The sequence below is a fragment of the Oncorhynchus masou genome, unplaced genomic scaffold (assembly GCF_036934945.1).
Source record: "Oncorhynchus masou masou isolate Uvic2021 unplaced genomic scaffold, UVic_Omas_1.1 unplaced_scaffold_844, whole genome shotgun sequence".
NCBI lineage: Eukaryota > Metazoa > Chordata > Actinopteri > Salmoniformes > Salmonidae > Oncorhynchus > Oncorhynchus masou.
Window position 1 is genome coordinate 216,073 of NW_027014907.1, and position 69,987 is coordinate 286,059.

At 44.6% G+C, this 69,987-nt stretch overlaps 4 protein-coding genes across 6 annotated transcripts in view; 1 reads left to right on the plus strand and 3 right to left on the minus strand.

The window, feature by feature from the left end:
* The window catches only part of LOC135537806 (dihydropyrimidinase-related protein 2-like), a 51,883-nt gene extending 48,562 nt beyond the window's left edge, over positions 1-3,321 (plus strand). Inside the window, exons 13-14 of one of the 2 annotated variants that reach the window (XM_064963815.1) lie at positions 1-121; positions 691-3,321. The exon at positions 1-121 is cut by the window's left edge and continues 57 nt beyond it. In XM_064963815.1, coding sequence (XP_064819887.1) covers positions 1-121; positions 691-782 — 213 coding nt within the window. In that variant the 3' untranslated portion in view covers positions 783-3,321. The remainder of the gene's footprint in view (positions 122-690) is intronic. The other variant, XM_064963816.1, reaches the window with a different exon arrangement.
* A 5,109-nt stretch (positions 3,322-8,430) lies between these two features.
* Positions 8,431-18,320, minus strand: LOC135537800 (E3 ubiquitin-protein ligase TRIM39-like). The gene is made up of 7 exons (XM_064963807.1): positions 17,789-18,320; positions 16,489-16,584; positions 12,248-12,481; positions 12,124-12,146; positions 11,358-11,476; positions 10,789-11,049; positions 8,431-10,312 (listed from the first exon to the last, which is right to left on the minus strand). Exons 1-7 carry the CDS (start codon positions 18,200-18,202, stop codon positions 10,038-10,040), a joined length of 1,422 nt encoding a protein of 473 aa, XP_064819879.1. The 5' UTR covers positions 18,203-18,320; the 3' UTR covers positions 8,431-10,037.
* A 2,092-nt stretch (positions 18,321-20,412) lies between these two features.
* Positions 20,413-49,302, minus strand: LOC135537802 (cytochrome P450 4F3-like). 2 transcript variants are annotated; one of them, XM_064963811.1, is made up of 13 exons: positions 49,250-49,302; positions 47,566-47,803; positions 42,941-43,085; positions 39,548-39,601; positions 38,643-38,770; positions 37,516-37,637; positions 33,557-33,703; positions 33,185-33,393; positions 32,362-32,491; positions 30,276-30,409; positions 26,120-26,184; positions 25,922-26,004; positions 20,413-25,741 (listed from the first exon to the last, which is right to left on the minus strand). In XM_064963811.1, the coding sequence occupies exons 2-13, from the start codon at positions 47,800-47,802 to the stop codon at positions 25,564-25,566; spliced, it is 1,632 nt and encodes a 543-aa protein (XP_064819883.1). In that variant the 5' UTR covers position 47,803; positions 49,250-49,302; the 3' UTR covers positions 20,413-25,563. The 2 variants fall into 2 exon arrangements, with proteins under 2 accessions (XP_064819883.1, XP_064819882.1); XM_064963810.1 differs by lacking the exon at positions 49,250-49,302 and adding an exon at positions 48,441-48,549.
* Positions 49,303-55,040: 5,738 nt separating this feature from the next.
* LOC135537801 (myosin heavy chain, fast skeletal muscle-like) overlaps positions 55,041-69,987 on the minus strand; it is an 18,701-nt gene continuing 3,754 nt past the window's right edge. The window contains exons 10-39 of the mRNA XM_064963808.1: positions 69,848-69,986; positions 69,438-69,556; positions 69,120-69,269; positions 68,852-69,022; positions 68,334-68,637; positions 67,724-67,788; positions 67,554-67,641; positions 67,320-67,437; positions 67,073-67,196; positions 66,780-66,916; positions 65,151-65,406; positions 64,695-64,937; positions 64,089-64,265; positions 63,845-63,990; positions 63,563-63,653; positions 62,613-63,002; positions 62,393-62,519; positions 62,103-62,221; positions 61,765-61,961; positions 61,432-61,615; positions 61,157-61,322; positions 60,723-60,847; positions 60,238-60,546; positions 58,817-59,020; positions 58,552-58,677; positions 58,242-58,412; positions 56,140-56,244; positions 55,956-56,051; positions 55,501-55,632; positions 55,041-55,138 (exon numbers count right to left, since the gene is read on the minus strand). Coding sequence (XP_064819880.1) covers positions 55,121-55,138; positions 55,501-55,632; positions 55,956-56,051; positions 56,140-56,244; positions 58,242-58,412; positions 58,552-58,677; positions 58,817-59,020; positions 60,238-60,546; positions 60,723-60,847; positions 61,157-61,322; positions 61,432-61,615; positions 61,765-61,961; positions 62,103-62,221; positions 62,393-62,519; positions 62,613-63,002; positions 63,563-63,653; positions 63,845-63,990; positions 64,089-64,265; positions 64,695-64,937; positions 65,151-65,406; positions 66,780-66,916; positions 67,073-67,196; positions 67,320-67,437; positions 67,554-67,641; positions 67,724-67,788; positions 68,334-68,637; positions 68,852-69,022; positions 69,120-69,269; positions 69,438-69,556; positions 69,848-69,986 — 4,797 coding nt within the window. The 3' untranslated portion in view covers positions 55,041-55,120. The remainder of the gene's footprint in view (positions 55,139-55,500; positions 55,633-55,955; positions 56,052-56,139; positions 56,245-58,241; positions 58,413-58,551; positions 58,678-58,816; positions 59,021-60,237; positions 60,547-60,722; positions 60,848-61,156; positions 61,323-61,431; positions 61,616-61,764; positions 61,962-62,102; positions 62,222-62,392; positions 62,520-62,612; positions 63,003-63,562; positions 63,654-63,844; positions 63,991-64,088; positions 64,266-64,694; positions 64,938-65,150; positions 65,407-66,779; positions 66,917-67,072; positions 67,197-67,319; positions 67,438-67,553; positions 67,642-67,723; positions 67,789-68,333; positions 68,638-68,851; positions 69,023-69,119; positions 69,270-69,437; positions 69,557-69,847; position 69,987) is intronic.

Sequence of the window (69,987 nt, forward strand, 5' to 3'; positions counted from 1 at the left end):
ATCAGCATGACTAAGTCAGTGCCGGCCACTCCCTCCAGCAGGGGGCCCCAGTGCCCAGGGAAGGGCCCCCTCGGCCCCACCAGGAACCTGCACCAGTCTGGTTTCACCCTATCCGGTATGGGTAAGCTTCATCTACTCTTTACTGGGTGTGGATGTTTCTCCTCATTTTTTTATTGAACCTTTCTTTCACTCTCTGGAAGTACCAGACAGGAAACTGCACATCTCCTTTTGTCTTGATGTCAGGGTTGTATTATTTAATTATTTATTTGTCCTTCCCTTTCTCTCGGTGTCTCTGTCTATAAGCATCCTAATCTCTCTCCCCCTTCTCACTCTCTCTCTCCCCCATCTCCCTCTCTTCCACGCTCTCCGTCTTCCTCCCTCCTTCTCTCTCACTCTGACCCTCTCACTCCCATTCCCTTGTTTCAGCCAATCATCTTTCTAATTGGGAGTCCTGTCTATCCTGTCAGCCTTATTACAGTCTAACTACTAGCTCTGTTTACTGTCTCTGTTGAACCACACAGGACCAATTATAGCTATAGTTACAGGACAGCTGTAGTTACATCTAAGGTCAGGGATTTGGGAAGATGTACAATGGTTATTTCAATCATAGTTATACTGTCTTACTCCTATCAGAACCCAAAATGTACTCAATTGTTTGTAACGGATCTTTGCTCTTGTTCTCTGATACAGGAACTCAGATTGACGACCACATCCCACGACGCTCAGCACAGAGGATCGTGGCGCCACCCGGTGGCCGCTCCAATATCACCTCCCTGTCGTGAACCTGGGAGCTCCTTGCTCCTCACGTCTGCTGTAGGGAGAAAAATAAATCAACTACTGTAGCAACAACCAACTACATCAATCAAAACAAATCTCACCCGGCTTCCAGAACTAAACTCAACAGTGAAACCTGAACATGCAATCCTCTTCTCAGATACAACTGTAAAACAGTATACAGATTAGAACTACAATTACCACTAGTAGTTACCAGTCATTCTGTTTCTATGGTAGACACACCAACTGGTAAAAACCCACCAACTTTAGTACTTTGATCTGTTATCCTTTATCAATATTGTGATCAATTCCTCAATCAATTTATCTCATCACCCATCAATAGTCAACTGTCCCTGTCAGATCTCCATAGCATGCACCTTAAACAGTCTCTGTCTCCTCAGGCAGACAACCGTCTCTCTCATCGTCTCCTCAGCTTCACTATAGCTTCACTAACATGGTGATAAATGAGTCCTAGATGAAAGTAGTTCTCTTTAGACCACAGAATGCCTCTCAGCTCTCTCTCTCTCTCTCTCTCTCGTCGTAGTGATGCCTGCTTCTGCTTTCGCTTCAGTGCTTCTAAGAAACTCTGTAGTTGAGTCCAACATGGAACTCTATTCCCTAGATAGTGCACTAGAGGACAAAAGTAGTGCACTATCTAGGGAATAGAGGGCCATTTCAGACTGACGCGAACTTGTTGTCTCTCTCTGTTGTTATTTAGTCATGGCTGTAGGCTCTTTAGGCTTCATCTTACCATCTCTTACCGTTATGCATGACTTTTCCTCTTCATCGTTACTCATTACAAATACAACAAGGAAATGATGTGCGTATTACTGTTACTGTGAACAGACTGTAGGGACAGTCCTCGAGTCACACTTGTCTTACTATTATTATGGTGTTTTATCCCAATGCAGGTGAGCTAACTTTGCTTCCATGGTATATTCAGTCAGTCAGAATTAGAACTTCACCAATCCTTCTATTAAGTCAGTCAGAATAGAACTTCACCAATCCTTCTATTCAGTCAGTCAGAATAATAACTTCACCAATCCTTCTATTCCGTCAGAATAAGAACTTCACCAATCCTTCTATTCAGTCAGTCAGAATAAGAACTTCACCAATCCTTCTATTCAGTCAATCAGAATAAGAACTTCACCAATCCTTCTATTCAGTCAGAATAAGAACTTCACCAATCCTTCTATTCAGTCAGTCAGAATTAGAACTTCACCAATCCTTCTATTCAGTCAGTCAGAATAGGAACTTCACCAATCCTTCTATTCAGTCAGTCAGAATAAGAACTTCACCAATCCTTCTATTCAGTCAGTCAGAATAGGAACTTCACCAATCCTTCTATTCAGTCAGAAAAGAACTTCACCAATCCTTCTATTCAGTCAGTCAGAATAAGAACTTCACCAATCCTTCTATTCAGTCAGTCAGAATAAGAACTTCACCAATCCTTCTATTCAGTCAGAAAAGAACTTCACCAATCCTTCTATTCAGTCAATCAGAATAAGAACTTCACCAATCCTTCTATTCAGTCAGAATAAGAACTTCACCAATCCTTCTATTCAGTCAATCAGAATAAGAACTTCACCAATCCTTCTATTCAGTCAGAATAAGAACTTCACCAATCCTTCTATTCAGTCAATCAGAATAAGAACTTCACCAATCCTTCTATTCAGTCAGAATAAGAACTTCACCAATCCTTCTATTCAGTCAGTCAATCAGAATTAGAACTTCACCAATCCTTCTATTCAGTCAGAATAAGAACTTCACCAATCCTTCTATTCAGTCAGTCAGAATTAGAACTTCACCAATCCTTCTATTCAGTCAGAATAAGAACTTCACCAATCCTTCTATTCAGTCAGTCAATCAGAATAAGAACTTCACCAATCCTTCATGTCTACATAGGAGGTACAGGGAAGCCCATATCATCTGTATACTGGATCTGTGTTTTTGTCTTTATAGCACAGCCATGTTCCACTGTCATCGTGTGACTTTTATATTTTTGTATATAAAGACCAAACATCCTGGTGCTTTGAAACTCTAGCCTGGTTCAGCCATACTGAATGCTCCACTGACTTGGTGAAACAGAGCATAGCAGTCAGGATTCCAGGCTATTGAACACCCACGTTGTAGCCAAGATACACAGGGATACGTGGAGCTGTGAACAATAAAACAGTGGTTTTAAAAGTCTTTCGTTTTTTTTAAACCCGACTCTTATTTGTAATGATTTTATTTTATTTTCTACCATTTCCTTTCTCTCTTTGTAGACTTCACGTTTGTACTTTTTCATGGTCCAGTTGAGAAAGTGAACTTTTTGTTGTTGTGGTTTGTTGCCTAAATAGACCAACAACATTAACGTTGTTCTTGTTCAACTCTCTTGTTCAACAGTGTTGTGACTCAGTCAGTCTTTGGAAAGGTTGTTTGCATTCGTTAAGTGGTCGATTTTTAGTCTTTTTCTACTGTTTCTGTGTCCAATGGAAATAGGATTTGTGTCCCGAAAGCTAATGTAAGCATGTCCTGAATAAAGTTTGAGGGGGAAAAGTGTAATTGGTTTATATTTGTTATTTATTTATATTTGTTATTGTTATTTGTTATAATTTCATAACATGTCTTATATACAGTTGACATCAGAGGTTTACATACACTTAGGTTGGAGTCATTTAAAAGTCGTTTTTCTATCACTCCACGCATTTCTTGTAAACAAACTATAGTTTTGGCAAGTCGGTTAGGACATCTACTTTGTGAATGACACAAGTAATTTTTTCCAACATTTGTTTACAGACAGATTATTTCACTTATAATTCACTGTGTCACAATTCCAGTGGGTCAGAAGTTTACATACACTAAGTTGACTGTGCCTTTAAATAGCTTGTAAAATTCCAGAAAATTATGTCTTGCCTTTAGAAGCTTCTGATAAGCTAATTGACATCATTTGCGTCAATTGGAGGTGTACCTGTGGATGTATTTCAAGGCCTACCTTCAAACTCAGTGCCTCTTTGCTTGACATCATGGGAAAATCAAAAGAAATCAGCCAAGACCTCAGAAAAAAATTTGTAGATCTCCACAAGTCTGGTTCATCCTTTGGAGAAATTTCCAAATGCCTGAAGGTACCACATTCATCTGTACAAACAACAGTACGCAATTATAAACACCATGGGACCACGCAGCCGTCATACCGCTCAGGAAGGAGACGCATTCTGTCTCCTAGAGATGAACGTACTTTGGTGCAAAAAATTCAAATCAATCCCAGAACAGCAGCAAAGGACCTTGTGAAGATGCTGAAGGAAACAGGTACAAACGCATCTATATCCACAGTAAAACAAGTCCTATATCGACATAACCTGAAAGGCTGCTCAGCAAGGAAGAAGCCACTGCTCCAAAACAGCCATAAAAAAGCCAGACTATGGTTTGCAACTGCACATGGGGACAATTTTACTTTTTGGAGAATGATGAAACAAAAATACAACTGTTTGGCCATAATGTCCATCATTATGTTTGGAAGAAGGGGGAGGCTTGCAAGCTGAAGAACACCATCCCAACCGTGAAGCATGGGGGTGGCATCATCATGTTTTGGGGGTGCTTTGATGCAGGAGGGACTGGTGTACTTCACAAAATAGATGGCTTCATGAGGAAGAACAATTATGTGGATATATTGAAGCAACATCATCAAGACATCAGTCAGGAAGTTAAAGCTTGGTCGCAAATGGGTCTTCCAAATGGACAATGTCCCCAAGCATACTTCCAAAGTTGTGGCAACATGGCCCAAGGACAACAAAGTCAAGGTATTGGAGTGGACATCACAAAGCCCTGACCTCAAGCCTATAGACAATTTGTGGGCAGAACTGAAAAAGTGTGTGCGAGTAAGGAGGCCTATAAACCTGACTCAGTTACACCAGCTCTGTCAGGGGGAATGGGCCGAAATTCCCCCAACTTATTGTGGGAAGCTACCCAAAACATTTGACCCAAGTTCACCAATCTAAAGGTAATGCTACCAAATACTAATTAAGTGTATGTAAACTTCTGACCCACTGGGAATGTGATGAAAGAAATAAAATCTGAAATAAATCATTCTCTCTACTATTATTCTGACATTTCACATTCTTAAAATAAAGTAGTTATCCTAACTGACCTTAGACAGGGAATCTTTACTAGGATCAAATGTCAGCAATTGTAAAAAAAAACTGAGTTTAAATGTATTTGGCTAAGGTGAAAATAAACTTCCGACTTCAACTGTAGATCCAATATGACTCAAATCGAGTCGGTCTCTTACATGTCTCTCTGTTGTTTGTGACATCTCCATTGGTACATAGTTAACTCATGTGTGTGTCTGTGTGAGTGTGACTATATGTGTTCCTGTGTGTGTGTTCCTGTGTGTGTGTGTGTGTGTGTGTGTGTGTGTGTGTGTGTGTGTGTGTGCATTACTTGTGTCTGTCTGTGTGCCTGTGAATGTATGTGTTCCTGTGTGTGTGTGTGTGTGTGTGTGTGTGTGTGTGTGTGTGTGTGTGTGTGTGTGTGTGTGTGTGTGTGTGTGCAGTACTTGTGTGTGTGTGTGTGTGTGTGTGTGTGTGTGTGTGTGTGTGTGTGTGTGTGTGTGTGTGTGTGTGTGTGTGTGTGTGTGTGTGTGTGTGTGTGTGTGTGTGTGTGTGTGTGTGTGTGTGTGTGTGAAAGGTTAAGAACATAGCTGCGTGCCAACGAGCCTCTACTCTGGAGGGCTGGAGGATCCAGTTCCCTCTGTATGGAGTCACGTGACGTAGGTGCTCTGGTCTGACACACACACACATGCACACGCACACATACACACACACACATACACCAGACAGACAGAAACAGGTGCCATGTCATCCCAGGATTATAATGTGTTGTGTAACAGCTGGGGTATGGTTCATGTGATCTGAAACTTTACGCTCCCTCACTCTGCTGTGAAAGTTTACGCTCCATAATTCTGCTGTGAAGGTTTACGCTCCCTCACTCTGCTCTGAAGGTTTACACTCCATCGCTCTGCTGTGAAGGTTTACGCTCCCTCACTCTGCTCTGAAGGTTTACACTCCATCGCTCTGCTGTGAAGGTTTACGCTCCCTCACTCTGCTCTGAAGGTTTACACTCCATCGCTCTGCTGTGAAGGTTTACGCTCCCTCTCTCTGCTCTGAAGGTTTACGCTCCATCGCTCTGCTGTGAAGGTTTACGCTCCCTCACTCTGCTCTGAAGGTTTACACTCCATCGCTCTGCTGTGAAGGTTTACGCTCCCTCTCTCTGCTCTGAATGTTTACACTCCATCGCTCTGCTGTGAAGGTTTACGCTCCCTCACTCTGCTCTGAAACTTTACGCTCCCACACTCTGCTCTGAAGGTTTACGCTCCCTCACTCTGCTCTGACGGTTTACGCTCCATCACTCTGCTCTGAAGGTTTACGCTCCATCGCTCTGCTCTGAAGGTTTACGCTCCATCGCTCTGCTCTGAAGGTTTACGCTCCATCGCTCTGCTCTGAAGGTTTACGCTCCATCGCTCTGCTCTGAAGGTTTACGCTCCATCGCTCTGCTCTGAAGGTTTACGCTCCATCACTCTGCTCTGAAGGTTTACGCTCCATCGCTCTGCTCTGAAGGTTTACGCTCCATCGCTCTGCTGTGAAGGTTTACGCTCCATCACTCTGCTGTGAAGGTTTACGCTCCATCACTCTGCTGTGAAAGGTTACGCTCCCTCACTCTGCTCTGAAGGTTTCGCTCCCTCACTCTGCTCTGAAGGTTTCGCTCCCTCACTCTGCTCTGAAGGTTTCGCTCCCTCACTCTGCTCTGAAGGTTTACGCTCCATCACTCTGCTCTGAAGGTTTCGCTCCCTCACTTTGCTCTGAAGGTTTACGCTCCCTCATTCTGCTCTGAAAGGTTACACACCCTCCCTCACTCTGCTCTGAAAGGTTACACACCCTTCATCACTCTGCTCTGAAAGGTTACACACCCTTCATCACTCTGCTCTGAAAGGTTACACACCCTCCCTCACTCTGCTCTGCTCTGAAAGGTTACACACCCTACATCACTCTGCTCTGCAAGGTTACACACCCTACATCACTCTGCTCTGCAAGGTTACACACCCTCCCTCACTCTGCTCTGAAAGGTTACACACCCTCCATCACTCTGCTCTGAAAGGTTACACACCCTTCATCACTCTGCTCTGCTCTGAAAGGTTACACACCCTCCATCACTCTGCTCTGAAAGGTTACACACCCTCCATCACTCTGCTCTGAAAGGTTACACACCCTTCATCACTCTGCTCTGCTCTGAAAGGTTACACACCCTCCCTCACTCTGCTCTGAAAGGTTACACACCCTCCCTCACTCTGCTCTGAAAGGTTACACACCCTTCATCACTCTGCTCTGCTCTGAAAGGTTACACACCCTTCATCACTCTGCTCTGAAAGGTTACACACCCTCCCTCACTCTGCTCTGCTCTGAAAGGTTACACACCCTCCCTCACTCTGCTCTGAAAGGTTACACACCCTCCCTCACTCTGCTCTGAAAGGTTACACACCCTCCATCACTCTGCTCTGAAAGGTTACACACCCTCCCTCACTCTGCTCTGCAAAGTTATACACCCTCCCTCACTCTGCTCTGAAAGGTTACACACCCTTCATCACTCTGCTCTGCTCTGAAAGGTTACAAACCCTCCCTCACTCTGCTCTGAAAGGTTACACACCCTTCATCACTCTGCTCTGCTCTGAAAGGTTACAAACCCTCCCTCACTCTGCTCTGAAAGGTTACACACCCTCCCTCACTCTGCTCTGCAAGGTTACACACCCTACATCACGCTGCTCTGCTCTGAAAGGTTACACACCCTCCCTACCTCACTCTGCTCTGAAAAGGTTACACACCCTCCCTCACTCTGCTCTGAAAGGTTACACACCCTACATCACTCTGCTCTGCAAGGTTACGCACCCTCCCTCACTCTGCTCTGCAAGGTTACACACCCTTCATCACTCTGCTCTGAAAGGTTAAACACCCTCCCTCACTCTGCTCTGAAAGGTTACACACCCTCCCTCACTCTGCTCTGAAAGGTTAGACACCCTCCATCACTCTGCTCTGAAAGGTTACACACCCTCCCTCACTCTGCTCTGCTCTGAAAGGTTACACACCCTTCATCACTCTGCTCTGAAAGGTTACACACCCTCCCTCACTCTGCTCTGAAAGGTTGCACACCCTCCCTCACTCTGCTCTGAAAGGTTACACACCCTTCATCACTCTGCTCTGCTCTGAAAGGTTACGCACCCTCCCTCACTCTGCTCTGAAAGGTTACACACCCTTCATCACTCTGCTCTGCTCTGAAAGGTTACGCACCCTCCCTCACTCTGCTCTGAAATGTTACACACCCTCCCTCACTCTGCTCTGCTCTGAAAGGTTACACACCCTCCCTCACTCTGCTCTGAAATGTTACACACCCTCCCTCACTCTGCTCTGCTCTGAAAGGTTACACACCCTCCCTCACTCTGCTCTGCTCTGAAAGGTTACACACCCTCCCTCACTCTACTCTGAAATGTTACACACCCTCCCTCACTCTGCTCTGCTCTGAAATGTTACACACCCTCCATCACTCTGCTCTGAAAGGTTACACACCCTTCCTCACTCTGCTCTGAAAACCACTGACACGAAACCACAACAGATCCAAGTGCTTTATATATCTTTATGTTCGTTCATATGGACAAGCTGTGGACAGGTGATAGGTTTTAAAACAGTTGTATGTTTCATGTTAACATTGTTACAGTACTTTAGGACTGCCTAACTACAATCATTTTTTGTGTGCAAAGATTCTCCTGAAAGCATGGGACAGGAAAACAAGCAAAACCTTTTAGGCAAACTATACAGTGTCTATCAAACGTTACAAACGCCTTGTATACTGTACCCTGTCACAGAAAACATATAATGCATCACATTGCTACTGTTAAAGGAAATTAGTGCAAATCGCATGGAGGTCATACAAGCCCTGTATTCACACAGATAGAGAGTCAGTAATTATCTAGTTAGATTAGAACACTGAGAGAGAGTCAGTCATTATCTAGTTAGATTAGAACACAGAGGGAGAGTCAGTCATTATCTAGTTAGATTAGAACACAGAGGGAGAGTCAGTCATTATCTCGTTAGATTAGAACACAGAGAGAGAGTCAGTCATTATCTAGTTAGATTAGAACACAGAGAGAGAGAGTCAGTAATTATCTATTTAGATTAGAACAGAGAGAGAGAGAGAGAGTCAGTAATTATCTATTTAGATTAGAACCCAGAGACAGTCAGTAATTATCTAGTTAGATTAGAACACAGAGAGAGAGTCAGTAATTATCTAGTTAGATTAGAACACACACAGAGAGAGAGAGAGAGAGAGAGTCAGTAATTATCTATTTAGATTAGAACCCAGAGGCAGTCAGTAATTATCTAGTTAGATTAGAACACAGAGAGAGAGTCAGTCATTATCTAGTTAGATTAGAACACAGAGAGAGAGAGTCAGTCATTATCTAGTTAGATTAGAACACAGAGAGAGTCAGTAATTATCTAGTTAGATTAGAACACACAGAGAGAGAGAGTCAGTAATTATCTATTTAGATTAGAACAGAGAGAGAGAGAGAGAGAGAGAGAGAGTCAGTAATTATCTATTTAGATTAGAACCCAGAGTGAGTCAGTAATTATCTATTTAGATTAGAACCCAGAGTGAGTCAGTAATTATCTATTTAGATTAGAACACAGAGTCAATAATTATCTATTTATATTAGAACACAGGGAGAGAGTCAGTAATTATCTAGTTAGATTAGAACACAGAGAGAGAGTCAGTAATTATCTAGTTAGATTAGAACACACACAGAGAGAGAGAGAGAGAGTCAGTAATTATCTATTTAGATTAGAACACAGAGAGAGTCAGTAATTATCTATTTAGATTAGAACACAGAGAGAGAGAGTCAGTAATTATCTATTTAAATTAGAACAGAGAGAGAGTCGGTAATTATCTGTTTAGATTGGAACCCAGAGAAAGAGTCAATAATGATCTATTTAGATTAGAACCCAGAGAGAGTCAGTAATGATCTATTTAGATTAGAACCCAGAGCGAGTCAATAATGATCTATTTAGATTAGAACCCAGAGAGACAGAAAGCAGTCTCGAAGCTGCATAAAAAATGCCTTTGCTGCAGTAAAGATGCATCCACTTTAAAGCTAATGTTTTTACCTGTTCTGCAGCAACAGCTTTTTAATGTCCCTTAACTATAGGTTTATCAAATCAGCTCTTAATGAATGAACCAAGCTACTCCGCTGTAACTGTCACCTTCCCGGCTGAGATCCTCAGAGGGTGCCTCTTGCAGGTGTTGGAGAAGTAAGGGAACACTCTCTGGGTGAACTTGTGTTGGAACTTGTAGATGAGCGTGTTATCTGAGGCGTCGGAGAAGATCACCCTGCCTCTGTCCCAGTCCAGCTGCACTCTGACTTCCTGGGGCCTTCTCTTCAGGACCAGGGGGGTGGCGGTGGCCGTGCGGGCGCGGTATTCACCTCCATAGTAGCAGATGGTCCACAGGCCCCTCTCTAGAATAGAATGCAATAGAATAGAATGGAATAGAATGCAATAGAATAGCATGCAATAGAATAGAATGGAATAGAATGCAATAGAATAGCATGCAATAGAATAGAATGGAATAGAATAGAATGCAATAGAATAGAATGCAATAGAATAGAATGGAGTAGAATAGAATAGAATGCGATAGAATAGAATGGAATAGAATGGAATAGAATGGAATAGAATGGAATAGAATAGAATAGATTATACATATATTGTATTTATTTAACCTTTATTTAACTAGGCACGTCAGTTAAGAACAAATTGTTATTTACAATGACTTTATTGTCCATTTGAGAAAAGGTTTCTTTTTGCAGAACTTAACCACCACACGTGCACACATTCACAACGATTGGCACAGGGTCAGCCACAGAGCAGCGCCTCTGGACAGAGAGTTGTTGAAGTTATGTGCCTTGCTCAATGGCACAATGGCAAGGGACGGTACCTGGGCTCGGGGGGAACCACTCCTTCCTCGAGACCGTCTCCCGTGCCACGCCCACGGCCCACTCGCTGTTCACGCCCACCTCCACGTCCCAGGTGTGTCGTCCGGAGTTGAAGCCCTCGGAACCCAGGACACACTCATAGTAACAGAACCTCTCTGGGTTGTCAGGGAGTCGCTCCTCCTCCTCTGTGTACCGCAGGCTGGTCAGATCATCAGACAGAGACAGGCAGACATCAGCCGTGTTGGGGTCCAGAGTCACAGGAGCTGGATGTGAGGGAGGGAGGGAGGGAGGGAGGGAGGGAGAGAGGGAGAGAGGGAGAGAGGGAGAGAGAGAGGGAGAGGGAGAGAGAGGGAGAGAGAGGGAGAGAGAGGGAGAGAGGGAGAGAGGGAGAGAGAGAGAGGGAGAGAGGGAGAGAGGGAGAGAGAGAGAGAGAGAGAGAGAGAGAGAGAGAGAGAGAGAGAGAGAGAGAGAGAGAGAGAGAGAGAGAGAGTACATTGAGTTATCATTCCTACAGTACTCAAAATACATTATCTGCACATGTATTGTGGTGTTATGGTCTCCCTCTACTCACTGTATGTAATGACGTCCTGCATCCTCTCCCAGACTCTGTAGTTGAGACAGCCCAGGTGTTTGGCCACATCCAGCAGAGCTCCTGTCACCTCCTCTGGCTCCTGTACTGTCACCTGAGTCCTGTCAGAAGAAGGTTCATGTGTCAGCAGGTTTACATAATGTATAATCCCTTGTGACAGACAGACAGAGGGAGCCCATGCGGAATTTGGTTATAGGTGAGATTTGGTTGTAGCTGAGATTAGGTTCAAAATTAGATTTGGTTTTCGGTGAGATTAGGTTGCAGGTGAGATTAGGTTGTAGGTGAGATTAGGTTGTAGGTGAGATTAGGTTGTAGGTGAGATTAGGTTATAGGTGAGATTAGGTTGTAGGTGAGATTAGGTTATAGGTGAGATTAGGTTGTAGGTGAGATTAGGTTATAGGTGAGATTAGGTTGTATGTGCTAAATTAGGTTATAGGTGAGATTAGGTTATAGGTGAGATTATGTTATAGGTGAGATTAGGTTATAGGTAAAATTAGGTTATAGGTGAGATTACGTTCGAGGTGAGATTAGATTAGATGTGAGATTAGGTTAGAGGTGAGATTAGGTTAGAGGTGAGATTAGGTTAGAGGTGAGATTAGGTTAGAGGTGAGATTAGGTTAGAGGTGAGATTAGGTTAGAGGTGAGATTAGGTTAGAGGTGAGATTAGGTTAGAGGTGAGATTAGGTTATAGGTGCTGAGATTACAAGATGCACAACTATGAAGGAAAAGAGTAGAGCAACACACCCACCTCTCAGAGGTCCTCTTGAAGTTCTAATGGAAAATATGACGTCTTTACTTGAAAGGCAAACGATAATATCCTTAAATTACAACCTCTTTTCATACCGTGATCTCGTTCTCTGATGAGTCCGTACCTTGAGGAAGGATATGTCATCACCAGTGTCCATGGCCTTCACCGTCACCTCAATGGCCTCAGCTAGAGAGTTGATCTGGTCTGTTGTTCTGTCTGTCCTGTCCCTCATCCCCTGGGTCTTCTCCGCTTCCTCTTCCTTCAGAGCAGAGATCACAGCAGCTTCCTCATCTCGGAGGAACTGGTGCAGCTTCTCAAACTGCTGCTGGACCAGGCGCTCGGTCTGCTGTGCCTGGCTCTGCAGGGGGTAAACGGGGATATAGGGGACGACGGGGAAAAGAAGGAATGAAAGGAGGAGATGCAGGAGATGGAGGGAATAGCAGAATCCCAATGACCTCATCTCTATCAATACTTTAGCAGTTTATCAAGTGGAATTAGGAGCTCAGGAAATTATGTCAATGATAATGTACTTCGACTGGATCTATTGTCTGATATCAATGATAATGTACTTCGACTGGATCTATTGTCTGATATCAATGATAATGTACTTCGACTGGATCTACTGTCTGCTATCAGTGATAATGTACTTCGACTGGATCTACTGTCTGATATCAATGATAATGTACTTCGACTGGATCTACTGTCTGATATCAATGATAATGTACTTCGACTGGATCTACTGTCTGATATCAATGATAATATACTTCGACTTGATCTACTTTCTGATATATAGTATGATAATGTACTTCGACTGGATCTACTGTCTGATATCAATGATAATGTACTTCGAATGGATCTACTTTCTGATATATAGTATGATAATGTACTTCGACTGGATCTACTGTCTGATATCAATGATAATATACTTCGAATGGATCTACTTTCTGATATATAGTATGATAATGTACTTCGACTGGATCTACTGTCTGATATCAATGATAATGTACTTCGAATGGATCTATTGTCTGATATCAATGATAATGTACTTCGAATGGATCTACTGTCTGATATCAATGATAATGTACTTCGACTGGATCTCCTGCTGGATATCAACGATAATGTACTTCGACTGGATCTATTGTCTGATATCAATGATAATGTACTTCGAATGGATCTATTGTCTGATATCAACGATAATGTACTTCGACTGGATCTACTTTCTGATATATAGTATGGTAATGTACTTCGACTGGATCTATTGTCTGATATCAATGATAATGTACCTCGACTGGATCTACTGTCTGATATCAATGATAATGTACCTCGACTGGATCTACTGTCTGATATCAATGATAATGTACTTCGACTGGATCTACTGACTGATATCAATGATAATGTACTTTGACTGGATCTACTGTCTGATATCAACGATAATGTACTTCGACTGGATCTACTGTCTGATATCAATGATAATGTACCTCGACTGGATCTACTGACTGATATCAATGATAATGTACTTCGACTGGATCTACTGTCTGATATCAACGATAATGTACTTCGACTGGATCTCCTGTCTGATATCAATGATAATGTACTTCTACTGTATGATATTGATAATGTACTTTGACTGAATCTGCTGTTTCAACATCAATCCCAGTTATTGTGCTGTTACCATTTCACAGTCCTGATGGGAGTATATTCGACCAATGGGACGACACAGAACTAGTCACATACAAACCCAGAAATGATCCATCGTTCTGTCTATGGATGGATCCTCCTAACCTTGGTGTGTTCAGCTGACCCCTACTAACCTTGATGTGTTCAGCTGACCCCTCCTAACCTTGGTGTGTTCAGCTGACCCCTCCTAACCTTGATGTGTTCAGCCCTCTTGACCCCTCCTAACCTTGATGTGTTCAGCTGACCCCTCCTAACCTTGATGTGTTCAGCTGACCCCTCCTAACCTTGGTGTGTTCAGCTGACCCCTCCTAACCTTGATGTGTTCAGCTGACCCCTCCTAACCTTGATGTGTTCAGCTGACCCTCCTAACCTTGGTGTGTTCAGCTGACCCCTCCTAACCTTGATGTGTTCAGCTGACCCTCCTAACCTTGATGTGTTCAGCTGACCCCTCCTAACCTTGGTGTGTTCAGCTGACCCCTCCTAACCTTGGTGTGTTCAGCTGACCCCTCCTAACCTTGGTGTGTTCAGCTGACCCCTCCTAACCTTGGTGTGTTCAGCTGACCCCTCCTAACCTTGATGTGTTCAGCCCTTTTGACCCCTCCTAACCTTGATGTGTTCAGCCCTTTTGACCCCTCCTAACCTTGATGTGTTCAGCTGACCCCTCCTAACCTTGGTGTGTTCAGCTGACCCCTCCTAACCTTGATGTGTTCAGCTGACCCCTCCTAACCTTGATGTGTTCAGCTGACCCCTCCTAACCTTGATGTGTTCAGCTGACCCCTCCTAACCTTGGTGTGTTCAGCTGACCCCTCCTAACCTTGGTGTGTTCAGCTGACCCCTCCTAACCTTGATGTGTTCAGCTGACCCCTCCTAACCTTGGTGTGTTCAGCTGACCCCTCCTAACCTTGGTGTGTTCAGCTGACCCCTCCTAACCTTGGTGTGTTCAGCTGACCCCTCCTAACCTTGGTGTGTTCAGCTGACCCCTCCTAACCTTGATGTGTTCAGCCCTTTTGACCCCTCCTAACCTTGATGTGTTCAGCCCTTTTGACCCCTCCTAACCTTGATGTGTTCAGCTGACCCCTCCTAACCTTGGTGTGTTCTACTGACCCCTCCTAACCTTGATGTGTTCAGCTGACCTCTCCTAACCTTGATGTGTTCAGCTGACCCCTCCTAACCTTGGTGTGTTCAGCCCTTTTGACCCCTCCTAACCTTGGTGTGTTCAGCTGACCCCTCCTAACCTTGGTGTGTTCTACTGACCCCTCCTAACCTTGATGTGTTCAGCTGACCTCTCCTAACCTTGATGTGTTCAGCTGACCCCTCCTAACCTTGGTGTGTTCAGCCCTCTTGACCCCTCCTAACCTTGATGTGTTCAGCTGACCCCTTCTAACCTTGATGTGTTCAGCTGACCCCTCCTAACCTTGATGTGTTCAGCCCTCTTGACCCCTCCTAACCTTGATGTGTTCAGCCCTCTTGACCCCTCCTAACCTTGATGTGTTCAGCTGACCCCTCCTAACCTTGATGTGTTCAGCCCTCTTGACCCCTCCTAACCTTGATGTGTTCAGCCCTCTTGACCCCTCCTAACCTTGATGTGTTCAGCTGACCCCTCCTAACCTTGATGTGTTCAGCTGACCCCTCCTAACCTTGATGTGTTCAGCCCTCTTGACCCCTCCTAACCTTGATGTGTTCAGCTGACCCCTCCTAACCTTGGTGTGTTCTACTGACCCCTCCTAACCTTGATGTGTTCAGCTGACCTCTCCTAACCTTGATGTGTTCAGCTGACCCCTCCTAACCTTGGTGTGTTCAGCCCTTTTGACCCCTCCTAACCTTGGTGTGTTCAGCTGACCCCTCCTAACCTTGGTGTGTTCTACTGACCCCTCCTAACCTTGATGTGTTCAGCTGACCTCTCCTAACCTTGATGTGTTCAGCTGACCCCTCCTAACCTTGGTGTGTTCAGCCCTCTTGACCCCTCCTAACCTTGATGTGTTCAGCTGACCCCTTCTAACCTTGATGTGTTCAGCTGACCCCTCCTAACCTTGATGTGTTCAGCCCTCTTGACCCCTCCTAACCTTGATGTGTTCAGCCCTCTTGACCCCTCCTAACCTTGATGTGTTCAGCTGACCCCTCCTAACCTTGATGTGTTCAGCTGACCCCTCCTAACCTTGATGTGTTCAGCCCTCTTGACCCCTCCTAACCTTGATGTGTTCAGCTGACCCCTCCTAACCTTGATGTGTTCAGCTGACCCCTCCTAACCTTGGTGTGTTCAGCCCTCTTGACCCCTCCTAACCTTGGTGTGTTCAGCTGACCCCTCCTAACCTTGGTGTGTTCAGCTGACCCCTCCTAACCTTGATGTGTTCAGCTGACCCCTCCTAACCTTGATGTGGTCAGCCCTCTTGACCCCTCCTAACCTTGATGTGTTCAGCCCTCTTGACCCCTCCTAACCTTGGTGTGTTCAGCCCCTTTGACCCCTCCTAACCTTGATGTGTTCAGCCCTTTTGACCCCTCCTAACCTTGATGTGTTCAGCCCTTTTGACCCCTCCTAACCTTGGTGTGTTCAGCTGACCTCTCCTAACCTTGGTGTGTTCAGCTGACCCCTCCTAACCTTGATGTGTTCAGCTGACCCCTCCTAACCTTGATGTGTTCAGCCCTCTTGACCCCTCCTAACCTTGATGTGTTCAGCTGACCCCTCCTAACCTTGATGTGTTCAGCTGACTCCTCACAGGTCTGTTTGACAGTGTTCAGAGCCTCCAACTTCTCTTGTAGAGGTCTCAGGGCAGACGTCAGCTCCCTCTGGGGTCAGAGGTCAGTGGTTAGAGAGAGGTCAGGGGTGAGTCAACATACACATATGTGTGACAGTGATCAACCAAAGATTGTCTCCATCACACCTGGTTAGGGATTGTAACAACCACGTCAGATCAGTTGTACTGTAGGAGAGAGTGGGGTAAGGAGAGCCAAAGGGGTAAGATGAGCCAACCTTGTTTCTAGGAAATCATACAAAAATGTATAATTTTACAAAATATTTAGGAAGAGGTCATAATTTCATGGAGTCTGTGAAGGAAGAAACCACGTGGAAAAAAGTGATAAGAAAGAGGTCCAAATAAAACGTGGTTTCATGATGTTTGTATCTAAACCAAAGTAGGTAATATTAAGATTGCAGGGTAGCCTCGTGGTTAGAGTGTTGGACTAGTAAGCAAAAGGTTGCAAGTTCAAATCGGGGAGCTGACAGGTACAAATCTGTCATTCTGCCCCTGAACAGGCAGTTAACCCACTGTTCCTAGGCCGTCATTGAAAATACGAATTTGTTCTTAACTGACTTGCCTAGTAAAATTTAAAGATTGTTTTATACATCAGTTGGGGTCTCTATCAGCTTCAATATGAGGTCTTAAACCTGCCATGAAAGTGCATCCTTGTAGCTGTGTGGACTAATATAGTCAACATGTTTTCCTTGTGGTAAATTGAGCCAATGACAATTTGAGCAAATTGAAGTGTTTTCTTCCCAGGCAAAATCCAAGGCATTATCTCTGGCATTATCTCTGGGATATGAGGTAACAACAGGGCCTGGCCCATGTTAAAAGTGTTTCTTAGGTGTTAAGCCTGAGTTCAGATGCTTAAAATGCTGTTTTAAAAAAAAGTGATTTTGATTTGGGAAATAAAAATTGACATGTTTTTTTAACAAGGTAGTGGTAAAATTTAATTCAGTTCAGAAATTTGTAGGCGGCTTATCTTACCCTGTCCCGGGCTCAACTTACCTCATAAGGTGTGCCAAGAGGCAACTTTTTTATTGGACAAGCTATATTTTCAAAACTGTAATGTTTACATGAATTCTGATTTTATTCATGGAGCAGTGTTGGGATGGTGTGCGGCTGGACTGTGTTTCCCCCGAGGAGCAGTTGAAGTTATGTCACAATTTGCCACTGAACTATTGCAGCTCTGCGTTTGAATTCCGCTTTCGTCTCTGAGTATCTGTGTAGGTAGTCAGTCACAACACTCTCACCTTGCAGTCGTGCACAGCCTCCTCCGTGGGACAACACTCGTGGTCGTCGTGCTCCTCGCTCTGACACGCCACACACACCATCTCCTTGTCCTCCACACAATACAACGTCAGCCTCTCCCCGTGCAGAGGACACAGCTCCCTGTCCAGGTCCTCTACCCCTCCATCCCTGGCCCGCCGCGGCTGCCCTTGGAACAGAGAGTCCAGCAGTCTCTTCAGGACGCAGTCCAGCAGGTCTCTGCCGTAGCAGATGGTACAGCCCCCCTGGCCCAGCTCGCCCTCACACAGCCCCAGGCAGGCCTCACACAGGCTGTGGCCACACGGCAGGACCAGGGGCCCTGCTCCCTGACAGCCTGGGCACACAGCCTCTTCCCTGGGGAGAGAGGGCTCATCACCCCTTTGCTGCTCAGACGCCATGGAAACAGATTGATCTCTCCTTGATCACTGGATCTTTGACAGGTGCCTCTTGCTACAGTATTATGGTCTGTTGCTCTGCTACTATCTGCAGCCGCTTGCTTAATGTTTAATGCGTAGCAGTGATTACACAATCACTGGTGCTGTTTGGCCACAACAGGAAACCCCCCTGGTGGCTATTTATAGTCAGGTGTTACTGTTTTTAAACAGACGGACGGACAGCTCTCAATGGCTCGTCTCAGAAACACGACCCTTAAACAGGAGTTTCAAAATGTTTCAGCTCCGTGTTCATCCTTTTCCAGCACCACCCCAACATCAACATCTGGGTAAACGGTGTGTTTCTGTGTTTTCTAGTAAACCAGAGGAAGATTCAGCGCATTCGGAAAGTTTTCAGACTTTTTACCACATTTTGTTATGTTATAGTTTTATTCCCAAATGTATTAAATAACAAAATGTCTTCATAAAATCTACACACAATATCCCCCACAATGATAAAGTGAAAATATTTATTTTAGAAATGTATTAAAAACATAAATACCTTTTATTTATATAAGTATTCAGACCCTTTGCTATGAGAATCGAATTTGAGCTCAAGTGCATCCTGTTTCCATTGAGCAAATTTTCAGTAACTGGCCTACCTGCTCTAACCAATGGGCTTCCTGCTCTAACCACTAGGCTACCTGCTCTAACCAATGGGCTTCCTGCTCTAACCACTAGGCTACCTGCTCTGACCACTAGGCTACCTGCTCTAACCAATGGGCTACCTGCTCTAACCACTAGGCTACCTGCTCTGACCACTAGGCTACCTGCTCTAACCAATGGGCTACCTGCTCTAACCACTAGGCTACCTGCTCTAACCAATGGGCTTCCTGCTCTAACCAATGGGCTTCCTGCTCTAACCACTAGGCTACCTGCTCTAACCAATGGGCTTCCTGCTCTAACCAATGGGCTTCCTGCTCTAACCACTAGGCTACCTGCTCTAACCAATGGGCTACCTGCTCTAACCACTAGGCTACCTGCTCTGACCACTAGGCTACCTGCTCTAACCAATGGGCTACCTGCTCTAACCACTAGGCTACCTGCTCTAACCAATGGGCTTCCTGCTCTAACCAATGGGCTTCCTGCTCTAACCAATGGGCTTCCTGCTCTAACCAATGGGCTTCCTGCTCTAACCACTAGGCTACCTGCTCTAACCAATGGGCTTCCTGCTCTAACCACTAGGCTACCTGCTCTAACCACTAGGCTACCTGCTCTAACCAATGGGCTTCCTGCTCTAACCAATGGGCTTCCTGCTCTAACCAATGGGCTTCCTGCTCTAACCAATGGGCTTCCTGCTCTAACCACTAGGCTACCTGCTCTAACCAATGGGCTTCCTGCTCTAACCACTAGGCTACCTGCTCTAACCACTAGGCTACCTGCTCTAACCACTAGGCTACCTGCTCTAACCAATGGGCTTCCTGCTCTAACCACAAGGCTACCTGCTCTAACCAATGGGCTTCCTGCTCTAACCACTAGGCTACCTGCTCTGACCACTAGGCTACCTTCTCTAACCACTAGGCTACCTGCTCTAACCACTAGGCTACCTGCTCTAACCACTAGGCTACCTGCTCTAACCCTAGGCTACCTTCTCTAACCACTAGGCTACCTTCTCTAACCACTAGACTACCTTCTCTAACCACTAGGCTACCTGCTCTAACCACTAGGCTACCTGTTCTAACCACTAGGCTACCTGCTCTAACCACTAGGCTACCTGCTCTGACCACTAGGCTACCTTCTCTAACCACTAGGCTACATGCTCTAACCACTAGGCTACCTGCTCGAACCACAAGGCTACCTTCTCTAACCACTAGGCTACCTTCTCTAACCACTAGGCTAACCACAAGGCTACCTTCTCTAACCACTAGGCTACCTGCTCTAACCACTAGGCTACCTTCTCTAACCACCAGGCTACCTTCTCTAACCACTAGGCTACCTTCTCTAACCACTAGGCTCCCTGCCGCCCCAGTATCCATCTCTGTGTTGATAAGAGAGTTTGGGTTAAGATATGTGCTCTGCAACCCATTTCTACCCAGAGTTCTCCCTGGTAAACTGCCATTGACATTGTAATTGTATCATGTAACACTGGCAAATACCTGATATATTCGACAACTTATTCAAGGAGGGAAATCTCTTATTCAAAAAGAGTAAAGACAGATCAGAGCAGAGGCTTCTGGTTCACATGCTAGCACCGTACTCATCAAGGCTATGTTTATTGAATCTCAAAATAACAATGCACACACACTGCAAAAAAACAAATAGCTTACAAAATTCGCATTAACAATTCAAATGAAAAGTACTTAATGTATCTATGTTCACATACATTCAGTAGGCCGACCTACATTCACCGTGCATTGAGATGTTTCTATGTGTATCTATGTTCACATACATTCAGTAGGCCGACCTACATTCACCGTGCATTGAGATGTTTCTATGTGTATCTATGTTCACATACATTCAGTAGGCCGACCTACATTCACCGTGCATTGAGATGTTTCTATGTGTATTTATGTTCTAATACATCTGACATACACTGAGCGGACAAAACATTAGGAACACCTTCCTGATATTGAGTTGCACCTCCCCCTTGTGCCCTCAGAACAGCTTCAGATGTTTGTGCATGGACTCTACAGGGATGCTGACCCATTTCACACTTTAGCAGACGCTCTTATCCAGAGCGACTTGAGTTAAGTGCCTTGCTCAAGGGCACATCGGCAGATTCTTCCCCCTTATTCTGCTAGGGGATTCAAACCAGCAACCTTTCAGTTACTAAGTTCTTAAGTGCTTGGCTACCTACTGTACCACCCTATACGTCCCCCAGTTGTTCTCAAGTTGGCTGGATGTCCTTTAGGTGGTGGACCATTGTTGATATACACGGGAAACTGTTGAGCATGAAAAATCCAGCAGCGTTGCACTTCTTGACACTAACCGATGCGCCTGAAACATTATGGGCGGTAGGTGTTATGGGCGGGACATGGGGGGGCTGGCCTGCCCTACCTACCTCCCTCCTTGCCCGTCCAAATAAAATAGAGAAATATTGAACGTTTATTTGGCCAAGACGCGCGCCGACAGGAATACGCATCAATCTCAGATAAAGCATTCGAGCGAGCGAAAAAGCATCCCTCTGTCTCCGTATGTGATGCTGTCTGGACAAAAGGAGTATGACATGTAGTACCTTTTCCTGCCAGATATTATCAGATACATGGTCTACACCTAAGGAAACAGAGGGGCGCTGTTTCTCTCGCTCGTTTTAACATAGATGATTTGGCAAAGCGAGAGGACTCACTCTCGCCAGAATAAATCCTGAAATAACCCAATGCGTTTCTATGGGCATGATATGCAAGACCTAAGCTTGAAGCCTGCATTCCCGCCTTTGGAACGACTCACATTGTTAGAACGGAGACATCAACGTCTCGTCATTATATATAGTTATCTCTGGTTTCAGCCACTTGCGAATTAGAAAGGGAAGTTAGCGGGAACACAGTGTTCAGATGCTGGCTTCCCCTAAAGTAATTGATGTTTTTTATCAACATTAAACAATTACTCCTGTCCCAATAAAATAATTCTAAATACTTTACCAGAGAGCTAAACTTAGCCACAGAGCATCATAAGCGGCAGGTAGCCTGGGGGATAGAGCATTGGGCCAGTAACCGAAAAGTTGCTAGACCGAATCCCCAGAGCTGACAAGGTAAACATCTGTTGTTCTGCCCCTGAACAAGGCAGTTAACCCACTGTTCCCAAGCCGTCATTGTAAATATGATTTTGTTCTTAACTAGTTAAATAAAAATAGTTATGGATTGTTTGCCTATTCCTATTTGGGAAACCAGCAATTTGGGCAGCGCGCATGGCAATAGACCTGGCTGATTATTGAGTTGTGGCTGTCAGTGAAAAACATCTCAAATGTGTGAAGATAATGCGTCTCGAGACTAATTTAAAAATGTTGCAACAAGAAGTAGGGGAGGGATGTGTCGCGAAGATATGGGCGTCTCTCTCCAGAATGCTTCCCCTGTGGTCTCCTGACAATTACTGCACATTCATTGTTGTGAATTGTTTGCTCTTCGATTGTTTGTTTTGTTCAATTCTCCATCATATATGTAACCAGTAGGCATAGTAGATGTGCCGTTCATCCCGTCATTTGGTTACATTTCTGTTAATGTATGCATTTACAGTCATTTACCGTTCTCCTTCCCACGAGTGGAAAAACGTTGTTTGTAACATTAACATTAACATTTAAGTCATTTAGCAGACGCTCTTATCCAGAGCGACTTACAAATTGGTGAATTCACCTTTTTTTTTTTGTAGAGTTCACAACCTGATACACGTGTGAGAAACAACATGTACCGGTTTATTTTATGTCCAGCTGATAGAGCAATGAGCATGTATGTGGTTTCTCTGTCCTGATAACGTTGAGTCATAGCTCAAGTCAAGACAGATGGAAAGGGAGGCTGAGTAGAGCGATTCATGAGAACCTGCATTTTCATCAGGATATTTTACTGTTTTCATTTTGTCGGCTTTAGGCCTATGTATTCTATTGTTTTCATTTTGTCGGCTTTAGGCCTATGTCTTCTATTGTTTTCATTTTGTCAGCTTTAGGCCTCTGTATTCTATTGTTTTCATTTTGTCAGCTTTAGGCCTATGTATTCTATTGTTTTCATTTTGTCAGCTTTAGGCCTATGTATTCTATTGTTTTCATTTTGTCAGCTTTAGGCCTATGTATTCTATTGTTTATTTGTCGGCTTTAGGCCTCTGTATTCTATTGTTTTCATTTTGTCGGCTTTAGGCCTATGTATTCTATTGTGTTCATTTTGTCGGCTTTAGGCCTATGTATTCTATTGTTTTCATTTTGTCGGCTTTAGGCCTCTATGTATTCTATTGTTTTCATTTTGTCGGCTTTAGGCCTATGTATTCTATTGTTTTCATTTTGTCGGCTTTAGGCCTATGTATTCTATTGTTTTCATTTTGTCGGCTTTAGGCCTCTGTATTCTATTGTGTTCATTTTGTCTGCTTTAGGCCTATGTATTCTATTGTTTTCATTTTGTCGGCTTTAGGCCTATGTATTCTATTGTTTTCATTTTGTCGGCTTTAGGCCTCTGTATTCTATTGTTTTCATTTTGTCGGCTTTAGGCCTCTGTATTCTATTGTTTTCATTTTGTCGGCTTTAGGCCTATGTATTCTATTGTTTTCATTTTGTCAGCTTTAGGCCTATGTATTCTATTGTTTATTTGTCGGCTTTAGACCTCTGTATTCTATTGTTTTCATTTTGTCAGCTTTAGGCCTATGTATTCTATTGTTTTCATTTTGTCGGCTTTAGGCCTCTGTATTCTATTGTTTTCATTTTGTCAGCTTTAGGCCTATGTATTCTATTGTTTTCATTTTGTCAGCTTTAGGCCTATGTATTCTATTGTTTTCATTTTGTCGGCTTTAGGCCTATGTATTCTATTGTTTTCATTTTGTCAGCTTTAGGCCTATGTATTCTATTGTTTATTTGTCGGCTTTAGGCCTCTGTATTCTATTGTTTTCATTTTGTCGGCTTTAGGCCTATGTATTCTATTGTATTCATTTTGTCGGCTTTAGGCCTCTATGTATTCTATTGTTTTCATTTTGTCGGCTTTAGGCCTCTATGTATTCTATTGTTTTCATTTGTCGGCTTTAGGCCTCTATGTATTCTATTGTTTTCATTTTGTCGGCTTTAGGCCTATGTATTCTATTGTTTTCATTTTGTCGGCTTTAGGCCTATGTATTCTATTGTTTTCATTTTGTCGGCTTTAGGCCTCTGTATTCTATTGTGTTCATTTTGTCTGCTTTAGGCCTATGTATTCTATTGTTTTCATTTTGTCGGCTTTAGGCCTATGTATTCTATTGTTTTCATTTTGTCGGCTTTAGGCCTCTGTATTCTATTGTTTTCATTTTGTCGGCTTTAGGCCTCTGTATTCTATTGTTTTCATTTTGTCGGCTTTAGGCCTATGTATTCTATTGTTTTCATTTTGTCAGCTTTAGGCCTATGTATTCTATTGTTTATTTGTCGGCTTTAGACCTCTGTATTCTATTGTTTTCATTTTGTCAGCTTTAGGCCTATGTATTCTATTGTTTTCATTTTGTCGGCTTTAGGCCTCTGTATTCTATTGTTTTCATTTTGTCAGCTTTAGGCCTATGTATTCTATTGTTTTCATTTTGTCAGCTTTAGGCCTATGTATTCTATTGTTTTCATTTTGTCGGCTTTAGGCCTATGTATTCTATTGTTTTCATTTTGTCAGCTTTAGGCCTATGTATTCTATTGTTTATTTGTCGGCTTTAGGCCTCTGTATTCTATTGTTTTCATTTTGTCGGCTTTAGGCCTATGTATTCTATTGTATTCATTTTGTCGGCTTTAGGCCTCTATGTATTCTATTGTTTTCATTTTGTCGGCTTTAGGCCTCTATGTATTCTATTGTTTTCATTTGTCGGCTTTAGGCCTATGTATTCTATTGTGTTCATTTTGTCTGCTTTAGGCCCATGTATTCTATTGTGTTCATTTTGTCTGCTTTAGGCCCAGGTATTCTATTGTGTTCATTTTGTCGGCTTTAGGCCTATGTATTCTATTGTTTTCATTTTGTCGGCTTTAGGCCTCTGTATTCTATTGTTTTCATTTGTCGGCTTTAGGCCTATGTATTCTATTTTTTTCATTTTGTCGGCTTTAGGCCTCTATGTATTCTATTGTTTTCATTTGTCGGCTTTAGGCCTATGTATTCTATTGTTTTCATTTTGTCGGCTTTAGGCCTATGTATTCTATTGTTTTCATTTTGTCGGCTTTAGGCCTATGTCTTCTATTGTTTTCATTTTGTCAGCTTTAGGCCTATGTATTCTATTGTTTTCATTTTGTCAGCTTTAGGCCTATGTATTCTATTGTTTATTTGTCGGCTTTAGGCCTCTGTATTCTATTGTTTTCATTTTGTCGGCTTTAGGCCTATGTATTCTATTGTATTCATTTTGTCGGCTTTAGGCCTCTATGTATTCTATTGTGTTCATTTTGTCGGCTTTAGGCCTATGTATTCTATTGTTTTCATTTTGTCTGCTTTAGGCCTATGTATTCTATTGTTTTCATTTTGTCGGCTTTAGGCCTCTGTATTCTATTGTTTTCATTTGTCGGCTTTAGACCTATGTATTCTATTGTTTTCATTTTGTCGGCTTTAGGCCTATGTATTTTACTGTTTATTTGTCGGCTTTAGGCCTATGTATTTTACTGTGTTAAGCTGTTCTTAACGTTTCGTATACTCAGCGTATGTTAATACAGTAAAGTCATAAAATCAGTTTTCTCTGTCTGATCCATAGAGGAGAGAGGAGTTCAGGGGTTAGTCCTGGGGTGCTTCTAGGGTCTCCAGCGTCAGCCACAGCCCCCCCTCGGCCCTGAGCACCAGATGGGGTAGCCTCCTCACCTCCACCCCCCCTGGGGTCAAACGGAACCTCCTCAAGGTCAGTGCCACCACCACACGCAGCTCCGCCATGGCAAACTTCTGACCTATACAGTTCCTATAGCACAGAATTATCGGTGATGGTAGATACTGTATCATCATAGCCTGGTCTCCGGATCTGTTTGTGCTGTCATGCCATGCACAAACGGATCGGGGAACAGGTTCTAAACATTAGGCTATGTTATGCCTGGGCTGTGATGCTAATGTGTATAAAGATAATGTCAATTAGAATCCACACCTAGGTCCCGAAGAGAAAGGTATGAAGGCATGGGATGAACGGCCCTTTGAGTTCTCAGGGTCGAAGCGCATGGGGTTGTAGACCTGGAGAGAAGAAGAGTGAAATGCCATCAGACTAAAGTGACTGCCAGCGGCATTGTGAGAGGATATTAAGGAGCTCGTCAGAGCCCTGAGTGTCGATGTAGTAAACTGTACTAACGTCTGGGTCAGGCCAGATCTCAGGGTTGTGATGGGTCCCATAGATGCTCACCAGACAGATGCTACCTGATGTGGGAAAAGACATGAGACATTAGTATAAGAAACACACAGGCTCCGCCCACCTGAAGATCTGTCTTCTTCAGCTATCTATTTCCTGTGTTTATGTTGCCTTTCCGTTTAGTCTATAAGAACGCTAGAGCTTCGCCAGGGATTTAACGCACCGTCTCCACACGTACACTACCAGTCAAAAGTTTGGACACACCTACTCATTCCGGGGTTTTTCTCTTTGCATATTTGAGCTGTTCTCGCCTTAATATGGACTTGGACTTTTACCAAATAGGGCTATCTTCTGTATACCACCCCTACCTTGTCACAGCACAACTGATTGGCTCAAACGCATTAAGAAGGAAAGAAATTCCACAAATTCATTTTTTACAAGGAACACCTGTTAATTTAAATGCATTCCAGGTGACTACTTCATGAAGCTGGTTGAGAGAATGCCAAGCGTGTGCAAAACTGTCATCAAGGCAAAGGGTGGCAACTTTGAAGAAACTCAAAATATAAAATATATTTTGATTTGTTTAACACTTTTTTGGTTACTACATGATTCCATATGTGTTATTTCATAGTGTTGATGTCTTCACTCTATTCTACAAGGTAGAAAATTGTAAAAAATAAAGAAAAACCCTTGAATGAGTAGGTGTGTCCAAACCTTTGACTGGTATTGTATGTCACAAGAAAGAGAATACATTTTTTAGTGGAATTTAAAAAAGTGTTCACAAATTAGATCCGCTGAAATGAAAGCAACTTCTGAAAATGAACACCTGGATTGTTTAAGTAAAGCATGTTTAGATAGGTGTAATCTAGACCCAAGAGTGTTGATTTCTAATCAGAGTGTATCCTGCTATCGACACATTTGTTGAATTATGCAACAGAACGTGACAACAACAGTAAGTCATGAGGAGGTCTAGACAGAGCAGGTAGGGTAGACAGAGCTGGTAGTCTGGGCAGAGATGGTAGTCTGGGCAGAGCAGGTAGTCTGGACAGAGCAGGTAGTCTGGACAAAGCAGGTAGTCTGGACAGAGCAGGTAGGGTAGACAGAGCAGGTAGTCTGGACAGAGCAGGTAGGGTAGACAGAGCAGGTAGGGTAGACAGAGCAGGTAGGCTAGACAGAGCAGGTAGGCTAGACAGAGCAGGTAGTCTAGACAGAGCAGGTAGTCTAGACAGAGCAGGTAGGGTAGACAGAGCAGGTAGTCTAGACAGAGCAGGTAGTCTGGACAGAGCAGGTAGTCTGGACAGAGCAGGTAGTCTGGACAGAGCAGGTAGTCTAGACAGAGCAGGTAGTCTAGACAGAGCAGGTAGGGTAGACAGAGCAGGTAGTCTGGACAGAGCAGGTAGGGTAGACAGAGCAGGTAGTCTGGACAGAGCAGGTAGTCTGGACAGAGCAGGTAGTCTGGACAGAGCAGGTAGTCTAGACAGAGCAGGTAGTCTGGACAGAGCAGGTAGTCTGGACAGAGCAGGTAGGGTAGACAGAGCGGGTAGTCTGAACAGAGCAGGTAGTCTAGACAGAGCAGGTAGTCTAGACAGAGCAGGTAGTCTAGACAGAGTAGGTAGTCTAGACAGAGCAGGTAGTCTAGACAGAGCAGGTAGTCTAGACAGAGCAGGTAGTCTAGACAGAGTAGGTAGTCTAGACAGAGTAGGTAGTCTAGACAGAGCAGGTAGTCTAGACAGAGCAGACAGGGTAGACAGAGGAGGTAAGGTAGGCAGAGCACGTAGGGTGGACAGAGCAGGTAGGGTAGACAGAGCAGGTAGTCTGGACAGAGCAGGTAGTCTAGACAGAGCAGGTAGGGTAGACAGAGCAGGTAGTCTGAACAGAGCAGGTAGTCTAGACAGAGCAGGTAGTCTAGACAGAGCAGGTAGTCTGGACAGAGCAGGTAGTCTAGACAGAGCAGGTAGGGTAGACAGAGCAGGTAGTCTGGGCAGAGCAGGTAGTCTGGACAGAGCAGGTAGTCTGGACAGAGCAGGTAGTCTGGACAGAGCAGGTAGGGTAGACAGAACAGGTAGTCTGGACAGAGCAGGTAGTCTGGACAGAGCAGGTAGTCTGGACAGAGCAGGTAGTCTGGACAGAGCAGGTAGTCTAGACAGAGCAGGTAGGGTAGACAGAGCAGGTAGTCTGGACAGAGCAGGTAGTCTGGACAGAGCAGGTAGTCTGGACAGAGCAGGTAGTCTGGACAGAGCAGGTAGTCTGGACAGAGCAGGTAGGGTAGACAGAGCAGGTAGTCTGGACAGAGCAGGTAGTCTGGACAGAGCAGGTAGTCTGGACAGAGCAGGTAGTCTGGACAGAGCAGGTAGTCTAGATAGAGCAGGTAGTCTGGACAGAGCAGGTAGGGTAGACAGAGCAGGTAGTCTGGACAGAGCAGGTAGGGTAGACAGAGCAGGTAGTCTAGACAGAGCAGGTAGTCTGGACAGAGCAGGTAGTCTGGACAGAGCAGGTAGTCTGGACAGAGCAGGTAGTCTAGATAGAGCAGGTAGTCTGGACAGAGCAGGTAGGGTAGACAGAGCAGGTAGTCTGGACAGAGCAGGTAGTCTAGACAGAGCAGTTAGTCTGGACAGAGCAGGTAGTCTAGACAGAGCAGGTAGTCTAGACAGAGCAGGTAGTCTGGACAGAGCAGGTAGTCTGGACAGAGCAGGTAGTCTAGACAGAGCAGGTAGGGTAGACAGAGCAGGTAGGGTAGACAGAGCAGGTAGGGTAGACAGAGCAGGTAGTCTGGACAGAGCAGGTAGTCTAGACAGAGCAGGTAGTCTAGACAGAGCAGGTAGTCTGGACAGAGCAGGTAGTCTGGACAGAGCAGGTAGTCTGGACAGAGCAGGTAGGGTAGACAGAGCAGGTAGTCTGGACAGAGCAGGTAGTCTGGACAGAGCAGGTAGTCTGGACAGAGCAGGTAGTCTGGACAGAGCAGGTAGTCTGGACAGAGCAGGTAGTCTGGACAGAGTAGGTAGTCTGGACAGAGCAGGTAGTCTGGACAGAGCAGGTAGTCTGGACAGAGCAGGTAGTCTGGACAGAGCAGGTAATCTAGACAGAGCAGGTAGGGTAGACAGAGCAGGTAGTCTAGACAGAGCAGGTAGGGTAGACAGAGCAGGTAGGGTAGACAGAGCAGGTAGTCTGGACAGAGCAGGTCGTCTGGACAGAGCAGGTAGTCTGGACAGAGCAGGTAGTCTAGACAGAGCAGGTAGTCTAGACAGAGCAGGTAGGGTAGACAGAGCAGGTAGGGTAGACAGAGCAGGTAGGGTAGACAGAGCAGGTAGTCTGGACAGAGCAGGTAGTCTAGACAGAGCAGGTAGGGTAGACAGAGCAGGTAGGGTAGACAGAGCAGGTAGTCTGGACAGAGCAGGTAGTCTGGACAGAGCAGGTAGTCTAGATAGAGCAGGTTGTCTGGACAGAGCAGGTTGTCTGGACAGAGCAGGTAGTCTGGACAGAGCAGGTAGTCTAGACAGAGCAGGTAGTCTGGACAGAGCAGGTAATCTAGACAGAGCAGGTAGGGTAGACAGAGCAGGTAGTCTGGACAGAGCAGGTAGTCTAGACAGAGCAGGTAGGGTAGATAGAGCAGGTAGGGTAGACAGAGCAGGTCGTCTGGACAGAGCAGGTGGTCTGGACAGAGCAGGTGGTCTGGACAGAGCAGGTAGTCTAGACAGAGCAGGTAGTCTGGACAGAGCAGGTAGTCTGGACAGAGCAGGTAGTCTGGACAGAGCAGGTAGTCTAGACAGAGCAGGTAGTCTAGACAGAGCAGGTAGTCTGGACAGAGCAGGTAGTCTGGACAGAGCAGGTAGTCTAGACAGAGCAGGTAGTCTAGACAGAGCAGGTAGTCTGGACAGAGCAGGTAGTCTAGACAGAGCAGGTAGTCTGGACAGAGCAGGTAGTCTAGACAGAGCAGGTAGTCTAGACAGAGCTGGTAGTCTAGACAGAGCAGGTAGTCTGGACAGAGCAGGTTGTCTGGACAGAGCAGGTAGTCTGGACAGAGCAGGTAGTCTAGACAGAGCAGGTAGGGGAGACTGAGAAAGTGTTTGGTGGTTGCATCTCTGTTCCTCCCCTTTCTGTTAATGTATTTAAATATGCAAATATACCCAAATACACCCTGTGGTATGACCCGTCCCCTCACCCTGTGGTATGACCCGTCCACCTGGCACCGCCATGTCCTTCGTGTATTGTCTGGTGACAGCAGACACGGGGGAGTGCAGTCTCAGAGACTCTTTAATACACATGGTGGTGAAGGGGAGGCTGCTCAGGTCCTCCCTGCAGAAACACAACACACCAGTCACTCTTTTATGTATCATTCACTCATACAGAAAGGACTGGTCTGTTTTGAGAGTCTTGACTAGACTACTCTTATTAACGTGGTATCCTCTCTGTGGTTTTGAGTGTCTTGGCCCACAGAGATCCCAACACTCCTCTTATTAACGTGGTATCCTCTCTGTGGTTTTGAGTGTCTTGGCCCACAGAGATCCCAACACTCCTCTTATTAACGTGGTATCATCTCTGTGGTTTTGAGTGTCTTGGCCTACAGAGATCCAAGACTCCTCTTATTAACGTGGTATCCTCTCTGTGGTTTTGAGTGTCTTGGCCTACAGAGATCCAAGACTCCTCTTATTAACGTGGTATCCTCTCTGTGGTTTTGAGTGTCTTGGCCTACAGAGATCCAAGACTCCTCTTATTAAAGTGGTATCCTCTCTGTGGTTTTGAGTGTCTTTGCCCACAGAGATCCAAGACTCCTCTTATTAACGTGGTATCCTCTCTGTGGTTTTGAGTGTCTTGGCCCACAGAGATGCCCAGACTACTCTTATTAACGTGGTATCCTCTCTGTGGTTTTGAGTGTCTTGGCCCACAGAGATGCCCAGACTACTCTTATTAACGTGGTATCCTCTCTGTGGTTTTGAGTGTCTTGGCCCACAGAGATGCCCAGACTACTCTTATTAACGTGGTATCCTCTGTGGTTTTGAGAGTCTTGGCCCACAGAGATCCCCAGACTCCTCTTATCAACGTGGTATCCTCTCTGTGGTTTTGAGTGTCTTTGCCCACAGAGATCCAAGACTCCTCTTATTAACGTGGTATCCTCTCTGTGGTTTTGAGTGTCTTTGCCCACAGAGATCCAAGACTCCTCTTATTAACGTGGTATCCTCTCTGTGGTTTTGAGTGTCTTGGCCCACAGAGATGCCCAGACTACTCTTATTAACGTGGTATCCTCTCTGTGGTTTTGAGTGTCTTGGCCCACAGAGATGCCCAGACTACTCTTATTAACGTGGTATCCTCTCTGTGGTTTTGAGTGTCTTTGCCCACAGAGATCCAAGACTCCTCTTATTAACGTGGTATCCTCTCTGTGGTTTTGAGTGTCTTGGCCCACAGAGATGCCCAGACTACTCTTATTAACGTGGTATCCTCTCTGTGGTTTTGAGTGTCTTGGCCCACAGAGATGCCCAGACTACTCTTATTAACGTGGTATCCTCTCTGTGGTTTTGAGTGTCTTGGCCCACAGAGATGCCCAGACTACTCTTATTAACGTGGTATCCTCTGTGGTTTTGAGAGTCTTGGCCCACAGAGATCCCCAGACTCCTCTTATCAACGAGGTATCTTCTCCTTGTATCATATAACCGATATGATAGACCAATGAGAACTCATTCCTGCCATGTTGAGATGAAGAGAGGATGGAACTTTTCATTATTACAAATGTGACCTATTTGAGAAAGGACTGTGGTATGAACCGTCCCCCTCCCCTCGCCCTGTGGTATGACACGTCCCCCTCCCCTCGCCCTGTGGTATGACACGTCCCCCTCCCCTCGCCCTGTGGTATGACACGTCCCCCTCCCCTCGCCCTGTGGTATGACACGTCCCCCTCCCCTCACCCTGTGGTATGACCCGTCCACCTCCCCTCGCCCTGTGGTATGACCCGTCCCCCTCACCCTGTGGTATGACCCGTCCCCCTCCCCTCACCCTGTGGTATGACCCGTCCCCCTCCCCTCACCCTGTGGTATGACCCGTCCCCCTCACCCTGTGGTATGATTCGTCCCCGACCCCTCACCCTGTGGTATGACCCGTCCCCCTCACCCTGTGGTATGACCCATCCCCCTCCCCTCACCCTGTGGTAGGACCTGTCCCCTTCCCCTCACCCTGTGGTATGACCCGTCCCCCTGACAGAAACAAAGACAGACTGGCAAGCAGACAGACTGACGGACGGACAGACAGGTGCTGACCAGTCTAAGTCCTCTGTCTTTCGGTCTTGTAGCAGGTCGTTGACCTCGGCTCTACAGCAGTCCTGGTAGTCCTGATGCTGAGACAGGTTATACAGAACCCAGCTGATCCCGCTGGCCGTGGTGTCATGACCTGAGAGAGAATCAAATCTCAAATAACGTGGTTTATGATAGAGTATACTGCCAGGGTAAATACAGTAGTTTATGATAGGATATACTGCCAGGATAAATACAGTAGTTTATGATAGGATAAACTGCCAGGATAAATACAGTAGTTTATGATAGGATATACTGCCAGGATAAATACAGTAGTTTATGATAGGATATACTGCCAGGATAAATACAGTAGTTTATGATAGGATATACTGCCAGGGTAAATACAGTAGTTTATGATAGGATATACTGCCAGGGTAAATACAGTAGTTTATGATAGGATATACTGCCAGGGTAAATACAGTAGTTTATGATAGGATATACTGCCAGGGTAAATACAGTAGTTTATGATAGGATATACTGCCAGGGTAAATACAGTAGTTTATGATAGGATATACTGCCAGGATAAATACAGTAGTTTATGATAGGATATACTGCCAGGGTAAATACAGTAGTTTATGATAGGATATACTGCCAGGATAAATACAGTAGTTTATGATAGGATATACTGCCAGGGTAAATACAGTAGTTTATGATAGGATATACTGCCAGGGTAAATACAGTAGTTTATGATAGGATATACTGCCAGGATAAATACAGTAGTTTATGATAGGATATACTGCCAGGGTAAATACAGTAAAGGATATGGTGGATCTGAACACTCGAGGATCACCTCCAAACATGAAAGTGTCTGCCTCTGCTTTTATCTCCTCATCTGTGAGACCATGACCATCCTCATCCTTTGACAGCAGTAACAAATCAATGAAATCTGCTACTCTTTTCTTCTTCTTCTCCTCCCCTCCTGTGGTGTCAGTGTGGCTCTCTGGCTCCCCCCGGTGGAGAAGCTGTGCTCTGCGCTCCTGGACAACAGTCCTGGTGAACCTGTGTATAGGGTTGTAAGAACTTGAGTTACTTTCTGAAAATTCCAAAGTATTCCAGAAATCCTGTTTGGAGGAATCTTGGATTTTCAGCTTCCAGGTATCTTCCAAAGGGAATTTCAGGAAAACCTTTGAATTTCAGGGAAATGTTCAGCCAATCTTCTTACCCGTGTACTACACTACAGGCCTGTTTGAAGCGCTGTCCCTCTGGGGACCTCCAGTACAGACAGTCCCAGTGGTGCAGGATACGTCCTCTCCGCTCAATCACCAGGGTACTCAGCTCAAAAATGGCTGCAATGTACTCACTGGAACTCCTGGACGAAAGGAAAGGAGCCATCAGACAGAGTTAGATAGAGGAGGGAGGATGGAGACCGGGTTAGATAGAGGAGACAGGGTTAGATAGAGGAGGGAGGAGACAGGGTTAGATAGAGGAGGGAGGAGACCGGGTTAGATAGAGGAGGGAGGGAGGAGACCGGGTTAGATAGAGGAGGGAGGATGGAGACAGGGTTAGATAGAGGAGGGAGGATGGAGACATGGTTAGATAGAGGAGGGAGGATGGAGACAGAGTTAGATAGAGGAGGGAGGATGGAGACAGGGTTAGATAGAGGAGGGAGGATGGAGACAGGGTTAGATAGAGGAGGGAGGATGGAGACAGGGTTAGATAGAGGAGGGAGGATGGAGACCGGGTTAGATAGAGGAGGGAGGATGGAGACATGGTTAGATAGAGGAGGGAGGATGGAGACAGAGTTAGATAGAGGAGGGAGGATGGAGACAGGGTTAGATAGAGGAGGGAGGATGGAGACAGGGTTAGATAGAGGAGGGAGGATGGAGACAGGGTTAGATAGAGGAGGGAGGATGGAGACAGGGTTAGATAGAGGAGGGAGGATGGAGACCGGGTTAGATAGAGGAGGGAGGTTGGAGACCGGGTTAGATAGAGGAGGGAGGTTGGAGACCGGGTTAGATAGAGGAGGGAGGATGGAGACAGGGTTAGATAGAGGAGGGAGGATGGAGACAGGGTTAGATAGAGGAGGGAGGATGGAGACCGGGTTAGATAGAGGAGGGAGGATGGAGACCGGGTTAGATAGAGGAGGGAGGATGGAGACCGGGTTAGATAGAGGAGGGAGGTTGGAGACCGGGTTAGATAGAGGAGGGAGGTTGGAGACCGGGTTAGATAGAGGAGGGAGGATGGAGACCGGGTTAGATAGAGGAGGGAGGATGGAGACAGAGTTAGATAGAGGAGGGAGGATGGAGACCGGGTTAGATAGAGGAGGGAGGATGGAGATCGGGTTAGATAGAGGAGGGAGGATGGAGACCGGGTTAGATAGAGGAGGGAGGATGGAGACCGGGTTAGATAGAGGAGGGAGGATGGAGACCGGGTTAGATAGAGGAGGGAGGATGGAGACCGGGTTAGATAGAGGAGGGAGGATGGAGACAGAGTTAGATAGAGGAGGGAGGATGGAGACAGGGTTAGATAGAGGAGGGAGGTTGGAGACAGGGTTAGATAGAGGAGGGAGGATGGAGACAGGGTTAGATAGAGGAGGGAGGATGGAGACAGGGTTAGATAGAGGAGGGAGGATGGAGACAGGGTTAGATAGAGGAGGGAGGATGGAGACCGGGTTAGATAGAGGAGGGAGGATGGAGACAGAGTTACATAGAGGAGGGAGGATGGAGACAGGGTTACATAGAGGAGGGAGGAGGGAGACAGGGTTACATAGAGGAGGGAGGATGGAGACAGAGTTAGATAGAGGAGGGAGGAGACAGGGTTAGATGGAGGATGGAGACAGGGTTAGATGGAGGATGGAGACAGAGTTAGATAGAGGAGGGAGGAGACAGAGGACAGAGGAGGGAGGAGACATGGTTAGATAGAGGAGGATGGAGACAGAGTTAGATAGAGGAGGGAGGATGGAGACATGGTTAGATAGAGGAGGGATGACGGAGACAGAGTTAGATAGAGGAGGGAGGATGGAGACAGGGTTACATAGAGGAGGGAGGACGGAGACAGAGGAGGGATGACGGAGACAGAGTTAGATAGAGGAGGGAGAATGGAGACAGGGTTACATAGAGGAGGGAGGAGGGAGACAGGGTTAGATAGAGTAGGGAGGAGACAGGGTTAGATGGAGGATGGAGACAGAGTTAGATAGAGGAGGGAGGAGACAGAGGACAGAGGAGGGAGGAGACATGGTTAGATAGAGGAGGATGGAGACAGAGTTAGATAGAGGAGGGAGGATGGAGACATGGTTAGATAGAGGAGGGAGGATGGAGACATGGTTAGATAGAGGAGGGAGGATGGAGACATGGTTAGATAGAGGAGGGAGAAGACATGGTTAGATAGAGGAGGGAGGAGACATGGTTAGATAGAGGAGGGAGGAGACATGGTTAGATAGAGGAGGGAGGAGACATGGTTAGATAGAGGAGGGAGGAGACATGGTTAGGTAGAGGAGGGAGGAGACAGGGTTAGGTAGAGGAGGGAGGAGACAGGGTTAGATAGATGAGGGAGGATGGAGACAGGGTTACATAAAGGAGGGAGGATGGAGACAGGGTTAGATAGGAGGGAGGGTGGAGACAGGGTTACATAGAGGAGGGAGGGTGGAGACAGGGTTAGATAGGAGGGAGGATGGAGACAGGGTTGCATAGAGGAGAGAGGGTGGAGACAGGGTTAGATAGAGGAGGGAGGATGGAGACAGGGTTAGATAGAGGAGGGAGGATGGAGACAGGGTTAGATAGAGGAGGGAGGAGACAGGGTTAGATAGAGGAGGGAGGAGACAGGGTTAGATAGAGAAGGGAGGATGGAGACAGAGTTAGATAGAGGAGGGAGGGTGGAGACAGGGTTACATAGAGGAGAGAGGGTGGAGACAGGGTTACATAGAGGAGAGAGGGTGGAGACAGGGTTACATAGAGGAGAGAGGGTGGAGACAGGGTTAGATAGAGGAGGGTAGAGGGGACTATGGTTACTGGGCTCTTGTCTCAGTCAGTATCAGAGGTAGAAAGCTACTGGACTCTGGTCTCAGTCAGTATCAGAGGTACAAGGTTACTGGACTCTGGTCTCAGTATCAGAGGTACAAGGTTACTGGACTCTGGTCTCAGTCAGTATCAGAGGTACAAGGTTACTGGACTCTGGTCTCAGTCAGTATCAGAGGTACAAGGTTACTGGACTCTGTTCTCAGTCAGTATCAGAGGTACAAGGTTACTGGACTCTGGTCTCAGTCAGTATCAGAGGTACAAGGTTACTGGACTCTGGTCTCAGTATCAGAGGTACAAGGTTACTGGACTCTGGTCTCAGTCAGTATCAGAGGTACAAGGTTACTGGACTCTGGTCTCAGTATCAGAGGTACAAGGTTACTGGACTCTGGTCTCAGTATCAGAGGTACAAGGTTACTGGACTCTGGTCTCAGTATCAGAGGTACAAGGTTACTGGACTCTGGTCTCAGTATCAGAGGTACAAGGTTACTGGACTCTGGTCTCAGTCAGTATCAGAGGTACAAGGTTACTGGACTCTGGTCTCAGTATCAGAGGTACAAGGTTACTGGACTCTGGTCTCAGTCAGTATCAGAGGTACAAGGTTACTGGACTCTGGTCTCAGTATCAGAGGTACAAGGTTACTGGACTCTGGTCTCAGTATCAGAGGTACAAGGTTACTGGACTCTGGTCTCAGTATCAGAGGTACAAGGTTACTGGGCTCTGGTCTCAGTCAGTATCAGAGGTACAAGGTTACTGGACTCTGGTCTCAGTATCAGAGGTACAAGGTTACTGGACTCTGGTCTCAGTAACAGAGGTACAAGGTTACTGGACTCTGGTCTCAGTCAGTATCAGAGGTACAAGGTTACTGGACTCTGGTCTCAGTATCAGAGGTACAAGGTTACTGGACTCTGGTCTCAGTATCAGAGGTACAAGGTTACTGGACTCTGGTCTCAGTCAGTATCAGAGGTACAAGGTTACTGGACTCTGGTCTCAGTCAGTATCAGAGGTACAAGGTTACTGGACTCTGGTCTCAGTATCAGAGGTACAAGGTTACTAGACTCTGGTCTCAGTCAGTATCAGAGGTACAAGGTTACTGGACTCTGGTCTCAGTCAGTATCAGAGGTACAAGGTTACTGGACTCTGGTCATATTAAACATAGACTACTCACTCCTGGCAGTTGCTGTTGTAGCTGAAGGTACATCTGAGCAGACTGTCCAGAGTCATCAGGCTGATGTGACTGAACATGTCCTGGCGGCTCTCTCCCTCGGCCACCAGGCGGCGCCACTTAGACTGACGCCAACCAACAGGGGAGAGACCATAGAGTTAATTAGAGGAGTCATCTTTGTATCTGTCCTATTAAGGTGTCTGTGACAGCCTCAGTAACGCTGCCCGTTCTATCTCCATTTTGAAGTAGTCCATTTTCTTATTTCTTAGTGTTTTTAAAAAGCCTAACGCTAATATTGGTGATTTTACAGCCACCTGCAGTACTGGAGTCCTGAATCATATCTTGTGTCATTTATTTATTGTGGCCACTAGATGGCAGTGATATAGCTTAAAGCCATTTACAAACACTGCAACCAGGCGACAATGCTCTGATATTTGGCTGATCACTTAGAACCCATAGGAATCCCCACCAAGTTGACTTCTTTAAAATGGTGGAATCACTCAATGGCAATACATGCTAAAGTGGGTTATGTCCATAACAAGTCCTCCAACTAACTCTATGGGAGACATTTTTGTTGCCTACCTCACCACATCGCCACACGACCTCTTACATTCTTACACCAGGTGAGGCTGGTGGGAGGAGCTATAGGAGGACGGGCTCATTGTAATGGCTGGAATTGAACCGATATAGCTCCTCCCACCAGCCACCTCTGTCTGACACACTGTATCTGGAACCTAATAATCTGAAACCCAACCAAAACAAAAAGCAAATGCATCAAACTAATTTGATGTCGTCGTTGCGTGCTATGAATACGGGACCAAATACACTTTTTACTAGTTCGCTCCCCTAAAATGGGAGGTCTATGTACAAAAACTGCTGTAATTTCTAAACGCTTCACCCGATATGGATCCAAAGTTTTCAAGTATAGAGCTAAAATAAGTTTCAAAAATACTTCACTGTTCCAATAATTACAGAGGGCAGTTTAAAAACAGAGAAGCTGATGCAAAAAAAATAAACTTGTAAACTATACTACTTGTTTCTCTAACATATTTAATGGGCCAAATGGGGTGATTTCTTGATTGCTACTTAAATGAACCCACGTAATGGCTGCTGTTGCTCCATAGACTCACATGCATGATGTCGGAGGAGTGGTTGAAGATCTTCACATAGTTCTTGAGGATGTCGAAGTGGAATGCAGGAGTGAGTAGACGTCTTCGACGAGACCAGTCCTCTCCGTTACTCAGGAGAAGACTCTGTCCTGTATGACAATATTACTGTAACTGTGACCAGGATAGAGAATCTGAAAGTACTGTATATAGTATAGGAAATATTACTGACTGTCACTAGGACAGAGGATCCTAAAGTACTGTATATAGTATAGGAAATATTACTGACTGTCACTAGGACAGAGGATCCTAAAGTACTGTATATAGTATAGGAAATATTACTGACTGTCACTAGGACAGAGGATCCTAAAGTACTGTATATAGTATAGGAAATACTACTGTGACTGTCACTAGGACAGAGGATCCTAAAGTACTGTATATAGTATAGGAAATATTACTGACTGTCACTAGGACAGAGGATCCTAAAGTACTGTATATAGTATAGGAAATACTACTGACTGTCACTAGGACAGAGGATCCTAAAGTACTGTATATAGTATAGGAAATATTACTGACTGTCACTAGGACAGAGGATCCTAAAGTACTGTATATAGTATAGGAAATATTACTGACTGTCACTAGGACAGAGGATCCTAAAGTACTGTATATAGTATAGGAAATATGACTGTCACTAGGACAGAGGATCATAAAGTACTGTGTATAGTATAGGAAATACTACTGTGACTGTCACTAGGACAGAGGATCCTAAAGTACTGTATATAGTATAGGAAATACTACTGACTGTCACTAGGACAGAGGATCCTAAAGTACTGTATATAGTATATGAAATACTACTGTGAGAGAGGATTTGATTTGAGAGTGTATTGTATGTATAAAGTAAATGAAAGGTGTTCATGTTTTGTACTTACCCAGCCATGGTCTCAGGAACCCATAGAAAAGCTCATCTTTGACTGTGATGGAAGCTGCAAGGATGGAAAAATGGTGTTGGTCTACTTGCTAAGGAGAAAAGCAGACAGCATGGCAGTAGGAAGAAGGGGTGCAGAGGGTGCGGCAGCACCACCTGGTGGTGAGATGGTAAAACCATGCGAGGGAGTTATTTTTTCCACAAGCCTTTTTCTCATGACAAATTAACTCAACTTTAAACACACTGGCTTGCTCGCACACTAGAGCCAGTAGCACAATTGACAACCAAATCACATGTTTAGACCTATCTTCTCTGTCTAAACCGACAAACATTTAAGCCTAATTGAGATGTGAGGTAGCCTAATTTGCAAAATTAAGACCTACAAGAGTCAACTGAGCCACGACTCGCGCTCCCGAAACAAGTGTGTTTGTCTCATCTACATCACTGTTCACACTAGCAACCTATTCTAAATGACACACTAGCAGTTAGGGGGGGGGGGTTACAACCTATTATAAATGACACACTAGCAGTTAGGGGGGGGGGGGGGGTTATAACCTATTCTAAATTACACACGAGCAGTTAAGGGGGGCTATAACCTATTATAAATGACACACTAGCAGTTAGGGGGGTGGGGGGTTATAACCTATTCTAAATGACACAGTACTGTTAGGGGGATTCTAACTTATTGTAAATGACACATTGGCCATTAGGGTGGTTATAACCTATTCTAAATGACACAGTAGCCGTTAGGGGGGTTATAACAAATTCCAAATGACACAGTAGCCGTTAGGGGGGTTATAACCTATTCTAAATGACCCAGTAGCCATTAGGGTGGTTATAACCTATTCTAAATGACACAGTAGCGGTTGGGAGGTTAAAACCTATTCTAAATGACACAGTAGCCATTAGGGTGGTTATAACCTATTCTAAATGACACAGTAGCCGTTAGGGGGGTTATAACAAATTCCAAATGACACAGTAGCCGTTAGGGGGGTTATAACCAATTCTAAATGACACAGTAGCCATTGGGGTGGTTATAACCTATTCTAAATGACACAGTAGCCATTAGGGTGGTTATAACCTATTCTAAATGACACAGTAGCCATTAGGGTGGTTATAACCTATTCTAAATGACACAGTAGCCATTAGGGTGGTTATAACCTATTCTAAATGACACGCTAGCAGTTAGGGGGGTTATAACCTATTCTAAATGACAAACTAGCAGTTGGGGGGTTAAAACCTATTCTAAATGACACAGTAGCCATTAGGGTGGTTATAACCTATTCTAAATGACACAGTAGCCGTTAGGGGGGTTATAACAAATTCCAAATGACACAGTAGCCGTTAGGGGGGTTATAACCAATTCTAAATGACACAGTAGCCATTAGGGTGGTTAGAACCTATTCTAAATGACACAGTAGCCATTAGGGTGGTTATAACCTATTCTAAATGACACAGTAGCCATTAGGGTGGTCATAACCTATTCTAAATGACACGCTAGCAGTTAGGGGGGTTATAACCTATTCTAAATGACACGCTATCAGTTCATAAAAAAAGCCTAAACTAGACGAGAAGCATATTTTATTCCAAAACTTTAGCGCATGATTGGAACACATATTTCCCCACTTTAATCAATCAGTACATTTTGATTGTGTGATAAGGCTGTCGTGACTTGGTAAAGAAATGTCCTGTTTGTGTATCCCATCAGTGTGTTTTTGTATGCAGTCATGTATGTAGGCCTAATGGGAGCTTGGGTGAGCAGGACGGGAGTGTGTATGGGAGCTTGGGTGAGCAGGACGGGAGTGTGTATGGGAGCTTGGGTGAGCAGGACGGGAGTGTGTATGGGAGCTTGGGTGAGCAGGACGGGAGTGTGTATGTGAGCTTGGGTGAGCAGGACGGGAGTGTGTATGGGAGCTTGGGTGAGCAGGACGGGAGTGTGTATGGGAGCTTGGGTGAGCAGGACGGGAGTGTGTATGGGAGCTTGGGTGAGCAGGACGGGAGTGTGTATGGGAGCTTGGGTGAGCAGGACGGGAGTGTGTATGGGAGCTTGGGTGAGCAGGACGGGAGTGTGTATGGGAGCTTGGGTGAGCAGGACGGGAGTGTGTATGGGAGCTTGGGTGAGCAGGACGGGAGTGTGTATGGGAGCGATCAGTACCACCCCCCCCCTGTAGCTATGACAGACAGCCTATTAGTCTATGGGACAGTGGGAAAATGTATCCACTCTAGGGTGGCAAAGCTTTGATGGTATTCAATTGTTCTCCACAAGCCCCTGATCAAATAACCTCTCTAAATAAAATTATGTTTTCACACATTTACATATCTTGTTGAATGTGAGTCTAAAATGTTTGAAGGCTGATTAAAGAATGTTGAAGAGAAGTTGGAATGTTCACATGCTCGTTGAAAATGACTGTATCAAACAGCAATGGATCCATCCTATTGGATGGATGTTATGTTAAAAACCACGAGATTGGTCCATTTTTTGGGGGGGGGGGCTGTTGTATCTAATGATTTACCTCGACTGATTCACCATTGAAACCAGAGTGTTTCAAATAGCAGAACAACATATTTGTTTTTAGGGAAGTTGGTCAAGGAAATGAAGATATCTATATCTGGTACCATGATGTTTTTATAGTACAATACTCTGCTCTATATTAACACCCAGCATGCTGACATGAAAGGTGTGATCTGTAAAATACCACAAACAAACAACTTAAGTAGTACTTGAAAGTATTTTTTTTACTTATTAAGTACTTCACACCCTTGTCACGTGGTAACAGAGCATATCCCTATACTGCCCATTCTGTCTCCTTGCACCACAACATGAATATGTGTATAACATATAAACCCCCCCCCCTCAAGGTGGCCCCATAGACATGTCATTACCAATCCCAATTGTTTCATACCTTAAATAGTGTTGTATCATCAAGTTTATAATATATCAATTGAGTTAGTATGAGAAGATTGTTCCCTGACAACACAAAACTAGATTTCATTCCCTCAGTCTATGACCCCTAACTAACTGCATAAGGGGTCATAACATATAATGTAGTGATAGCCACATGTAGCTACCTCTGATAAGTGTTATTGATATCGAAATATTACCCACAGTCCTTACTGAAAATTGTTGTTAGACTTTGCCAGCCGAAAGTAGACAAATGTGTGAAATGTGGCCCTCTGGTCCATGAACTAAATTAAGTGGTCTTCTGTATACAGGGCACACTGTTGATTAGGGCACACAAGTCAAAAAAAAGAAAAACGTTTTGAAACATTTAACAATGGGAAATGAAAATGAGCACTTCTTATTGGACAATTCCAGTTAGTCCCTCCCGGGTTACAGTTGGTTTTCTTAGGTTTGGTTCCCTAATGAACAGGACCCAGGAGTGAAAGATGTATGTACCTGGTGCCAGCAGCAGAGGCTTGATGTAGTCAGGGTGGAAGAGTCGTACCAGGGAGTAGAAGGGGCCCAGAAACCAGGAGCAGGAGTGGCTGTAGGTTCTTACTAGCTGATCCACTGCCTGCAGGCCTTCCTCTGTGCTCCGCATCTACACACCACACACACACACACCACACACACATAGGTAGAAACACACAACACACACACACATAGGTAGAAACACACAACACACACACACACACACACATAGGTAGAAACACACAACACACACACACACACATAGGTAGAAACACACAACACACACACACAAACACACATAGGTAGAAGCACACAACACACACATAGGTAGAAGCACACAACACACACATAGGTAGAAACACACAACACACACAAAGGGTAAAAACACACAACACACACATAGGTAGAAACACACAACACACATAGGTAGAAACACACACACACCACACACACGTAGGTAGAAACACACACACACAACACACACATAGGTAGAAACACACAACACACACACACACACATAGGTAGAAACACACAACACACACACACACACGTAGGTAGAAACACACACACACACACACACACACAGGTAGAAACACACACACACACACACAGGTAGAAACACACACACACACACACACAGGTAGAAACACACACACACCACACACACATAGGTAGAAACACACAACACACACACACACATAGGTAGAAACACACAACATACACACACACACACACACACATAGGTAGAAACACACAACACACCACACACACATAGGTAGAAACACACAACACACACACACACATAGGTAGAAACACACACAACACACACACACATAGGTAGAAACACACAACACACACACAAACACATAGGTAGAAACACACAACACACACACACACATAGGTAGAAACACACACACACATAGGTAGAAACACACAACACACACACAAACACATAGGTAGAAACACACAACACACACACAAACACATAGGTAGAAACACACAACACACACACACACATAGGTAGAAACACACACACACATAGGTAGAAACACACAACACACACACAAACACATAGGTAGAAACACACAACACACACACACACACAGGTAGAAACACATTTTGTTTATAATATGAATAAAGATAAACACGTATATATTTCATTAGGGAAACAAAGAAAGGCCTCCAGTGTTGCCAGCATTAGGGAGGCTGGGGGGGAGGTTCCTCCAGCATTAGGGAAGCTGGGGGGGAGGTTCCTCCAGCATTAGGGAGGTTGGGGGGAGGTTCCTCTAGCATTAGGGAGGCTGGGGGGAGGTTCCTCCAGCATTAGGGAGGCTGGGGGGGAGGTTCCTCCAGCATTAGGGAGGTTGGGGGGAGGTTCCTCTAGCATTAGGGAGGCTGGGGGGAGGTTCCTCTAGCATTAGGGAGGCTGGGGGGAGGTTCCTCCAGCATTAGGGAGGCTGGGGGGGGAGGTTCCTCCAGCATTAGGGAGGCTGGGGGGAGGTTCCTCTAGCATTAGGGAGGCTGGGGGGAGGTTCCTCCAGCATTAGGGAGGCTGGGGGGAGGTTCCTCCAGCATTAGAGAGGCTGGGGGGGAGGTTCCTCCAGCATTAGGGAGGTTGGGGGGGAGGTTCCTCTAGCATTAGGGAGGCTGGGGGGGAGGTTCCTCCAGCATTAGGGAGGCTGGGGGGGGAGGTTCCTCCAGCATTAGGGAGGCTGGGGGGAGGTTCCTCCAGCATTAGGGAGGCTGGGGAGGGAGGTTCCTCCAGCATTAGGGAGGCTGGGGGGAGGTTCCTCCAGCATTAGGGAGGCTGGGGGGAGGTTCCTCCAGCATTAGAGAGGCTGGGGGGAGGTTCCTCCAGCATTAGGGAGGCTGGGGGGAGGTTCCTCCAGCATTAGGGAGGCTGGGGGGGGTTCCTCCAGCATTAGGGAGGCTGGGGGAGGTTCCTCCAGCATTAGGGAGGCTGGGGGGAGGTTCCTCCAGCATTAGGGAGGCTGGGGGGAGGTTCCTCCAGCATTAGGGAGGCTGGGGGGAGGTTCCTCCAGCATTAGAGAGGCTGGGGGGAGGTTCCTCCAGCATTAGGGAGGCTGGGGGAGGTTCCTCCAGCATTAGAGAGGCTGGGGGAGGTTCCTCCAGCATTAGAGAGGCTGGGGGGAGGTTCCTCCAGCATTAAGGAGGCTGGGGGAGGTTCCTCCAGCATTAGGGAGGCTGGGGGGGAGATTCCTCCAGCATTAGGGAGGCTGGGGGGAGGTTCCTCCAGCATTAGGGAGGCTGGGGGGGAGATTCCTCCAGCATTTGGGAGGCTGGGGGGGGTTCCTCCAGCATTAGGGAGGCTGGGGGGGGTTCTTCCAGCATTAGGGAGGCTGGGGGGAGGTTCCTCCAGCATTAGGGAGGCTGGGGGGAGGTTCCTCCAGCATTAGGGAGGCTGGGGGGGGGGGAGGTTCCTCCAGCATTAGGGAGGCTGGGGGGAGATTCCTCCAGCATTAGGGAGGCTGGGGGGGGGAGGTTCCTCCAGCATTAGGGAGGCTGGGGGGGAGGTTCCTCCAGAATTTGGGAGTCTGGGGGGGAGGTTCCTCCAGCATTTGGGAGGCTGGGGGGGAGGTTCCTCCAGCATTAGGGAGGTTGGGGGGAGGTTCCTCCAGCATTGGGACATTTGAAGGTAATATTTCATGCTGTTCTATTGCTGAAACCAAACTTCCATGTGCAATATCCAGTCACGGGTGTCACAAAAACCCACTGCTGAAACAACTGCAGGACTGATACAAAGCTACTCCTTTCTAGCTGCAGGCTGGGGGATAGTGGTGTGGAACGAGTGGCCAATGAAGACTTCACAAGGAGATGTTTTGTACTGTAAAGGGCAGGACGACTGGAGTTGTAAAAACAGACTTTAGTTTTCAGTGTTGACAACTGGAGTTGTAAAAACAGACTCGTTTTCAGTGTTGACGACTGGAGCTGTAAAAACAGACTCGTTTTCATTGTTGACAACTAGAGTTGTAAAAGACAGACTTTAGTTTTCAGTGTTGACAACTGGAGTTGTAAAAGACAGACTTTAGTTTTCAGTGTTGACAACTGGAGCTGTTAAAACAGACTCGTTTTCAGTGTTGACAACTGGAGCTGTAAAAACAGACTCGTTTTCAGTGTTGACGACTGGAGCTGTAAAAACAGACTCGTTTTCAGTGTTGACGACTGGAGCTGTAAAAACAGACTCGTTTTCAGTGTTGACAACTAGAGTTGTAAAAGACAGACTTTAGTTTTCAGTGTTGACAACTGGAGTTGTAAAAGACAGACTTTAGTTTTCAGTGTTGACGACTGGAGCTGTAAAAACAGACTCGTTTTCAGTGTTGACGACTGGAGCTGTAAAAACAGACTCGTTTTCAGTGTTGACAACTGGAGTTGTAAAAGACTGACTTTAGTTTTCAGTGTTGACAACTGGAGCTGTAAAAACAGACTCGTTTTCAGTGTTGACGACTGGAGCTGTAAAAACAGACTCGTTTTCATTGTTGACAACTAGAGTTGTAAAAGACAGACTTTAGTTTTCAGTGTTGACAACTGGAGTTGTAAAAGACAGACTTTAGTTTTCAGTGTTGACAACTGGAGCTGTTAAAACAGACTCGTTTTCAGTGTTGACAACTGGAGCTGTAAAAACAGACTCGTTTTCAGTGTTGACGACTGGAGCTGTAAAAACAGACTCGTTTTCAGTGTTGACGACTGGAGCTGTAAAAACAGACTCGTTTTCAGTGTTGACAACTAGAGTTGTAAAAGACAGACTTTAGTTTTCAGTGTTGACAACTGGAGTTGTAAAAGACAGACTTTAGTTTTCAGTGTTGACGACTGGAGCTGTAAAAACAGACTCGTTTTCAGTGTTGACGACTGGAGCTGTAAAAACAGACTCGTTTTCAGTGTTGACAACTGGAGTTGTAAAAGACTGACTTTAGTTTTCAGTGTTGACAACTGGAGCTGTAAAAACAGACTCGTTTTCAGTGTTGACAACTGGAGCTGTAAAAACAGACTCGTTTTCAGTGTTGACAACTGGAGCTGTAAAAACAGACTCGTTTTCAGTGTTGACAACTGGAGCTGTAAAAACAGACTCGTTTTCAGTGTTGGACGACTGGAGCTGTAAAAACAGACTCGTTTTCAGTGTTGACGACTGGAGCTGTAAAAACAGACTCGTTTTCAGTGTTGACAACTAGAGTTGTAAAAGACTGACTTTAGTTTTCAGTGTTGACAACTAGAGTTGTAAAAGACAGACTTTAGTTTTCAGTGTTTGTGGTGCAACACTTACAGTAGCTTACCCTTCTGACAAACCGGAAGAACCTTTTCCTGTAAACAAAGCACTGTTGCCTAACAGTCAGCTTCACTAGCCTAATACAAAATGGTGGTCACTGAGACTTAAAACATCCACTGAATTCACAACACCAACAAAAACATTTCCTTTCCCTGGAGCAACATACATTTAAATTAATATTGGATCAGCTTTATTAACCAAAGTCAATTTCTTTTCATCTCAACATGCAGGTTGTAGTGTAGGGGTTAATGTCCTATCAATTCCATCCATTAATTCAGTCTGTACACATACATACACACACACACACACAGAGAGTCTGTTTTCTCACCTTTCCCAGGTGTCCCATCAGCCAGTTTTGTGTGGGGGGTTTACTGAAGCACCGGAGACGTCTGGTGAACTGAGCATGGCTCCACAGCAGACAGACGACACGGAGGGACAGGAGGAGGAGGACAACCAGAGCAGAGAGCTGGAGGAGAACAAAGAGGGAGCAAAGAGGAGACAGGAGACGACCCAGACCCAGGAGTCCATCTAGCAGACCATCCAGCACGGCATCAATAACAGCCATCCTGCATAGAAACAATACCATCAACCTTAAGTCTAATAAAGCTATTCTATTCTATTCTATTCTACTCTATTCTACGGTTTTCTATTCTATTCTACTCTATTCTACTGTTTTCTATTCTACTCTACTGTTTTCTATTCTACTCGACTGTTTTCTATTCTACTCAACTGTTTTCTATTCTACTCGACTGTTTTCTATTCTACTCTTTTCTACTCTACTCTATTCTACTCTACTGTTTTCTACTCTACTCTACTCAATTCTACTGTTTTCTACTCTACTCTATTCTACTGTTTTCTATTCTACTCTACTCTACTCTAGTCTAATCCATCCTGTATGATAGAGAGTAGAGACACAACAAGGGTTGAGAACACACAGAAAAACATCCCGCTTGGTCAACAGAAACAGCAGCTCTTCAACACGATGCATCTCAACTGATGTAATACTGTGCTCATAGACTGTGAAGTAGGCCTACACAGTGCAAAGAGAATACAACTCTATATCACTTGAATCGGTGAATAACAACATATCCTAAACCCACTCAGTACGCTCGGTATGATGGCTTTTCTCGCTTCAACACATAAACACTGACACCCACAGTGGTCCTAATTATAACTGGTCGTCTGCTCACACAGATTACTTGCCTTTCTTAGAAGATCTGACTGGCTTGCTTTAGTTCCTCTCGTGCACTGAGACAGTCTCACCCTTTCAACATCTCTTTATCTTAATCTCTTCCGCCACACACTGGCTCAACACACAACAGGAACCTACAACAGGAACCTATACAACATGCTCTAACCCTCTGGGCCCTGGTCAGAAGTAGTGCACTAGAAAGGGAATAGGGAGTCATTTGGGAGACAGTCACCATGTGGGTGTTGATATTTTAAAGAATGTGTTGCGCTGTACGGTTACATTATACAGTTACATTGCATACTGTAGGCATGTAGGCTATTTTCTTCCCACTGATACGCCTTAAAACTACAACTCCCATATAGCCTACTCTGTGATTCTCCACCGCTCTCCCACATTCTGATACCCAGAGGCATCATTTTTTTATCATAGCCCAAAGGTGGTTTTTCAATTCTTCCAATGTTTCATGACTTTGCCAATCAACTTGTTCCTAACAAATCTGAATAATTGTTAAATGTTTCTGTATCAATAATAAAAAATCGCTTTGGGGTCATCTTAATTCCACCTATAGTAATTTCATGAATATAAACTTGATTTCAATCTCGGTTTCTCTGGATGTCCTGCCTGCTCGCGCTCTTCCCTCCAGGCTCCCCATCATCACGGACACCTGCCACCATCATCACTGTCACCTGCCTTCCCCCGTTATGCGCATCACGATTATTGGACTCACCTGGACTCTGTCATTCCCTCCCCCATGTCTGTCTGTTCCCCGCTTCAACATTCGTGTTCGTATGTCTCTGTACACCCGTGCTGTTCCTGTTACCTGTCTGCTCCGAATAAACGTTCAACTCCCCGTATCTGCTTCTCATCTCCAGCGTCGGTCTTTACAGAATGTTGAAGCCACCAAACGAAGCATCGGGAAGTGCTTGCTTTCAGGTTGGTGGTGACGTCGGGGGGGGGGGGGATGTATAAACCAGCGCGCTGGGCTGTCACGCCCTAGTTGGCTTGAGAGGTTTCTTACCACGGTTGGCTCGGAAGGCGCCCATCCCATGTCAGTCCTCGGGATCGTCGCTACGCATCCACCTGTTGTTATACCGAAAGTCTCCCCCTCCCCCGCCAGAATTCGCCCCTTCACGTGGACGCGCACACACTCAATTCTTCATTGTTGCAACTTTCTTGCAAGTTGAGATTTCTGCTCTTCACTCCGTTGTCAGTTCACATTTCACTGATCTTAGTAGTAGAAAGTAGGTTTTATTTGTGTCCTTCGAGGCAGCTGTCAGTGATCCCGTTAGGCTGCGTTTCATACATTTTTTTTTCGCGGGGGAGGCACAAGTAATGTCTGCAGTTTTGGGTTTGGCTATTTTGTTTTAAGTTTATTAGTCTATAAATCTCTTTGCCAGAATTCGTCATCTCGCCCATGTCTAATTTGACTAGTAGTTCTGAAATGGTTATTGCTTGCCTACATTTGACTCCCTCTGTTTAATATAACACATACTTTAATGAATTTCGGCTGCCTATCCTGCTGAATTTTGTTCTATAGAAAGCATTTGACTGTGTGCCACAGAAAGTATGACTCTGGTGACAAAATTAAGTTAATTATTGTGGGGGGGGGGGATAAGGCCATCTATATTCTTTGTAGCTGTTTACATACCACCACAGTTAGAGGCTGGCACTAAGACAGCATTGAATGAGCTGTATTCCGCCATAAGCAAACAAGAAAACGCTCACCCAGAGCTTCCGCTTTCAAAGAGCGGGACTCTAACCCAGAAGCTTCTAAGAAATCCCGCTATGCCCCCCGACGAACCATCAAACAGGCAAAGCGCCAATACAGGCTCCTAGTAGCCGGGGACTTTAATGCAGGGAAACTTAAGTCAGTTTTACCAAATTTCTATTAGCATGTTAAATGCGCAACCAGAGGGAAAAGAACTCTGGACCACCTTTACTCTACACACAGAGATGCACACAAAGCTCTCCCTCACCCTCCATTTGGCAAATCTGACCATAATTCCATCCTCCTGATTCCAGCTTACAAGAAAAAATTAAAGCGGGAAGCACCATTGACTAGATCAATAAAAAAGTGGTCAGATGAAGCAGATGCTGAGCTACAGGACTGTTCTGCTGGCACACTGGAATAGGTTCCAGGAGTCCTCCGATGGCATTGAGGAGGACACCACATCTGTCATTGGCTTCATCAATAAGTGCATCGATGACGTCCTCCCCACAGTGACCTACATACCCCAACCAGAAGCCATGGATTACAGGCAGCATTCGCACTGAGCTAAAGGCTAGAGCTTCCGCTTTCAAAGAGCGGGACTCTAACCCGGAAGCTTCTAAGAAATCCCGCTATGCCCCCCGACCAACCATCAAACAGGCAAAGCGCCAATACAGAACTAAGATCGAGTCATACTACACCGGGTCTGAAGCTCATCGGATGTGGCAGGACCTGCAAACCATTACACACTACAAAGGGAAGTACAGCCGAGAGCTGCCCAGTGACATGAGCCTACCGGATGAGCTAAACTACTTCTATGCTCGCTTCGAGACAAATAACACTGAAACATGCATGAGAGCACTAGCTGTACCGGAAGACTGTGATCACGCTCTCCACAGCCGATGTGAGTAAGACCTTTAGACAGGTCCGCATTCACAAGACCGCAGGGCCAGACGGATTACCAGGACGTGTACTGCGAGCATGGGCTGATCAAATAGCAAGTGTCTTCACTGACATTTTCAACCCCTCCCTGTCCGAGTCTGTAATACCAACATGTTTCAAGCAGACCACCATAGTGCCTGTGCCCAAGAACACTAAGGTAACCTGCCTAAATGACTACCGACCCATAGCACTCACATCTGTAGCGATGAAGTTCTTTGAAAGGCTGGTCATGGCTCACATCAACACCATTATCCCAGAATCCTAGACCCACTCCAATTTGCATACCGCCCTGACAAATCCCCAGATGATGCAATCTCTATTGCACTCCACACTGCCCTTTCCCACCTGGACAAAAGGAACACCTATGTGAGAATGCTATTCATTGATTACAGCTCATTGTTCAACACCATAGTGCCCTCAAAGCTCATCACTAAGCTAAGGACCCTGGGACTAAACACATCCCTCTGCAACTAGATCCTGGACTTCCTGACGGGCCGCCCCCAGGTGGAAAATGTAGGTAACAACACATCCGCCACACTGATCCTCAACACAAGGGCCCCTCAGGGGTGCGTGCTCATCCCCCTCCGGTACTCCCTGTTCACTCATGACTGCATGGCAAGGCACGACTCCAACACCATCATTAAATTTGCCGATGACACTGATGACACTGATTACCGACAACGACGAGACAGCCTATAGGGGGAAGGTCAGAGACATGGCCGTGTGGTGCCAGGACAACATCCTCTCCCTCAACGTGATCAAGACAAAGGAGATGATTGTGGACTACAGGAAAAGGAGGGCCGAACAGGTCACCATTCACATCGACGGCGCTATAGTGGAACAGGTCGAGAGGTGTTCCTTGGTGTTCCTTGGTGTCCACATCACCAACAAATGATCATGGTCCAAACACACCAAGACAGCCATGAAAAGGGCCCAACAAAGCCTATTCCCCATCAGGAGACTGAAAAGATTTGTCATAGGTCCTCAGATCCTCAAAGTTCTACAGTTGCACCATCGAGAGCATCACTGGTTGCATCACTGCCTGGTATGGCAACTGCTCAGCCTCCGACCGCAAGGCACGACAGAGGGTTGTCAAAGTCTCCAGCCACCCTAGTCATAGACCGTTCTCTCTTCTACAGCACGGCAAGTAGTACTGGAGTGCCAACTCTCGGTCCAAAAGGCTTGTTAACAGCTTCTACCTCCAAGCCATAAGACTCCTGAAGAGCTAATCAAATGGCTTCACAGACTATTTGCATTGCCCCACCCCCCCTTTACACTGATGCTACTCTCTGTTTATAATCTATGCATAGTTACTTTAATGACTCTACCTACATGTACTTATTACCTCAACTAACCGGTGTCCACACATATTGACTCTGTACCGATACCCCTTGTATAGCCTCGCTATACAGTAATTTTACTGCTGCTCTTTAATTATTTGTTACTTTTTATTTTACATTTTTTAATTAACACTTATTTTTCTTAAGACTGCATTGTCTTAAGGATCCGCCCATTTTTTTTAATTTTTCACCTAAAATGACAAGTAAGCATTTCACTATAAGGTCTACACTTGTTGTACTCGCATGTGACAAATCACATTTGATGTGACCCGAGATCAGCTAAATGCACGCAAGAGTTTGCAAGGCGGTATTGAATGTGTCACTGATTTGTCACTTTGATTACTCAAAATGATCTTTTTTTTATTTAACCAGGCATGTCAGTTAATAGCAAATTGTTATTTACAATGACACCCAACCCCGGCAAACCCAGACGACGCTGGACCAATTGCGCGCCGCCCTATGGGACAACCAATCATGGCCTTATGTGATACAGCCTGGATTCGAACCAGAGACTGTAGTGATGCTTCTTGCACTGAGATGCAGTGCCTTAGGCCAATGCTGCGCCACTCATGGAGCCCTCTTGACCTGCGCACCTGTTTGTAAACATTCATTCATAGGCCAGTTTGTAGCAACCTCATGTATAGGGAAAATTTGAGTATCATGTAGTAGCCTAAACCTATGGATGTTACATAGAGCTGGGTGAATGACAGTAACCTAAACCTGATGTTACATAGAGCTGGGTGAATGACAGTAACCTAAACCTATGGATGTTACATAGAGCTGGGTGAATGACAGTAACCTAAACCTATGGATGTTACATAGAGCTGGGTGAATGACAGTAACCTAAACCTGATGTTACATAGAGCTGGGTGAATGACAGTAACCTAAACCTGATGTTACATAGAGCTGGGTGAATGACAGTAACCTAAACCTATGGATGTTACATAGAGCTGGGTGAATGACAGTAACCTAAACCTATGGATGTTACATAGAGCTGGGTGAATGACAGTAACCCAAACCTATGGATGTTACATAGAGCTGGGTGAATGACAGTAACCTAAACCTGATGTTACATAGAGCTGGGTGAATGACAGTAACCTAAACCTGATGTTACATAGAGCTGGGTGAATGACAGTAACCTAAACCTATGGATTACATAGAGCTGGGTGAATGACAGTAACCTAAACCTATGGATGTTACATAGAGCTGGGTGAATGACAGTAACCTAAACCTGATGTTACATAGAGATGGGTGAATGACAGTAACCTAAACCTATGGATGTTACATAGAGCTGGGTGAATGACAGTAACCTAAACCTGATGTTACATAGAGCTGGGTGAATGGAATATGAATGACAGTCATCCAATACGCTGTAAGAGAAATAAGGCCTCTCTAAAATAATACATCATCCTTCCTCATGTTAACGACCACCGCTGATGTACAGTGTTCTTCAATCAAATACATTTTTAATCATTATAATCTTCAATTAAGATTTCTAAATATTAATCTAGCCTAATTGTTTAGTTTTTAGTGTGTAATGAGTTCTTCAATCAAATACATTTTGAATAATGAATCTTCAATTAAGATTTAAAAATATGAATCTAGATAATTGTGTAGTTTTTCATGATTTCGTGGGCACTAATCAGACAATTTTATTTTCCTCCTGAAAGGTCAATTAATCCATCTGAATGTGCAAAAGCCTGTTGTGTATTACTGTGTTTATAATGTGTATTACCGTAATTTCACCACCAGAGGGCTGGAGGGAATGAAACACTAATCATTATTGAACTTTTGTATTTCTGACAAAAATCGGATTTTCAAATTTTCTAATGATAAATCGGTATCACAATTGTCAGTGTTTATCCATTTATGTGCATCTGGGTTTTAATTAACCCAGAACTAAAATCTTGTGTTTTTCTATTTATTTAACTAGGCAAGTCAGTAAAGAACAAATTCTTATTTTCAATGACAGCCTAGGAACAGTGGGGTTAACTGCCTTGTTCAGGGGCAGAACAACAGATTTGTACCTTGTCAGCTCAGGGATTTGAACTTGCAACCTTTCGGTTTCTAGTCCAATGCTCTAACCACTAGGTTACACTGCTGCCCCCCGTGTAATTGGGTCAGATGCAGGATTACCATTTATATATGTTTACATTGTCTGTCCACACCAGGTTATTGTATGCATAATCTGTGACAAAATTCGAATGCAGTTGTCTTTGGAGAACTTGATCTAAGAATTTCTGCTCAATCTCCCCAAAATGTTTTTGCTCAATTAGTTACCATGGTTACACATCTATTCCTCCCATTTGTTTCTTTTCAAAACATTCCAATTTGGGCGTGTCCATATAGGTCAATTCCCCAGAATGTAAAAGGTTATAATTATAACTATAATTTTTTTTGATGTAATGGATTATCAATCTTTGCATCCATAGCACTGTTCAGGAATTTGAAAGTGATTACATTTCTCCAGACTCATTCCTCAGCTCTTAACCAAAACAAGTGTTGTGGTTTGAATCCCAGATTGCTCCTTTAGTTAAAGTACGGTCTTTTTTTATGGTATGAAAAGCTGTTTTCTGAGAAATAATTCCACAGTCACAAAGGAAGTGTATGTAGGCCGACATGTTTTTAATCAATGCTCAACATTTCACCATGAAAATCATATTTTATGAAACACAGGAAATTGACAAGACTTTGGTCTTGTTTATTCAGCTTCTTTTCCCTGTAAGAAGAAAGAAATAACAGAATGGATCAGTATTAATAATGAACATGATAAATATACCAACACTTGGTAATAACATAATGCATCAAGTATTAATAATGAACATGATAAATATACCAGCACTTGGTAATAACAGAATGGATCAAGTATTTAAGACTCTGTGCTCAGCTTGATTTTTTGATTAACCTTTTATAAAGAAAAATGTATTTTAACCTGTCCTGAAAATGTTATCTCAAAGATCCTCAACATTTGAGTGATTGTAAAAGGTCAGTATTGACATCTGTGAAGGATGAATCATAGGTGGTGTTGATGTGGTCATGTTTGAACATGAGTCAGGTGTAGGTTTAGCAGCACTTCTATACCTTTCCAGAGTCACGGGTCTTGGCTCTGAGCTTGTTGACCTGAGTCTCAGCAATGTCAGCACGCTCCTCAGCCTCTTCCAGCTCATTCTGAACCTTCCGGAACTTAGACATGTGCTGGTTGGATGCTTCCTCCTGGGTGAGGAAAAGAGAGGAGAGCAAAACATCAGCATTGAAAGTTTGAAGCTTCGGGTACCAAATTAATATATATTTTTTTAAATCAGCACCACCACCAGACCAGCCCACGGCACAAAGCTAAATTATATTCAACCCTCTCTACTTTAAATGTTACACATAGGAAGAGGAGTCACATACATTTCTTCAGAAATTACTTGCACTATCAACTGAGTGATGTTGACGGTTGTGCAGTAACAACACTTCAACTAAACTGACTAAACTTTTGTAATGTCTCTAGGGACTGTAAGCTCTCAGAGTATTTGACTAAGTCTGTGACTCACAGCTTCCTCAGCCTGCCTCTTGTAGGCCTTCACTTTCATCTGCAGCTTATCTACCAGGTCCTGAAGTCTGGCGATGTTCTTCTTATCCTCCTCAGTCTGTGGGACAAGTTACAGGAATCAATAGTCCATAGTTTAACACACAAACCAGTGTGCTTTAGTGTGTGCAGAATGCACTTTCTCTTACCTGGTAAGTGAGCTCCTTGACTCTGCGCTCATACTTGCGGACTCCCTTGACTGCGTCTACACCTCTTCTCTGCTCGGCCTCCACCTCAGTCTCGAGCTCACGCACCTTTGTGGAAGAAATAAAGGTCGGCATTTATGTGAGGTGGTGAAGTCCGACGTAACAAATCTTTGTAAAACAGGAATGTTCTTCAGCAAGTCGAGGAGGCACAAGTGTTCCTATGTACTTTTACGATTTTAATTAAAGGGGTCTATAATAAAAAACAACTCATTATCATTATGTAGGTGGGTTATTGAGATAACTCATCAATACACAATAGCCCTGTGGATAACAGAACTGATTTGGCGAAAACCTGAGAAAAATCCATTCAGGAAATTTTTTTGTTTGTTGGTTTTGTAGTTTTCTATTCAATGCCATTACAGTATCCATTGACCTGGGACTCTATTTGCAGTTCTTATGCCTTCCACTAGATGTCAACAGTCTTTAGAAATGGTTTCAGGCTTGTATTCTTATGAATGAGGTAGTAAGACCAGTCTGAATGAGTGGACCCTGACGTGTCACAGAACTTTTTCATGCGCAATCCCAAGAGAGTGCATTTCTTGTTTACCTTTTATATTGACGGTGTTATTGTACGGTTGAAATATTATAGATCATTTCGGCTAAAAACCTGAGGATTGAATATAAACATCGTTTGACATGTTTCTATGAACTTTACGGATACAATTTGGATTTTTTTTGGTCTGCCTGTTTTGACTGCGTTTGAGCCTGTGGATTACTGATGAAAACGCGCAAACAAAACGGATGTTTTTGGATATAAAGAGACTTTATTGAACAAAAGGAACATTTATTGAGTAAATTAATGTCTTCTGAGTGCCACCATATGAAGATCATCAAAGGTAAGGGATTCATTTTATCTCTATTTCTGAGTTTTGTAACGCTTCTGCTTGGCTGGTTACTGTTTGTAATAATTTGTCAACTGGGCTATGTTCTCAAATAATTGTAAGGTATGCTTTCGCCGTAAAGCATTTTTTAAATCTGACACCGTGGTTGGATTCACAAGAAGTTCATCTTTAAACCTATGTAAAATATGTTTTGTTTTCTGAATTTTTATAATGACTATTACTGTATTTGAATTTGGCACTCTGCAATCTCACTGGATGTTGGCGAGATGTGACGCTAGCTTCCCACATACTCTAGACAGGTTAAATCATTCAACAACTTTTATTAATGCAATTGCAGACAGAAGTTGACAACAGGAACATAGCATGCATGTTTCCGAGTAAGTTCTGCAAAATACTCAAGGGTCCAATATATTTTATAAAACCTGAAGTCCAGCCTTTGTGATGTCACTGCCTATGTCATTACCTTCTACTCATGAGACCAAGCCAATGCATCCACAGCTACACAAACAAAGAGTTTCAGTGTTATCTAAAAGCTTAGCAGTAAATGTCCCCAATTTGATTTATACTGGAATGTTTGACTAGTCTCTTAACTCTTACACTCCCTGGGGAGTTCTGTGTCTCTGCATCTCTTTTATATTTTAGACTCTTCTCACAGATCGCCTGAACTCACACATATCTCAGACAGTTTCTTTATAAGAGGCAGAGACTAGAAATGTCCTGTGGAACAATATTAAACCTCATAATGTATATTGTTAATCTGTAGTCTAGGACCCTATAAATATAAGGAGGGAGGGGGTATTATAAACCTCTCCTCTTTAATTAGTACAACATAAGCATAATCAATTATTATAATACATCAAACATAGGGGCTGTACCAAATCATAACCCCTAGGTGAACCCCTGACATTCTCATAACTTACCGCTGAAATACCTAGACTTTAGCTTTTAAGAGTTAATTACTCAAAATTGTAATAATAAAATGTATTGAAACACAGTAATCTTCAGAGGGCAGTTATTAAACACGTATTTTCCTACAAAATACCCAGAATGCCATATTCAAATCTTACCAAAAGTAGATTTCTTTGTGTGAGAAAATATAAATGTTCCTCAAAGTGAGGCATTTTCCCCCAACATACCTTATTTTTATATGATCAAATACATTTCCAGCAAACTGTTTTTCAATCCACCCTGCTGTTAACTCACCCTGGACTCCAGTTTCTGGAGCTGCTTCTTGCCTCCCTTCATGGCCAGATTCTCAGCCTCATCCAGACGGTGCTGCAGGTCCTTGACTGTGACCTCCAGGTTCTTCTTCATCCTCTCCAGGTGAGAGCTGGTGTCCTGCTCCTTCTTCAGCTCCTCAGCCATCATGGCCGCCTGGAATGGTAGTTAGTTTAATTTATGCACCAACTGGCACCAATCATAAAGCTCCTTTGGGATCTTTGGTGTGGTTAAACCAGCCCAGCGACTGCTGGCCCTTGGGGACAAATCAAGTTGACGTAATTCAAGGACTCACGTCAGTGATGGCCTTCTTGGCCTTCTCCTCTGCATTCCTGGCCTCCTGGACGATGTCGTCCACCTCTCCCTGCACCTGAACCAGGTCAGTCTCCAGCTTCTTCTTGGTGTTCGCAAGGCTGGTGTTCTGAAGGAGGAAACAAGGCGATTTGTTTGACTCTCAAGACAACTTACAAGTGAGAAAGAGAAAGTCACAAGGCTGAAATCGTGAAAATGTAAACGGTATGCTTGGTTAAGGTTCATTAGAAATGGCTTTTGACCCATACCTGGGAGTGCAGCAGTCCGACGCGCTCGCTGGCGTCCACCAGCTCAGTCTCAGCCACTTTGCGGCCTCTCTCTGTCTGCTCCAGAGCAACTCTCAGCTCCTCGATTTCAGCCACCATCAGACCGTTTCTGCGCTCCACCATGGCTGCCTGCTCCTTCATATCCTCTGCGGCGCGGACGGCATCATCAAGGTGCAATTGGGCATCCTGGGGTTCACAATTACATAGTATCATTAGACTTGTGGAAGTAGGGGCGATAGGATTGGTAATAAGGGGGAATGGGGTGTAACTAGTCAGTCGTACAACTGAATGCCTTCAACTGAAATGTGTCTTCTGCAATTAACCCTCTGAATCAGAGAGGTGAACTCGAGTCGAGTCACAAATATGATGACTTGCAACTCAACTTTGACTTTAACACCAATGACTTTTGACTTAACTTGGACTTGAGCCTTATGACTCGACCTGATTTGATACCCTCCCCAACCCTCCTCAACCCTCCCCAACCCTCCCCAAGCCCAAATATTTAAAATGATGCTATTAAAAAAAAGTGTGCAGCGCATGAACTTTTAATTTAATGGATTACAGTTTGAATCGGACAGCAGCCAATCAAATTGCGCCAGCTGAGGAAAAGCTGCGCGTGTCAGTGCAGAGGAACGTCGGCGGGTGAATTCAGATGGAGCCCTTGGAAAGATGATTCCCCAAATTATTATTTTCAGATGTAAATACAACGCCGACATCGCCCGATTGCGCCCCATAGCAATCCTCGATAGTCGATCGCTATGGGACGGGGGTCTTTCTCATGGCTACCCATGTATTTCCATGGAAATATAAAGTTTATTTGGAAAGAAATAAATATATATATTTTTAAAAGCAGTCATGATTTTCATAAATGTAATATACTAACTATTACTCTTGTTAAAAATATGAAATGGTATTACATTTGGTGAAGAGCACATTATGACTTGTTTAGAATTCGAAACTCAAGACTTGAGACTTGTTGGTCTTGACTTGAGACTTGAGTGCTAAGACTTGAGACTTACTTGTGACTTGTAAAACAATGACTTGGTCCCACCTCTGGCAATAAGCCACGTCTCCAATCTGATAGAATGACACCTCTATAATATATTATTAAAAAGGTTCAACATTTAACCCCTCCCATCGCCTAAAAAGATAACAGTTTGAAACTTTACACAGATGTTTCTCAAAGGTCCGTTTCAGAGGGGTTCCTCTTGGAACCTTTTTCAACTGGGAAGGTTGTGCCGGTGCGGCGACCCTAAAGGTTCTTCCAGGCCCCTTTACTTCAAAAAGTGTACGGTATATTAGTCCAGTCTATTACATTCCTCTGATCTATTCTTTTCTACTGATTCACAAACAAATCCCTCCCCATGTTCAGGTTGTTGAGCCTGAAGTCCCAGTCCCTTTACCTTGAACTGTCCCTGGACGTTCCTCAGCTGTTTCTGGGCCTCAGCGGCCTGCCTGTTGGCGTGGCTCAGCTGGATCTCCATCTCGTTCAGGTCTCCCTCCATCTTCTTCTTCACCCTCAGGGCGTCATTCCTGCTCCTGACCTCAGAGTCCAGGGTGCTCTGCATGGAGTCAACCACCCTCTGGCTGTTCCTCTTGATCTGCTCCATCTCCTCGTCCTTCTCAGCGATCTTCCTGTCCACCTCACCCTTGATCTGGTTCAGCTCCAGCTGCACACGCAGAATCTTGGATTCCTCGTGCTCCAGTGTGCCCTGGACAATGAGAAGCAGTCAAGCGAATTGTGCTCAATATATTAGGATGTGTATTCCACATAGAATTAAATAATGTGTATATGATGACAATATAAACCAATACATGAAGCATTGGATTGTAGTTGGTATAGGCAAGCGTAACACTGCTATTCCAATCAAACAGCTGTAGTTTGTACCTCAGCCTCCTCCAGAGCGGTCTGGATCTCAGACTTCTCTGTCTCCACGGTCTTCTTGGCCTTCTCCAGCTCATGGATGCTCTTGCCAGTCTCTCCGATCTGCTCAGTCAGGTCAGAGATCTCCTCTGCACACACAAACACAGAAGCTGTTTAGACTTGGGAGATTTTCAGTGGATATCACCAATGCACTGAAGTTTATAATGAATCATAATAACAGATATTTAATTAACAGTATTACATCATATCTTGCACATCATTGGGTTGTTCAAAGGAATACCAATTACAAGTTCCAAAAATATATATATTTTAAAATGTATATAAAAATTCTGAGATTGTGTAATAGCGATTTTGATATAATGTTGATGATTCCAGTCGATTCCATTTTCAAACACTGGTCAAACATCATGCAAAAAGAACTGCTGTGAAATGCTCACGTTGCAGGTTCTTGTTCTCTCTCTTCAGAGTCTCCAGATGATCCAGAGCCTCCTCGTAGGAGTTCTTCATCTTGAAGAGTTCAGTGCTCATTGAGCGAGCCTCCTTCTGAGCTCCTTCCAGCTCAGCCTGGCCCTCCTCATACTTCTGCTTCCACTCTGCCAGAACCTGGGGAAATCCATGGGATTTTCATTACAACTCATTGATATATTATACTGCAACTGATCAAATAGCAGACAGAAAATATCAACCGAGAGTGAGGTTTATAAATGTTCACCTTGTCAAAGTTCCTCTGCTTCTTGTCAAGGTTGGCTGCCATGGCGTTGGCTCTCTCAACGTCAATCATGAGGTCCTCCACCTCTCCCTGCAGTCTCTGCTTGGTCTTCTCCAGGGAGGCACACTTTGAGTTGGTCGCCTCAATGGTCTCCTCAGCCTCCTGCAGACGCTGGGCCAGCTTCTTCCTGTTGGACAACAGCGGGTGGTGTTATGGTGAGTAACTTGTTGTGAAACAAATATTGCACTCGATATTGAAGTAACGTTTTCTCAGATCCCGTACCAGCCTCACCATCCACACTATTTATTTTAGTCTTTGCTATTGAGTGCAACTCACTTGGCCTCCTCCAGCTCCTCTGTGCGTTGGATGGCATCAGTTTCATACTTAGTCCTCCACTGAGCCACCTCACTGTTGGCCTTGGACATGCCGCGCTGCATCTCTGCCTTGGCCTCCTGCTCCTCCTCAAACTGCTCTCTCAGGAGATCACAGTCATGGCGGGCAGACTGGACACCATGGGCCAGTGCGTTTTTAGCCTGAGAGAGAAATAAAGAAAGACAAAGAGAGATTAGAGAGAGAGAGAGTAAAACAGATGACAGTAGAAGTCTCTGAGGGAGGCGTAGAAACAGTCTATGTGTAGATAAAGCTCTAAAAAGTTTCCATTTTGGGTACCTTACCTTGACCTCCTCCTCAATCAGTCTCTTCAGCTCCTCCACCTGCTGGGTGAAGGCCTGTTTGCCTCTGGTCAGCTGAGACACCAGGCCTTCCTTCTCCTCCAGCTGGCGGCCAAACTCACCTGCCGGGAAAGAGGGACATCTTGTTATGGGGACTCTGTTCTCGAAGATTACATTTTATTTTGAGGAATCGTAGTGCAGAAACTGTGTGGACTGAATTTACAGCCCCGACACATGTTATTGTGTACTACTGAGGTGAACTATACTGGTTTGTTTTTCATTGTTGAAGGTACCATTTTCTGTAAGGAGTCTGGCCCTCTGTCCGCTGATGTCGTTGACCTGGCGAGCATTCTCATCATTCTTAGTCTTGAGCTCGCTCAGCTGGTCCTCAAGAGTACGGCACATCTTCTCCAGATTGCCCTGTTAGTGAAACATGTGGGACTGTCAACTTCAGTTATTGAATAGTAATTTAGTTGACCCTCAACACTGCTTGACCAAACCATCACTACCCACCTTAGCCTTGGCGACAGCCTCCATGTTGCTGGAGAGGTCATCAATCTCCATCTTGTATTCGCTCTTCTCCTTCTCCAGCTTCTGCTTGACGCGCTGCAGGTTGTCGATCTGCTCCCCAAGCTCAGCCACACTGTCGGCCTGCTTCTTGCGCAGAGCGGCGGCTGTGGCCTCATGCTGCAGGGTGGACTCTTCAAGATCACGACGCAGCTTCTGGAACTCAGCTTCGCGCTTCTTGTTCATCTCAATCTGAGCAGCAGTGGCGCCTCCGGCCTCCTCAAGTCTCTCGCTGATCTCCTCAAGTTCCCTGGAGAGATCGGCCCTCTGCTTCTCAACCTTGGCCCTGGCAGCACGCTCAGCCTCAATTTCCTCCTCCAGCTCCTCAATACGGGCCTAGAAAAAGGGGCAGGAGCAGGGGGAATGAACACTACAATACAGTAGAAACAATTGAACCTCACTGCATAATAATAGCATGTACTGTATATTTAGCATAAATGTGTTTATACATAGCCAGCTACACATATTTACTATATTCATTAGACAGTGGCCCATGCAGGAACCAAACTAACAACGGTAAGAAGCAACATCTTTACATAGATTAGAAGCACCAGCAAGAAGCACCATCTTCCATCTTACTGAGCCATCAGAATCCACTAGGAAGAATGTGTGCTTGTGTAACGGATGTGAAACAGCTAGCTAGTTCGCTGCGGTGCGCGCTAAATAGCGTTTCAATCTGTGACGTCACTTGCTCTGAGACCTTGAAGTAGTTGTTCCCCTTGCTCTGCAAGGGCCGCGGCTTTTGTGGAGCGATGGGTAACGATGCTTCGTGGGTGACTGTTGTTGATGTGTGCAGAGGGTCCCTGGTTCGCGCCCGGGTATGGGCGAGGGTACGGTCTAAAGTTATACTGTTACACTACCAGAAGAAATGCGTTGGTTATTTTCCTGTACTGTACCTGCAGTTCCTTGATCTTCTTCTGCAGCTGAGCTCCCAGAGACTGCTCATCCTCTATCTTGCTGAGGAGCTGGGTGGTCTCAAACTCCTTCCTAACAAACACAAACACGTTGATTGCAAAGTTTGTTTAGGTTAGACTGTGTAAAGGGAGCCTAAGCTACCATTCACTTTGCTTTTAAGAATCACATATAAAGACTATTTCATGATTACAAGAATGAGCCAAGAAGAACCATTATGTTGATCAAGATAGCAGGAAAAACTGTAGTCATTTGTTTGTGTTTACTTCTTGATTTTCTCATCAGACTGCTGCTTGTCATTCTCCAGGTCCATTATGGACTCCTGGGCCAGTTTCAGATCTCCCTCCAGCTTTCTCTTGGCTCTCTCAAGGTCCATACGGAGCTTCTTCTCTTGCTCCAGAGAACCCTCAAGCTACAAGATATAAACAGACATGTGTTGGTCAAATCTAAACAACTGAAGATAAAATCATCTTGCATAATATCACGGCCAAAATGTCAAACTCCACTCACGTCGTCCACTTGCTGTTCCAGCTTGGTCTTGGCCTTGGTCAGAGTGTTGACTTTGTCCTCCTCTGCCTGCAGGTCATCCAGTGTCTGCTGGTGGGCCTCTTGGAGGGCTTTCTTCTCCTTGGTCAGCTTGGCAACACTCTCATCCATAGACGCCATCTCCTCTGTCAGGTTTTTAACCTGAAAACGGCCACAACAGATGTTGTTTTTGGTCAATTCACCATAAATGCATTAGCTACATGGGTAGCAGAACATGCAATGAATGTTTTTTTTCTACCTTTATTTAACTCGGCAAGTCAGTCAAAAACAAATTCTTATTTACAATGATAGCCTAGGAACAGAGGGTTAACTGCCTTGTTCAGGGAAAGACAGACAGATTTTTTACCTTGTCAGCTCTGGGATTCAATCTTGCTAACTTTCAATTACTAGTCCAACACTCTAAGCCACTTAACAACCTGCCACCCCAGGTATACTCCCATGTGGGGAGTACACCATATTCCACTATTTTGTGTCTTGATTTTTACTGCACTCGCAAAAAGACTTGAATTACATTTCTGTTTTGAGTTGATTATTCTTTGGATTATTGTTTGGTGTGACTGTCTACAAGACCTTGTTTTCAGTGGCGTGCTTCTCCTTCTCCACTTTGGCCAAGGTGAGCTCCAGGTCATCAATGTCCTTCTTCAGCTCAGAACACTCATCCTCCAGCTTCCTCTTCTTGGCAGTCAACTCAGCATTCATCTCCTCCTCATCCTCCAGCCTCTCAGTCGTCTCTTTGAGTTTGGCCTCCAGCTGGATCTTGCTCTTGATGAGCCCCTCACACCTTTCCTCAGCATCGTTCAGATTCTCTGAATCCTGGTTTCAGAACAGGAGAAAAAAACTGTTTTCAATTTGTGTATCAAAATATAGACTTTATTTAGTCAAATAAGTCAGTGCAAATCAATTTAAATGTTTTAAATATAAATATATACCATGGGCATTTTCTTGAGTTAGCCACATAGCGATTGTGTTAGTGTCTGTGTACTTGTGTGTCTAAATGTGCTCTGATGAGGGTTGTTGCTCACTCACAGATGCGACTTGAAGCGCCAGGTCATTCTTCTCCTGCACCATGGCCACCATCTTCTCCTCCAACTCCTTCTTCTTGGCCAGAGCCTTGGCCAGGTCCGACGTCATCTTCTCATAGTTCTCCTTCATGTTGGCCAGCTCCTTCTCAGTCTCAGCGCTCTGCAGCAGGGGCTTGATCTTGAAGTACAACTTCATCCATGGCCAGGTTTTCACATTCATGAATGAACGGATGTTGTACTGGATGGTGAAGACGGAATCTCTGGTCCACAGAAAGGATAGAGTGACATTTACATTTACATTTAAGTCATTTAGCAGACGCTCTTATCCAGAGCGACTTACAAATTGGTGAATTCACCTTCTGACATCAGTGGAACAGCCACTTTACAATAGTGCATCTAAATCATTTAAGGGGGGGGGGGTGAGAAGGATTGCTTTATCCTATCCTAGGTATTCCTTGACCATGGTGAGTGACATGGTGAGTGACGTGGTGAGTGACGTGGTGAGTGACGTGGTGAGTGACGTGGTGAGTGACGTGGTGAGTGACGTGGTGAGTGACGTGTTTAAAGATTGTTAGGAAAATTATGATTAAATGACTGAATAATATTCTCATTTTAAATAGAACTGTAACTAAGTAAACTTATACTCTGTTTTATTATATCTGATTAACAATATGAGTTCATAAAAGGGGATTGTGTGACACGGACATGGAGTAATTAAAGTTAATGAACAACAATCCAACTAGAAAGAAGAAAGTAATGGGTTGTGGATTAAGTAAACAGATAAGGTAGTTAACCTATGGTTGAACCGAAGAAATGAGCTCTGATGTGTTTTAGATAAGGCAGTGAGTGCATTCCTAGGTTTTCTGTTAGTTAGAACTGTCAGCTAAGTGGTGATCAATAATGGTGAGGAGTCAAAAGTTAATTCAGTTTTGTTGTGTGTCCTGTGTATGTGCTAGGTGGTCCGAATGAACTTTGAATGTACTTTTAAAGTTCCCTTTGTCTCGGTTGAGAGGAGATTCATTTTAGAAGCAATGAAAAAACGTCATGTTATTGTATATAAACTGTTGCTCGTGGTAACGTGGCAGCGCGCTCCGAGAATAAATTATGTTGCCTATTATTGAATAGACTGGTCTCCGTCTATTCTATGCAAACAAGAACCTTTAAAATTCTCATTAAAATAGATTAAGGGAATTCAATGAATGAAAACACATTGGTATAATTAAATTACAGTAACAAAGATCTCCTCCAGTTTTAAAGAGGAGGACTTTAAAACTACATTCTGGGATTTGAAGAATAACAAAACAGGGACCCTGACATGTTTTGTATACAGCTGAGGAATGGCGCTCGGGAAATGAAACCACTCTTAAATGTATAGATAGCTACATAGGGTTCCTTGTCAGTCATACCCTAAGATCATGAGGCATTTCATATTATTCCAGAATTAATGTGTAAATATTACTCATTTAAATAACAATTGAACAGCTTGCTAAATCCCAACTTGCTGCTTTAATAGTATATTATAACATGTACCTTCTCATCCTGAACAACTCACAGCATATTCACTATGTAATCATGATACATTACATGCAGGTGTTTGACAGAATTCTTTGCCAAGATGTCGACTCTTCCTCACCTCCTCTCCATCATCTTGGTGAACTCTCTCCTCATGAGGAATCCACGGCTGAGAGCCTGGACCATGCCGACCAGAGAGGCCAGCTTCTCATCTCTCATCTCCTCCAGGACACCCAGCAGACCGGCTTTGAAGAACACCTGACACAGGTTGACATGGTCAATTATGGAACCAGTCAGGTGGAAACAGATGGAAAGTATTTTTGCAGTTTTTATTTCTTTACTTAACTTTTCTTCACCTCATACATTTTATTTTTTACATAGAAATTAGTTTTTGCTTGAGGGTATTTGACTGACCTTGGTGTGTCCAAACTTGTAGTCCTCGTGATTCACATCAATGGACCCAAGCAGCTTCTCAGAAGCCTTCTTGTTGTCCATGAACTGGCCCTCTGGGATGACGCTGGCATTCAGTACTTTGTACCTGAATCAGGAGAAATGTGAAGTTGGAATAGGCCGGTTATATTACATCAAATAATAAGGCTATTCTGATGTTGGGAAAACCCTTAGAGAAGATTAGTGTGTGCGCACGTGTGTGTGTGTTTACCTCTGCTTGAAGTCAGCATAGATGATTCTACTGGGGAAGCCCTTCCTGCAGATCCTGATCCCCTCCAGAACACCATTACACCTGAGCTGGTGGATAACCAGGAAGTTCTCCATCAGACCTGGAAACACAAACCAAGTCTCTTTAAATACTCATAAACAGGTTAAAGACGGCTTTGTTAGTGTTACTGATACTGTACTGACAAGATGTCATATTTAACTCAACATCCATTTGTACCTGGAGTCTTTGACTCGTTGGGGATCAGGCAGCGTACAAAGTGAGGATGAGTGCTCCTCAAGTTGGTCATCAGCTTGCCCAAGTTCTCCTGTAAGAGGGTTACAAACCATGTTCTCAGAAATAATTTCTGATAGTCACTACAGCTGAATATCCACATTTTAAAAGCTCACCCTGAACTGGGAGGACACAGTCTGCATGGAACCACCCTTCTTCTTGCCTCCTTTCTTGGTTGTATCTGTTATAAATGAGAGAATCTCATGTTCATTTCACACGTATCTTAATGCAAATGCTGCCAATGAGATTGTGTAAAATAACACCTATTGTATGAGTAAATTAACCCAGTAAATCACCCTGACAAATTGTGATACATTCAAAGCAGCAATCAGCAGTTGAAACAATAACAAAATATCCTCCCTGCCCCTGTTTCAATAAAAAACTGAGAGATGGTCTGGAGAAATATAACCACTCAAATTTATAGACAGATCTATGTATTCAAGGACTGACCATCCATGATATCAAAATGATAGTTTTAATAATGTTTTGAGGCTGTAAAGTGCATGTTTCCCTTTACTTTGCTTACAAGCATTAAAACAAGCTCATATTTTGGGTTCTGATGGGGTACGACAGGTGAACAAAGCCAAAAATGTCAAGAATGAATGGGTACATATCTTTTAAGTCCACAAATGGATGTAGCAACTGCAGACTGACCCTTTAAAGAAAATATGGGACTGATTTGAAACTAGTTCTTCATGAAATATTTTGATGTTCTGCTCGTCTTACCCTCAGGTGGGGCAGCGACATACAGGGTCGCCATCAGTTTGACTGAAGACTTCCCATACAGCTGAAGAACTGAGTCGTTCAGGGGGTCCTTGTTCTTGTCCAGCCAGCCAGTGATGTTGTAGTCCACAGTGCCGGCGTAGTGAACCAGGGAGAAGTGGGCCTCTGCCTTGCCTTTGGCTGGCTTGGGCTTCTCAAATGCCTTGTTTTTGCCAAGATGCTGGTCATACAGCTTGTTCTTGAAGGAAGTGTCTGAAGCCTTGGGGAACATGCACTCCTCTTCAAGGATGGAGAAGATGCCCAATGGCTTTATGAAAAGAGATATACATCAAATTAGTGATATTTACATTTAGGATCACATTTTTTCTTTTAGCAAATATGCTATTATCAGAGTATCTTCATTTAGGGGCACAATATGAAACATATTGAGTTCTCAACAGTCAGATGCGTTGTACCATGTGATAATATCTCCATTTGAACTTTGCTGTTGAGGTCCATTATAATCCTGACAGACAGCTTACCTTCTCAATAAGCTCAATGCAGGCAGCCAAGTCCATGCCGAAGTCAATGAAGGCCCAGACGATTCCCTCCTTCTTGTACTCCTCTTGTTCCAGGACGAACATGGTGTGGTTGAAAAACTGTTGCAGTTTCTCATTGGTGAAGTTGATGCACAGCTGCTCCATGCTGTTGTACTGTTGAAGGAATTTCAGAAGGGATCATTTCATCATCATACAAGGCTGTAATCCCTCTCAATCACAACTAATTGTCTTGTTCTGGTCTCAGACTCACATCAAAGATCTCAAACCCGGCAATGTCGAGCACACCGATGTAGAACTGCCTTGAATTCTTGGTGTCCAACATCTCGTTGATACGGACGACCATCCACAGGAACATCCTCTCGTAGATGGACTTGGCCAGAGCCGAGACTGAGTTATTAACCTGCAATAATAATACCCCAAATGAATACATGAGATATTGACCATGTCAAGGGACAAGGTGAAAAGAGCTTGGGGATAGCATCATCACTATTCAAAACAAGCAATATACTCATCACCAAAATATTTCTGGTGCTCAGAAAATGGTAGAAGCTGTGTTTGGCCGCCTTACCTGAGGCACAGTCTGTCCCTTGGTCACATACTCGTTGCCGACCTTCACTTTGGGGTAGCAGAGAGCCTTCAGCATCTCAGCTGAGTTCAGGCCCAGCAGGTAGCCGATTTTATCAGCCACTGGAGAGAGAACCAACAACAACAGACTCAGAAACACAAGATCACTTGTTTCTGATGTAACACCGACAAAAGGGTTAGGTTTTGGTTTGGACCCACAACCATAATTTTAAATAATTTCTGGAGGTTGGAAATTGGTCTCAATAAATGATCTCCTGCCAGACTTTGAGGCTCTGTCTGTCTTACACGTTGTATATCTATGAGTGGGACTGGGACTAATGTTTACATATTGTATATCTATGAGTGGGAATGGGACTAATGTTTACATATTGTATATCTATGAGTGGGACTCACCCTCAGTGCCGTCTGGCTCGGCCTGCTCCTCACGCTGCTTCTGCTTGAATTTCAAGTTGCCATGGTGCAGTACAGCTCCTGTCAGCTTGTAGATGTTATTTTTCTCATCATTGCTGAAGCCCAGGATTGTAATGGCATCC

Excerpts from the sequence above, each read along its gene's own strand:
- LOC135537800 (XM_064963807.1), bottom strand. The coding sequence starts at position 18,202 with ATGGCGTCTGAGCAGCAAAGGGGTGATGAGCCCTCTCTCCCCAGGGAA. Across the intron at positions 16,585-17,788 it reads AGGCTGTGCACGACTGCAAG|AGGGAGCTGACGTCTGCCCT; the intron begins GTGAGAGTGTTG and ends CTCTGACCCCAG. Across the intron at positions 10,313-10,788 it reads GTGGTTCCCCCCGAGCCCAG|AGAGGGGCCTGTGGACCATC; the intron begins GTACCGTCCCTT and ends ATTCTATTCTAG.
- LOC135537802 (XM_064963811.1), bottom strand. The coding sequence starts at position 47,802 with ATGGCTGTTATTGATGCCGTGCTGGATGGTCTGCTAGATGGACTCCTG. Across the intron at positions 26,185-30,275 it reads TGGACGGGTCATACCACAGG|GTAGCATCTGTCTGGTGAGC; the intron begins GTGAGGGGACGG and ends TTCCCACATCAG. Across the intron at positions 25,742-25,921 it reads CCTTTCTCTTCGGGACCTAG|GAACTGTATAGGTCAGAAGT; the intron begins GTGTGGATTCTA and ends TCTGTGCTATAG.